This window comes from Sus scrofa, chromosome 12 (genome assembly GCF_000003025.6).
Source record: "Sus scrofa isolate TJ Tabasco breed Duroc chromosome 12, Sscrofa11.1, whole genome shotgun sequence".
Lineage (NCBI taxonomy): Eukaryota > Metazoa > Chordata > Mammalia > Artiodactyla > Suidae > Sus > Sus scrofa.
Genome location: NC_010454.4, coordinates 41,035,729 through 41,107,817, shown reverse-complemented (window position 1 = coordinate 41,107,817; position 72,089 = coordinate 41,035,729). Strand labels below are relative to the sequence as shown.

General features: G+C 37.2%; 1 protein-coding gene across 1 annotated transcript; it reads right to left on the bottom strand.

Moving 5' to 3' along the window:
- On the bottom strand, positions 31,294 to 57,875 carry LOC110256054 (wiskott-Aldrich syndrome protein family member 1-like). Its single transcript, XM_021067439.1, is given in 10 exon segments — positions 31,294 to 32,159; positions 33,077 to 33,538; positions 33,541 to 33,629; positions 33,631 to 33,702; positions 34,810 to 34,989; positions 36,615 to 36,787; positions 38,573 to 38,690; positions 39,897 to 40,050; positions 48,287 to 48,421; positions 55,233 to 57,875. Coding segments are annotated over 10 exon segments (1,674 nt in total). The 5' UTR covers positions 55,366 to 57,875; the 3' UTR covers positions 31,294 to 32,001.

Here is a 72,089-nt window from a genome sequence, read left to right as displayed (position 1 = left end):
GAGAGGGTGGGGCCTGGGGCAGTGCTGTCACTCAGCAGTGGAATCCGCAGCCAGAGGTTCTCTGGGGCTGTTAGGGCCCCTGGACTAGGTTCAGGGCCAGACTTTCAGCACTGGCAACCTTTGGTGCTGCCCCATATCCCAGCCAAGTGCCCACAGCTCAGAGTAGCAGCCTCCTCTGTGGGTCACTGAGGTGACAGCTCCAGTTGTCTTGGTTGGCTTTTTTTCCCTATAAGTTTTATTAAAAATATTGGAAGAACAAGAAAGTTGAGCGGATCACCTTAAAAGCTTAGAAGAACTGTGCCACTTGGGTAGCAGAGAGGACACTACCAATGTCACCAGCACAGCAGTTTGTGGTGCCCTGGCCTCTGCTGGGGGCTTGTCTGCTCCCCATCTTGGTAGACAGCTGTGGTCCCAGTACCCCTGGTCTGTGCACTTCCCGCAGGGCCCTTCCAGGGCTGGGAGGAGGCAGCTCCTCCTGCTTCCCGGGCACCCACCCCTGCACTCATGTGCTATGCAGGATATTCCCAGAGTTCCGACCCTGAGCATCAGAACTGAGAACTTGGTGGCAAAGGGAAAAGAGATTTAAAAACCATCTCAGAATGTATCGAGTCTAGGAAGAAGACTAACGCTGATCCCAGAATTAGACAAATAAATGTAACGATATAACTGTACCAAGTGCCAAGAAAAGGAGGTACATGAAAATGTGAGGACCCATGAGAAGGGACCTGACCTAGTCAGGCTGCCCTAGAAATTAATGACTGAGCTGACTCTGGAGGAGGAACAGGCAAAGTGGGCAGTGGCCATACTAGGCAGAGGGGACAGCGGTGGCAAGAGGGTGTGGCCTGTGAGGACAAGAAGAAGACCATTGAGGGTGGGAAGGGGAGAATGACAGGGTATGCTATGAGCCGAAGCTAGAGAGGGGCCAGATGAAGCTGACCAATGGAAAGTCTTTAAAGTATTTGAAGCAGTCACAGAAAGTAATCAGATTTGCACTTAAAAATCACTGTTGGCTGAAGCAGAGAACAAGATAGGAAGGCATAGCGAAGACCAGTTAGGAGTTACCACTCGGATTACAGTGTGCAGATGAGAAGGAGGGACCAGGTATTAGAGATCTTTTGTTGTTCTTGTCATTGTATTTTAGGGCTCCACCTGCAGCATATGGAAGTTTCCAGGCTAGGGGTCAAATCGGAGCTACAGCTGCCAGCCTGCACCACAGCCACAACAACACCAGATCTGAGTTGCATCTGCGACGTACACCACAGCTCATGGCAATGCCAAATTCTTAACCCACTGAGCAAGGCCAGGGATCAAACCCACATCCTCATGGATACTAGTCAGATTTGTTACCATTGCACCACTCCTAGAGATCCTTTTGAAGAAGGATCAGCAAGACTTGGTGGATTTGTTACAGGAGTGAGGGAGAAGGAGGGGTCAAGAAAAATACATGGGTTTTGGCTTCATAATTGGCTATATAGTAAGAGGAGAATCAAATTTAAGAAAAGATAATGAATACCTTTCAAACACATTTAGTTTGAGGTGCTTGGGAATATTCAAGAGAATATTCTTGGTGTAGTCAGAGGCAGGTGGGCATTTGTGTGAGGAGCTCTGGCCTAGGACCCTATTTTGTGATATAGGTTGTAGCCAGAGCCCTGGGCCTGGATGAGTTTGCCCGGGGAGCAATTAGCGGGAGAGAGAAGAGGGCCGTGGATGATGGAGGAGCTTCAACAGTTAGTGGCAGGCTGAGGAGAATGAACCTGCGAAGGAGACTAAGAGGAGCTTCTAGAGAGCAAGAGACAAAGCAAGAGAATGTCAGTCATGGAATTCAACAGAAAGGAATGTATTTCATGAAGAACAGGACTTTGCTTCTGGTCATAGCAAGTAACAGAATCCAGATTTGTTCCCTTGATTCGAAGACCTACTAAAACAAGCTACATGAAACAATGGTTTTTCAGACATTGAAAAACAGGCAGTACAGGACAGCCATCCCTGAGAGCAGAGAAATAAACGAGTCTTACACTTAACAGGCAGACTGCCTGGAGAGTGTTTCAAGGCTGCAGGGAAGGGAGGGACAAAGCAGAGCCTCAGAGTCTTCCTGGTTCCAGGAGACAGGAGTGAGGGTTCAGGGAGACAGAACTGGGCTCTTCCTTCTCTTCTCCCAGAGGCCTAAAGTGCTTTGAAATCTAGGTCTCACATGGGTCCTTCCTGAGGGGCTGGGGGACTTGTGGCAGACACTCTGAAAGTAGATGCAAGCAGCTTAGTAAGCAGGTAAAAATAGGGCACACAGCCTGGATGGGAGGGTGACGGAGGGGCCCCGTTCTGCAGGAAGAACACAAGTCCAGAGGAGAGGATTAGCCTTCCTGGTAGTAAGAGGCTGACCCTGGCTGTGTGGATTGATAGAGCCCATTGGGACTTTGGGGGTGCTAGCCAGAGCCAGCACCTCTCTCCTGCTGGGGTTGCTCTCACCCAGGCTTGTCTTTGGAGAAACCTGTCTGGAAATTCAACATCACATCTGGTTTTTTTGTTTTGTTTTGCTTTTTAGGGCCATACGTGTGGCATATGGAAGTTTCCAGGCTAGGGGTCTAATTAGAGATATAGCCGCCAGCCTACACCACAGCCACAGCAATGCAGGATCCAAGGCATGTCTGTGACCTATACCACAGCTCACAGAAAGGCCAGATCCTTAACCCATTGAGCGAGGCCAGGGATCGAATTCCCATCCTCATGGATTCTAGTCAGATTCCTTTCCACTGAGCCACAAGGGGGAACTCCATCTTTTTTTAACTTCCCAGTAAGAAACAGCTCACCAGGAAGCCCGCCTACCAGATGTGGAAGCCCACCTCTGTGGAAAGGACACATAGAGCTACTTTTTTTCCTCCCAATCACCTTAGCATGTTGTAGTGTACGTAGCTCCCAGGCTGACCTTCCCTGTGGGTGGCCCAGCTGGCATATCTCAGAGGCGGTGGCTCAGGTAAAGGCTTCACCCTCAGGCAGAGGAAGTAATCCCCAAATCAATCTTCTGGGGGGTGGGAGGATGAGTGCTGAGCCAAAGAGCTAGGGCTGCCTCCAACACTCACTTCAGTAATGCAGCCTGAGGCAAAGTGAAGAATCCCCAGCCAGGAAATCACTTCAGAAGGTGGCCCAGTGGCCTGTTCACTCCCAGCAGCACCTGCACCCCACTGGGCAAGGAAGTCTAGGAAGGATGAGAGAGGATGGCACTGGGAAGCATGGGAGGGCAGATCCAGGATCATATGGAGCTGTCACCATGTCTGCTTTGGGACACCAAACTAACTACAATTCTGGTTCCTACTCTGGGTGTGGTTTTCCTTGAGAGCCGAGTGAAGGGAAAGGCTCTAGAATGTTCATATAATGTTCATTACCCATCACATTAGTTTTCTGAATTTCTACTTAGAACATCCACGCCTGTCAGATAAGAGAGGAGCTTAATTAGGCTCCAAATGTCACCATTTCTAGCAATTACCATCATGCACAAACAATGGAAAATGCTCAACAATGGGTCTGATTTGAAACATTAACTTTCATAAATGCTCACAAATGAATCATTTCATCTACAATCAACTTCTATTTTATTTTTTTCTCCTAGAGATAGAAAATAGATAATTACTGGGAAGAGAATTGGGGAAACTTTCCACGCACATAATTTGTGTTCAGAAACACAGAAACAAACATTTCTGTGGGATGCACAAAGTGGTTTCATATACCATATGTTATCATTGCAGAAAACCTAAAACGGATTCAGTGCAAGAAATCCTAGTAGAAAAACATCTGTGATTTGAGGCATGTCAGACTCGAAATATGCATGGATGGCCATGTGGGTGTACGTGTGTGCTCCCCATAACAGAGTTCCTGTGCATCCCACTCTGTGCATGGCCCACGTGTAAGTGGGCATGAAATGATTGTTAACAAACCCCCGAGCTGCTGTACCAAGGAGAGTGTCTGATAGAGCCACACAAAAAGGGAACATGGAGTCAGTGATGGCTGTGCACCAGGGGAGACTTGGTAACTATAGCAACTTGCTTTAGAAGTTGTTCTTTCCCTGCCAAAAATCAGGTGGGCCCTGTCAGCCCTCCCACTGTCACACCACAGGGAGAGAGAAGCCTTTCAGGAGAGGTGGCAGGCCAGCCATGCCAAGGGCACAGGGAGGAAAGCAGACTGCTGGAAGTTCTGGCACCACATGAGGCTGTGAAGCAGCGGATTAGGAACGAGAATAAGTGCCACTGGGGAAGGTGAACATAAAGAGCCAATTCTGAACTTGTGCAAACAGAATGAGAATTCTTTGTCGTGAATGCATCCTCCAGCTGTGGCCATGCTGATGTAAACTGGCATGCCACACTGGGGAAGATCAGCACAGGCTCAGGAATGGAGACAACTCATAGGACCCAGGCAGAGTCAGGGTATTTCCATTAGGCTCCCAGACAAGCCTTCACCCACTCCACAGGGGCAGGGCCTGGAGTTAACATCAGAACCCTGCATATATTCCATTTTTGTAGAAGTGGCAATTTAAATTTTTTTTTTTTTAATATTTAGGAAACTGCAGATCATTGAACCCATAGGAAAAACTCATTTCTTCTCATTAAATCCTTGAGAGTTGTCATGAATGCCTAGAGCAGAAGGAGCGCCTCAGAAATGGTGAGACAAAGGTTTCCTAGGCCAGGGGAGCCCTAGGGACCATTAGTAACCTGGACTCTGAAGTGGGCAGAAGGTGGCCTCTCTTGCCTGGAATGGCGCTTGGTGAGCTGAGCGTTACAGGGATGCAGGCCCAGTGCACTCTGCTCACCACAGCCCTGGGCACAGCTGATTGCTGCCTCTCTTGAACGACGTTGTCCATTTGACCAGACGACTCACTCGTGTTTTCCTGCCACCCCACTGGCGGCTCTTGCTTCCTCCCCTCTGCAGGATCTTCCTTCGCCTCTCCAGCCCTAGACGGCCTTAGCCTTGGAAGTCCTCCTGTCCCTTCCCCTGTCATGCCTATGTGATCTCATTTAGCATCCGGGTTCTCACTCTAGCTGCAGGCTGATGACTCCTGATTTTCTATCTGCAGTTCCTGGCTGCATTTTATATCTGCATCTAGACTGACGCAGCCACACACCATCTCCGTGTGTCCACGTAGATGCCTAAGGGCCACCACCCTGTAGCATGCCCCACACAGCCTTCCTGTAGTAGGTAGCTGGTTCCACCACCAAAGTAGATTGCAAATGTGACGGTTCCTCAGCCTGTCCCCTGCTCCCTGCCAAGCCACTGACAGCCCTGCCTGGATTGCACCAACTGCCTCCTGAGTGCTCTGTGTTTATACTTGCTCCTTCCTACAGTCTGTTCTTCACACAGCAGCCAGAATCTTTTAAAAACACAAATCAGATCCCATCATAACCTTGTCCAAAATCTTCCAATGACAGAATAGAAGCTAGGGTTCTTCCCAGGGGCCTCTGAGACCACACGATCAGGTGCACCCTCCTTTGCCACCTCCTCTTGGCCATTTCCCCTCGGCTCACTCTGCTCCTGACACACTGGTGCTCTTTGCTGCTTCAGAGGTGAGCTCAGAGCCTCCTACTTGCTGCCACCTCTACCTGGAACACCGGGATAGCTCATCCCCCCTCATCCAGGTTTTGTTTGCTCTCTCCTTAGAGCAACCCTCCCTGTCTGTTTTATTTGACAACACTCGCCCCTACATCCACTCTATCCCTTTATCCTGCTTTGCTTTTCTCTGCCACACGAATCACTACCTATAGTATCAGAGAAATTTATCTTCCTCAGTATAATATGAGATTTATAAAAAGAGGGACTTTTTGTTGCTTTTCCCTAGGACTCAGAGACTAGCACATGGTGGGCGAGCAGCAAATATTTGTAAATGAGTGAATTAACACATGCATAAAGAAAATAACTGTACGTTTGTGAAACAAGTTGGCTATGACATGTAGTGGTTCAATAAAGTGCTCCATGTCTCCGATATAAAAAGGATTTCAGAAATTTTGTTAACAGAGGAGCCGGATAGAACAACAAGATTCCAGAGCTAGAAGAGACTACTCTCCCCAAGGGAGATAGACACCTTCCTTCTCCAAGAGGAAATATCTAGTGTCCTGTGGACTCACCTGCCCCAAGTTTGCTCACCAACATGTCCTCCCAATACAGCTGCTTCTCCCAGAGGAATCCTTCTTCTAGTTGCTAAAAAAATTCCCTCCACGAGTTCTCGTCGTGGCTCAGTGGTTAACAAATCCAACTAGAAACCATGAGGTTGTGGGTTCAATCCCTGGCCTCGCTCAGTGGGTTAAAGATCTGGCATTGCCATGAGCTGTGGTGTAGGTTGCAGACTCGGCTCGGATCTGGCGTTGCTGTCTATGGTGTAGGCCAGTGGCTATAGCTCTGATTCGACCCCTAGCCTGGGAACCTACATTATGAGGCAGGAGTGGCTCTAGGAAAAGACAAAAAGACAAAAATTCCTCCATATCACTACAGAATTACAGAAGTTTTCACTGGAGCCACCATGTACTGGGCATTAGCTATTGGCCACACACTTGACATTCACTTGTTTACTCCTCAAAGTGACCTGGTGACATGGTATTTTTAGAAGTTTCCTTTCACAAATGAGGAAACCAAAGCACAGTGAGGCCAGACAAGTCTGAGGTTGCAAAGCTGGTGAGACGTGGAGCTAGGATTTAGTGTGGCTGTTCCCGCAGGTGGATTCTGGAGAAAAGACATCTCCCATGTGAACACAAGTTTTGGATTAGACCCCGGGCCGGGTTTGCCCACTTTTTGTCCAGGAGCATATTAAAAATAGTTTGAGGAAGTTGTAAGCATCTCCCACGCATTAGATTTATACAGTTTCTTGCTAGATTTAAGCCCAACCTTCTGTGACCATCTTTTTTTTTTTTTTTAAACTTCATTTGAAATTTGTGTTCAGAATCCAATCTGGGTTCCACAAAGATATTATCGGTTGTCAATATGCTGTTCTAGTCCTTCTCCATAGGCACTTTCCCCACAAATCCACTGCCAGATGGGTCTGTGGAAGGAGGAGGATGAAATGCCTGCATCTTTCCCCACATGCTTAGCCCTAAAACAATCAGTGTTCTCCTTCACATCATCCACCGACTTTTGACTTTCAGGAGCTTTTAGATTACAGCAATGATTCTCAGCACTGGCTGTACATTAGAATCATCTAAGGTCTTCTCCCTACTTTATTATACATTTTGAACATCTATTTTGTTCACGTTACAACATTCAACACAGAGTAAAAAGTAAGTCTCCTTACTTTCCTACCTCTCAGCCTCGGTATTCCTCCATGGAGCCCAGTTTCTAGCTCTTGGGGTATCCTTGCAGAGATGGTTTCTGCATACATAGGCAAATATTATTTATATGGATTTATCTAATTGGCAGCCTTCTAAACACTGATCAGTATCTTGCTTTTTTCCCCCCTTTCTGTTTTATTTCCAAAATTAAGCATGTAGGCCCTTCTGCTAGGTATTTTTAAGGGGAATAAAAGGAGCAATGGCAAGGCTCAAACAGAGGACCCAGAACCTTAAAACTTGTCACAATCATATTTCTGAGTTCCTCGCTCAGTAGTACAGAGCTTCTTGCTCTCTTCTTTTCTTTTCTGTAACTGAGGGTAGAGCTCTCCAAATCTTACTGTAGCTCCCCCAGCCTCCTGGGTCCCTGACCCCATTCAGCATTTTTTCCTGTCCTTCCTTCATAAAAGTGCCTTTCATTGGAAAGTGGCCCTGAATTTACAGTTGAGGTGAAAGAAACAATGCTTACGAATAGCAGGCCACTCAGGGGCTGCCTAACCTCATTTGAGAATTATACATCTCAGGGGAATCTATGATCCACAGTCACCCTGAGCAACCTTTCACTTGGTAATCTAGGCAAGTTACAAGGGTCTGAGCTATGATATTAAAAGTGGGCATTCAAAGGAAGGGGTAAACAGAAGAGACTGTGCAAAGGGAAATGTGATGTAACTTGATAACTGACGAGGTGCAGGGAGTGGAGAGAAAGGAGCGAACAAGTCTCCACGCCTTAGAATCTAAAATGTTAAGCTCAAGCAACCAGAAGAATGGTGGGATCCCTGTTAAACAAGACATTCTTTGTAAAGGGCTTTCAAAAATCTTATTTTTTTCTAGGTTGAACACTGTACTCATCGAATTTCAGAGGCGGACCAGGCATGAGAAAATCTGTGAGGTAATGGAGTTTGTCTCTGACCCTTCTCTTCACCTTTTCTGCTTCCCTCTTCTGCTTGATTCCATGGGCTATTCTTCCATGCGGCTGCTGCCTGTCACATAACCCTGCCAAAGTGATGAACGGTATCAGGTGTGGGCTGATAAAGGCAAAGCTGTGCCCTCTCTCAGAAGTAGCTACATTTTAAAAGGAGATTCATGAAGAAATAAAGCCTTAAGACAAAGAATGCACCTATAAAAATGAAATGAATGGGTTCTAAGGTGCATTTTTTTTTAAAGATGAGCTAGTATTATTCCCAAATCACACCAATGGTTAATCAAAAGGTTAACTCTGCTCCACTGGGGACACTTATTTCAAAGCTTTTCTTGCCTAAAGAGACTACTGTCTGCTGATGGAGTTTTAGGCCTATTATTGTGGGAGGTACAGAGTTACTTTCTAGCCATTCATTTATTTATTTTAAAAGATAACAATAGACACTGAATAAGTTTCTTCCATACTTCCCGACAGTCTGTTTTGGTGGGATTTTTTATAGTCCATAATAGGTCTTCCCTTACTGGGATTTTGTAATGTTTAATGTCTTGATGAAGAACAATGAAAATTCCATCACCACATCCAAAGCCTGAACAGAGACACATGGCTCTTTCTAGAGAGACAATTCCCCAGTTAAGCCAACTGCAACTGAAACAGCTGAGCAAGCATGCACACTCAGACCAGAGCATGAGCTCAATAATGCATGCAAACAACCATCACCAACTCCAGTCCAGCTGGGTTAAGCAGAGGTCCAGGTGAAGGAGGTACTGCTTCACCTCCTGCAGGCAGCTGAGGTGAAATATTCGTACTGAAAATATTCATACTCTGTAAGAAGTAGAATGGAATAACGGCGAAAAGCAGGAGCTCTGGAGCCAAGCTATATAGGTTCAAATATGAGCTCTGCCAATCACTAGCTGGGTAACCACAAGACATTTATTTAACCTGCTGTGCCTAGGACTCTGTAAAAATAAGGACCATACTAACACCTCTCCTACAGAATGGTTTAAAGATGAAAAGTGGAGCTCCTGTCGTGGCTCAGCAGAAATGAATCTGACTAGCATCCATGAGGATGCAGGTTCGATCCCTTGCCCTGCTCACTGTGTTAAGGATCTGGCGTTGCTGTGAGCTATGGTGTAGGTTGCAGACACGGCCAGGATCTGGCGTTGCTGTGGCTTTGGTGTAGGCCGACAGCTACAGCTCTGATTCAACCCCTAGCCTGGGAATCTCCATATGCCGTGGGTGCAGCCCTAAAAAGACACACAAAAAAGATGAAAAGTAATACCTGTACAGCCCTTACAACAGTGCATGGCAAATAGTGTTAGCTGTTACCGATTTTACTTACAAATTGAAACACTTCGTATTACTTCAGATTTTTGCAAACATTTAATTTTGTAAATAATTTTAGCTTGTTAAAATGAGACAAGAGAAAAAAAAGCAGTATCTAGTTTCTTTCTTTAACCATTTCGAGTTTCTCTCTGATGTCCCAGGGTCTAGTAATGACAGCACATGTGACAAAGGACTATAGCAGTTAGGCCACACACTAAATGGCAGAGATGTCAGGGGGGCCTTCAATTATCTTTAAATTCTCATTGCCCATCAACATAAGATAAACCCTTTTTATACCTCTTTACTGTCATATTGTCCACTGGCAGAAGATCCAGTTTTGGTTGAATACAGCCAACAACTTCTCACTTCTGCTATAAGTAAGCACCCTTGATAATGGAGACAGGGCAGTTAAAAAATATACATATATTATACATCCATATATGGATATGTTTCTTTAAAAAAATAATGTATATACCAAATTAAGATTTTAAAGAGGCGATACACCAGCATTAGTTTCTTTGGCTAAAGGAGATTCAAAGTCATTGGAATATACCATCCCAACGAAAGGCAGATCTGTGATCTGGAGAAGACTAACACCACCAAAGACTTAGGAACATCTAAAGAGAGACTGAATGGATGGGTCTTTTCATCATGATGTCTTATCACTATTGCATTGTGGAGCTACATGACTATTTGCTGGATATTTATGCTAGGTGCTTTCCCTGTATATGAAATGCCTGTCACAGAAATGTTAATTAATTATTTGTTGATCTGTTGAAAAGTAACAGTAATCTTATGCATTTAAATTGGATGGTTGAAAATATCTTCATTAAAAGTATTATTATTTAGATACCAGATCCTCTATGTTCTGGCTTTTAACTAGGGTAGCTTTTTCTAAAATACTGGAGCAGGAAAATTTTTTATTCCATATTGTTTTGAATAATTTCTGTTTTTGTGGAGTTCAGCAGGATTCCAAAAAAGAAACATAGCAAGTTTAGTACTTTCACCTTTTAGCTTAGCTAACAAACACCAAATTAAAGCCACATATAACCTCCAGTTTGTGCTGCCACTGATAAAAAATTCACTTCGATAGCATTATTTTTAGGTATGAAATGGAGCTTATGTGAAAGAACTCCAGAGACTGCACATTTTCTTTGAGAAGACAAATCATTTCCTGCTGAAAATATAAGGCTGAATCGAATGCTGATGTTAGAGGTCTAATAAATCTTGTTGATGAATTACACAGAAACATAAAATATGTCGAAAATGTAGCTCATGCTAGAATATATTAAATAAATTTACATTCTTAATATATAGTTTCTTCAGTTAACTTTCCAAGAAACTGAATGAAGTAAACTTTAAACCAGCCCAGAGATGGCTGTTTCATATCCTATTCCACATTACCTAAACTTTTATTCTTTTATCTTATTTTTAGAAAGATTTAGACCTTATACTGAATAATGAGATACACAGCACAATTTAATTTATTCAAAGATCTCAAAAGGCCACACATAGAATAATATGAGTTTTCAAAAAGTGTTTTTCAAGGTCACATAACATGCAACCTGAGGGTTGGAAGAGCTCAGGAGGCCACAGCTGGACTAAGTGCGATGTTCCTTAATCTGCAGCTGTGTTTACTGAGATACCACTTAGAGGCTCTCTTTCAGTACTGAAATCACAAAATAATCACAAAATAACCAAAACACCTCAAGCCATAAAAATCAATCCACAATCTCAGCTCTTGGCTGTGAATTAAAAGGCATCCAAACTTTAAATACCCTATGCGTAATAAAATAAATGATTAGTGATAAACTTTTTTTGGTGATGAGCTTTCAGCTTTACTGACAGCTGGCCTTGGCCAGTGACCCAACTCAGCACTAGTGCAGTCTTTGGTAGATTTAAAACAAACAAAAAGAAAACTTTAAAAAATGGTTTTAAAAACTAAATCTTACTTTTGAAATTTTTTATGTAGAAAATGCATACGATCTGTAGAAAAATGATCATTTTATGATCGAGATATTTTGACAAATTTCATCCAAGTGTTCCCTCTGTTTACTGTATTTGCATAATTGGGATTATGCCTATAAGATTTTTAAGAATCTGAATAAACGTTTCTTTAATCATAAAAAAACATTAAATAGTCCCTTCCTAAGGAAGGGAATTATGATTATCTTGAATGCTCTTTTTCCCATTCTAATAAAACTAAGTCCTATAGCATGCCCTCCCCTTCCCCTAAACTATTGCCATTTTTGTCATGGTTTAATCAATTGGTTTGCTTTACTTTTAGCTCTTATTCAGAAGCCCTTCTCCCCCTACCCCCTGTAAAAATGGAGACAGGGTAAATTTCACCTGAACAGTTCACTCCTTGGTGTGTATGATTTGTTCACTCTTCTTCCCTAGTTGAACCCTTGTCTCATCCCCCGTCCCTGTAACACGGCATGATTGTTGTTGGTTGTAATCTTTACTATACTGCAAGGCAAATCTTAGTAATTCAAATAGTTGACACAGACTAAACTGTCTTGTTCAGACTACCATGTAAATTCCTTCCCTAGTTTTTAGCCTTTAGGGGTAATGGGGGCAAGGGGTAGGAACTACGCTTGCCTGTCCCGAGGGCTCCTACTTTTATTTTATTGTGGTAATACTGGTTTATAACATTATAAAATTTCATGTGTACACCATTGTATTTTTGACTTCTATATACACTACAGAGTGCATGCCACCAAAAATTTAGTTTCCATCTGTCACAGTTGATCCCCTTTACTCATTTTGCCCGTCTTCACACTAGGTTGAGTTCTCCTTCCAGACAGGCTGTTCCTACTTCTGGAGAAAGAGGGTATTTCCTTGTCTGGGCCCAAGTCTCTCCCTTTGACATCAAAACTGCTTTACTAGCTTTCTAAGACCAACCTGCCTACTGTTGTCTGCACTCTATAGGAAATCACCAACAAGCCTTTCCTTCCTGGCCCTGGTCCTCCAGCTCCTTAACCCAATATGCCAATCAGGGCCAATCGCCTCTATGAGCAGATTCCAGCCTTTGAGTTTATTCTTTTATGTCCTTGCTGTCAGGGTTTTTACAATAGTGAGCTGAGTGACCCCAGCCTCTCCGTCTATTCAGCTACCTCACTCTGGTTCACAGGAGTGTATTTCTACACCCACATCTCTAAAAAGCCTCCTTGTCACTGCATACTCAGTCCCTGTCCTTGGAGTATCTAAGTCACAGCAGGGAAGGTCATTCTTCATGAATCACAGATGCTTCATGAATCATGTACTCATTAACATGTTAGAAAGTTAATCGCCTTTTCTGGGAAAACAGAAATTTCATATGGTTCCACCTAATAAATGTCATCAACAGGAAAATAAATAAATCAGTTCATCTATTAATACTCTGGCTTAATACCCTGGCACTGAAAATGAATGAGCTAGAGCCACATATACCATCATAGATAAAATTCACATATTGCTGAAGATAAAAAGCAAGCTGCAGAATAATATACACAGTGTATCATAAATACAAAGTTTGAAAGCTAGGCAAAACAATGCTATATATCTCTTATGGATTTACACACATATACACACATTTTCTTTTCCTGGCACACACACACATATACATATACAGCCTTATGTATATATCCCTAAGAAATATAAGTATGAATAGGTGTATATATACTCATATGTGTACATACATAATAAAAATACAAAAAGTGCATGGAAACAATGTGCTAAATTAATGGTAGTAATTATGACTACTAGGGAGAACACAAGTAGCTTCACTGTATTGGTTAGTGTATATTTCTTAAGATGATAGAAGATATATGAGTGTTCATTGTATATTTTATTATTTATTTAATTTATTTTGTCTTTTTAGGGCTGCACCCACAATATATGGAAGTTCCCAGGCTAGGGGTCAAATCAGAGCTGTAGTTGCTGGCCTATGCCACAGCCACAGCAACGCCAGATCCAAGCTGTGTCTGCAACCTACACTGCAGCTCACAGCAATGCCGGATCCTTTAACCCACTGAGCGAGGTCAGGGATTGAACCCGTATCTTCATGGTTACTAGACAGGTTCATTACCACTGAACCACAAAGGGAACTCTCTAATTTTATATACTGTATAACAAATAAAAAGAAAATGCCTTCCAGCTTTTGTTCTAAAAAGGTAGTTAAAATATTTTATTAAAGTTAGCTAAATTTTTTATAGAGTCATTTATTTGCCTTCCCCCAATGTAAAATTCTGGTAAGAAGTTTCTGGCTCGATTTTCTTAGAAAGATAACCTCTGTATCATTTTAAGTTAATGTGACACTCTCTTTTTCTTGTTCCAAGCATAAGCCTCAGTAGGAAACTTCAATCCTAATTAAAACCAGCCCCTCTCTTTCCTAAAACTAACTGTGGAATTAATGCGGATCTGGCACTAAGTTTCTCAATTGGTTTAAGCAAACTGGCTATATCTTATCTCTATGCAGGTTTCAATGCTATAAATCATCACTGGCCAATAATAAAACCATATTTTAATTAAATATAACCACCATCAATATTATTCCTGAATTTATGAATTTTTCATTAAGATATTCAGAGACTATCTATCATCTTATTTACGTGGCATTAGAGTGATGCCAAGACCATATGCATAGAATCACAGACAATTAAAAAATTAATCTCTATTACCAGCTGTACCTTTTCACTTGTACCTTTTCTTTATGCTTCGTTTTTTTGGGTTTTTTTTCGTCTTTTGTCTTTTTAGGGCCGCACCTGTGGCATATGGAGGTTCCCAGGCTAGGGGTCTAATTGGAGCTGTGGCCACCAGCCTACACCACAGCCACAGCAACCAGGATCCATAACCCACTGAGCGAGGCCAGGGATCGAACCTGCAACCTCATGGTTCCTAGTTGGATTCATTTCCGCTGCGCCACAATGGGAACTCCAAGCTTCGTTTTTTTTCTACACACAATTCTGGTACCATAAGTAGTCACTACAAGCCATAATTAATAATATTTGTATAGTGTCAGCATTTGCAAGGTGTTTTCAATCTGAGATAATCAGTCGAACTCCTTTGCTGTAATTTTCTATAATACAAACCATCTGATCCCAACATACATAAAATCCTTGAGAAAATTCTTAAGTATGTATTTTAAAATCATACATGCCAAATAACAGTAGAACCATAAAACTTTAAATTATATTCTATCCTAAGGAAGGAATGAAATAAAAATATCTTTAATGGTACCTCTAAAAAACCACTTTGAAGACAATAACATAATATATATATACTTGCAAAACTATGACAGAAAATATCACAATATTCCTGTGAGCTGGAAAGAGTCATTTTATTAGAGAAATACTAGGTACCCAAACTCTCAACCACCAAGTTCCTCATTAAGTTCTCAAAGTAATAAAGATGTTCTGAGTACACAGAAACTTCAGGCTAACATTATTTACAAAAGAATGGAATCTGGGAAAAGGTAGATCTCAAGTGTAAGGTTAAATATAAAAACTAATAGCCTAAATGTATATATCTGACCCTCAAGTGGTTCATTAAAAGATACACATGCACACGCACAAAGTAAATAATAAAGAAAATTAAGTAAAATGGGTAAGAGGTATTCTTTGTATTCTGGGTATTCTTTGCACTATCCTTATTCTTGCAATTTTTCTGTAAGTTTGAAATTATTTCCAAATAAAGTACCTTTTAAAGTTTATTGTCCTATTTTTGGGTTTAGGGGAAAGAGTGGGCAGGAGGAGGGAAGGAGAAGAAAAGGACGCAGATTTTAAATTTCCGGCCAAGTACACATGAGTCCTCTGAGGCCTAGTCCCTATAATAAGTTACAGTTCTAGTAATAACAATCACTTTTCATTAGTTACAGGAAGAAAGATTTTATGTTTCGGGCCAATATGTTTTCATGTTTTCAGGGAAGAAAGAATTCCTTTCTGGCCTTCGTTCAGAATCCTAAAGCTTGGTTCTGAGAGTAAGTTATGCCCAACTTAATATTCTTGGAACTATGTAGAGAAGGTTATAGCAAAAAGAGAAAGTGCAATCATTTCTGATGGTTTCAGCTACAGGCAGATCCCAGACAACCTGACTGGTAGGGCAGCCATGGTTACAGTTCAGTCTGTCAAAAACAGTGAAGAGTCTGAGATTTCACCTTACTTGCAACCTGTTTCCTGGATGCTGACAGAAGACATGAGATACCTGAGTAAGAAATGAAAGCCTATTACTCACAGCCCAAGCAGTGGCTAGAGTGTCCAATGTTCACAATGGGGTGATGTGAATGGGCCCAGACGTGGATGAAGCTGCAGTGGGGTGTGTTACACGAGAGAAATACACTGAGCTTGGGGTACCTGCTGTTTGCTCCTTCAAGGTTGCCCACTGCAAAAACAACTCTGAGAAATGGCTCAGAGAAAGAGTGGTTAGGGCCTTGCTGGTGTGCAGGAGTCTTGGAGGACTTTTTTGCAACAGTTCTTTCCCAATATTATAGCTAGTGAGTAGCAGAGAAAGACTAATATACCACTAACTCATTCACACATGGGAATGTGATGTGTAAGAATGGTGGCATTACAATTCAGTGGACTGAATAATAATAATTTTTATTCATAAAGAAAAATGACATATTTCTTATGTCGTGCCCTAAACAAAAATAATTCTAGATGTTAAATACCTAAAATGTGAAAAAGCCGAACTTCTAAAGCTTCCAGAAGAAATAATATGAAAATATCTTTTGACCTCAGGGTACAAAAAGATGTCTTTAACCAGCCATAAAAGTACAAAACATAAAAATATATAACAGTAAATATGAATGCACATTAAAATTTAAAATTTCTATATGGTAAAACTCATTATACTCAAAATTAAAGGCAAACTACAGATTGGAAGAAGATATTTACATTTCATATTATTATGTAGTATAAATCAAGAAGAAGACAAACATTCTATCAGAAAAATGGGCAAAAAGAAAAATGGACAAAAGATATAAACACAGAATAGATGAGGAAACTTAAATGGCCAATAAAGATACTAAAAAAATGTAAACCAAAGAGATATTATTTCACACTCATGTGTGAACTATAAAGATTGTCAGTGTCTATTCTTGTTGGAATATTAGGGAAGTTACAAGAACAGCGATTACTATGTTAAAGTTCTAATGGAAAAGGCAGACAACATGAATGAGCAGAAGGGGACTTTCAGGAGAGAGATGGAAATAAGAAAGAATGAAATGGAAATGCGAGAAATAAAAAGTCCAGTTATAGAGCTGTAGAATGTTTCTGACATTATAGATTCAAAAGAACCAAAGAACCAGTGAACTTCAAAGATAAGGCAATAGAAATTATCCAAACTGAAACACAAAGAAAAAAGGAACGTGTGTGTGCAGTGGGTAGTAGAACAGAAGCATCCAAGAGCTGTGAGACAATATTAAAATAGTAAGCATATATGTGATTGGAATCTCAGAAGATGAGAAGGAAAAAAAGGTAGAAGAAAAATTCGATGAGCTAATGAATGTAACTTTTTAAAAAGTTCGTGCTTTAACATTTCACCACCAGGCGAATGGTAGGCCATTCCTCTCCAATCCATTAACTAATGATGCAACTGGACTAGAAGAGTGGACAGAAGGTTGTCAGGTATTCGCTTCTTCACTATATTAAGGAGGCATCAATCATGCTGGCAAGTCAACACAGTAGGACACTAAAGAAGATTTTGTTTACACCTGAAAATCCTCTATGGTAAGGGTGTTTCAGTCTCTAATTTATAATAAAATTTGAGGGGAAAAAACAAACCATCTTATCCTTCCTAAAAGATGTACAGCTACACTAATTTCACTCCTTTATGAGGAAGTGATTGTAAACCACTTTAGATCTATGTGCTCCTTTTCTTTACAAGAATGTACATAACAGTCACTTGTGTCTGACGTATAATAGTTATTTGTAAATATTTATTAAATGAATAAAAAATGAGCAAAAAGGAAAAAAATGACATCTGGAACTTTTCTCAAAAGAACCAATGTTTAAGTACAAGAATGGAAATAATACCCTTTTAAGGTTTATGCAACACAATCTATATCTATGAATATATACTTCTATACCTGCTTTTTAGCATCTCACAGCAACTAATACTGAAAATAATAACTCTAGCTAATTCATTATTTTAACAAATATTTACTGAGCCTTCTATGAGGCTAGGATATATACTGAGGGCTGTGGACACAAAAATGAACAAGATATAGTTCTTAAGATGCTCACATTCTAATATAAGGAGATAGTAATATAAACAAATAATTACAATATATTCTGATAAGTGCTATATTAGCATCATTTTTAAAATGGAAATAATGTCCAGAATACTCTTTTTAAAAAGGTAGAAAAAGTTGTAGTAGCTTTCAGTAGTAACAGTGATTAAGGACATAGGCTTTGGAGTCAGACAGACCTGGATTCAAATCTGGACTTTACTCCTTATAAGCTATAAGACATGGGCAAGTCATAACTTCTCTGAACGTCAGCTCCCTCCTCTGCAAAATGGAGACAATGCCAGTCCTTACAGCTCATCCTGTTGTGAGAAGGATTAACTGAGAAAAAGAGTGTAAGCTATTGAGGGCAGTGTCTGGCACAAAAACAACAGAGGGTTGGTGGGAGGGTGGGGTGGAATGGGTATTAACAGTAATACTTCCTTTATAATATGTAAACATTTAACCCTTAATTATCTGTAAAGGGGGATTATCTAGAATGATTTACTTCTAGATTCTAGACGGCTAACATTTTATTTCAATGAACCCATTATACCAAGAACTGAGAGTAGAATGATGAGTAAGACAGTGTCTACCCTCCAGCAGAGGTATTATCAGCGATACCTGTTACAGCACCATTTGTAATCAACAAAGACTCTGCAGTCCCTGAAAAGTTAAAATAGAACCAGGAAGCATAAATAAATGCTTCAAACACATTTGCCCTCCCTTAAGCAAGAATGCTTCAAAGTAAAGTGCCACTGGGGAATTTTGATTTATGAAGTTTTTACAAGTTGAATAACTTCAAATAGTATCCCATAAGTCCCCAAGCAGTAAACTGGGAGCCATCTGACAGGTCTGTCTGTCATTTGCTTTTCCTCATTCTTCAGAAAACTCCAGGGATGCGCAGTCTCCACTTATGTAAGCTTCTGTATCTGCGCTTTTGAACACTTCCCTTTGTTAGTTAAAAATAACCTGGATGGTTCACAGTTCTCTTTTTTTATTCTGATGTGTCTTTAAATGCAGCTGCATGCAGTTTCACAGCAAACAGTTTAATTGTGAGCTTAAAGAAGTCAGTTAAAATTTGGAAATTGTGCATTTTATGTAACTCATGTTCAAGATGGAAAAATGTCGGTTATTAATTTTTACTTTTCATTAGTACCAAAAATGGACTTCACATTTATTTCCTTTCAATGTTAAAGGAGGGAAAAAAAAAAGAGATTAGACTGGCCAATCTCTTCTGATAATGGGGTATTAGATGATTTGGATCAACTTTCTTACTGAGGGAAATCCTAGATGGACAAAATATTAAAGATATATGCTTGAGACCACTTGGGAGACAACAAGATAGTAAAGAATTGCCAGGCCAAAGTCTGGGGAAATTTGACGGTCTACTTACTTTCTCTTGGGTGAGCTTAGTGATTTCTGAGGGGACTATTGAGAAAATAAACAGTCCTGACACCCTCATGGTGCAGGAGGATAGGAACTGGAGGCTGGGATTGGCCATGAAGGAAGGCTGGGTGAACTTCCTCACTTTAGGTTAGGACCCTTAAGGACTGTCCCTTTGGAGTAAGAGAAAGGTACCCTAGGAGAGAGGCTCTTTAAGAGCTACAATTCAACTATGAAATATCACCATTCCTAAAATTTTAATGAAGTAATCCTATTCTGATTTCTGGGCCAGATAAGAGTAAAAGTAAATCCTCTCTGGAAGAAGATACCGTTTTTTTAAAAAAAGGCTTCAAATTATTTCTATAATCACAAATAACAAGATACACCAGAAGAGAAGCTAACATAAAGAAAACCTTTAGAAATAGGGAATACCTGATTTATCCAGATTTATTTCAATACTAGATTTATCAGACACAAAAACTATCTTAACATTTATCTTTAGTTTTCAGGGAGATAAGAGACAAGGTTAAAGGTTCTGACAGAAAGCTGAAAACTGAAAAAAACAGAAATTCTAGAAATGATAACTACATAACAGAAATTGGGAACTTATTCAATGGGTATAATGGCAGGTTAAACACAGATTAAGCGAATTACAAAAGAGGTCACAGGAAAATATCCAGATTAAACACAGATAGACAAAGAACGGAAAATAGAAAACAAAGATTAAGAGACAAAGAGAAGACACTGAGATGTTCTAGGAGGAAAAGAAAGAAAATAGGCCAGAAGAACTTTTTTTAAAGAAATGACTTAGAATGTTCCAAAACTGATAACATATATCAAGCCACAGATCCAAGAAGCCCTTTGGATTCCAGGGAAGATAAATAAAAAGAAACTTATATCACCACTGATTATAAAAACATTAAAAAGATAAAAAAGACAGATTATGAACAACTTTATGCCAATAAATTAAATAATTTAGGTGAAAAGGACATAATTAAAAATCTGAATATCTATTAAAGAAGTTAAATCTCTTATAATAAACCACTCCATAAAGAAAACTCTAAGCACAGATGGTTTCATTGGAGAAATTTATCAAACATCAGCAAAAGAAAAAAAACCAATCTTACACAAACTCTTTCAGAAAATAGAGAAGGAAACACTTTCATAAGGCCATTGTAACACCTACATGAAAATCTGACAAAGACTCCAAAAACTGAAAACTATTAACCCTCCTGAACAGTGACACAACAGTCTTTAACAAAGCATTCACAAATCAAATCTAACAATTTATAAAAAGGATCATGATCAAGCAAAGGCTTATTCTAGTAAGGCTGATTTAAGGTTTGGAAATCAACCAGTGTAATTCATCATATTAACTGAAAAAGGAAAAAATCTTATCACGAGTTCAATAGATACAAAAAAGCATCTGACAAAATGTAACTCCAAATCAAGGTGAAAACTCAGCAGATTTAGACTGGATGAGAACTTCCTCAATCTGATGAAAGGCATCTACAAAAATCCTGCAGCTATCATACTTAATTGTAACATCAAACTTAATTAGTGCTTTCCCATTAAAAATGGGATCAAAGCAAGGATGTCTATTCTTACCATTCTTATTTAATACTTCATTGGAAGTCCTAGCCATGGTAAAATAACAAGAAAAAGAAATAAAAGGTATACATATCAGAAAAGAAGTACACTGTTTCTATTCACAAATGATATGATGGTTTACATAGAACTTTTTATGGATTCTATAAAACTATTAGAACTAATAAGTGAGGCTGGCAAGTTTGAAGGACATAAAGCAAATATACCAAAATTAACTGTACTTTCATGTATTAACTGCAAACAACTAGAAAGTAAAACGAAAATACTGACACACTATAAGATACTTTCAGTATAAATTTAACAGAAAACATGTAAAACCTCTACATGAAAAACCACAAAATATTGCCAAGAATTAGAGAGACAGACCAGGCTCACCACTGAGCCATGAGAGGACTCAATATTGTTGTCAATTCTCTTCGAACTGGGCTATAGACAGAATGCAATTCTAGTCAAAATTCCCAGAAAAAAATTTTGGGCAAATTGCCAAGCTTATGCTAAAATTTACATGGGAATATAAAATACCTAAAACAATTTTGAAAAAGAACAAATTGGAGAGTTTACAGTAACTGACTCCAAGACTTACAAAAGGTACCAGCAGTCAAAGGTGTGTGGCACTGGCAGAACACACACAAATAAACCAATGAAATAGAAGACAGCCTACACGTAGACCCTCCACTCATACCCTCATTTGATTTTGAAAAGGGCAACAAAGCAATCTGTGGCAGCCATTAAAACGCACCATTCAGATCTCCTGTGGGTAGAAGCAAAGTTGACTAAGGCCCCAGCTGCTGCCCTTCTGGATCTACTATTATGTTCATGCAAAGGCCAAGCTTACTTTACACTTCTCCTAGCCAATGATTAAGCATAGCAGGATTAGTAATACTGGCCCATTCCTCTAACAGGAGTCCCCAGAGGCCTGGCCAAAACTTTCTTAGGATAGTACAACAGTCTAAGATATTTTTCAACCAATCACCCTTTTTCCCTTCTCTTCTTTTACCATCCAAAGGCTTTCCACATGCCTTCTCTGGCCTCCTTCCCCCTTCCCCACCAATAAATATCTGGCACATCTAATCCTGTCTTGGCATTTTTATCTCAGGGGATCCTAAGCTAACTTAGGTGGCGATGGGAATGGTCTAAGAATACGAGGGGTTGAATGGAGTTTTAGACTGGCTTATTCATTACCTGGTAGGCAAAGAGGAATGCCATCCTGAGTGGTACGTGGGGCATAGGTAGTCCCCGGCACAGGGCAGTGGCCAAACTGCTAAAGATTTTACCAACGGTCATCTGGGAAAATGCCCTGGAGAGGCAATTGGCCTTGCCTGTGTAATGATTCAGGCATTTCAATGAAATGGGAAGAACAATGTCTAAAAGTCAATGGGTTTGGCTGGTTACTGCCAAGTTGCTATGATGCTCTACAGAGGGAGGATGAGAAAACAAGGGCTGTTAATAAGCACTTAAGGTCTGTGGATGAGATATTGATTTGGTAGCTTATAAAAAGGCCCTTATTTCTGACTGTGGAAAAGCAAATACAACTGAGTGAATGACTGAAGATCTATTCGTTAGTCACAGAGTTCTAAAGACATTTAAATGCTCAATTGATGGAGATCTGCTGTGCTAAGGCCAGGAAAATTTGTACGAGGGCACATAACAGAGTAGCCATGGCGGCAGAAATGAAGACCACGTAATGGGCTCCCACTTAGCAAGGCCAATCAAGCTACTTCTGCATCTAAATGTCCAGTATGTTATCAGCCAATCTGATTCTAAAATTTACATAGAAAAAAAGGCCAAAAATAGTAAAGGTAATCTTAAAGAAAAACAGTAAGGTAGAAGGGCTTGACTTCTTGGATATCAACTTATTATAAGGCTATAACCATTAGAGAAAACTGTGATATTGGTAATAAGGATAGATCAACAGAAGAGAATAAAGTCTATAGACTAAAGTATCTATATTGTCATCATTATACAGTCATATCATACAATCATATATCAACATAAATACATATATATATTTGTTTTTTGCCTATGTTTATATATATTTAATAAGTTGGTCCTCTAGAACAGAAGGGAAAGGACAATCTTTCCAAAAAATAGTGCTAGCATGATTGAATATCCATATGAAAACAAAATAAAACTTAATCTGACTACACATGGCTCACAAAGATCAATTCCAGATAGCTTTAACTGTGAAAAGTAAAACAACAAAGCCTCTAGGAAACAATACAGGCAAATCACAGAACCTTAGCATAGGGAAATATTTCTTAAATAGGACGCAAAAAGCATTAACCATAAAAAAGACTGGTAAAACAAACCACATTAAAATTAGTAACTTATTTTCAAAGAGCACCATCAAAGTGAGAAGATGAATCACAGAAGAGAAGATATGGCTAATAAAAACATGGACAGACACTCTACCTCATTAATAATAAGGGAAAAGAAAACTTAAACTGTAATGAGACACTACCATGAACCCACTAGAATTGGCTAAAATTAAGCACAATAGTACCAGAAGCTGGTAAGGATGAGTAGCAACAGGAATTCTCAGACTGCTAGAAGGAATATAAATTGGTGTAACTTCTTTGGAAAACCATTTGGCATTATTAGATCACTTTCCTGTATAGCAGAAATTAACACAACATTGTAAATCAACTATACTTAAATAGAATTTTTAAAAAATTTTAAGAGCATTGAGAACTTTGTCTAGATACTCATGTTGCAACAGAAGAAAGGGTGGGGGAAAAATGTAATTGTAATGTATACATGTAAGGATAACCTGACCCCCTTGCTGTACAGTGGGAAAATAAAAAAAAAAAAATTTTAAGAAAAATTAGACACAAAAAAGTACATATTAAAGAGTTTATTTATATAAAGTTCAAAAAAATAGGCAAAATTAAACTATTATATTAAAAAATAGATGGACTGGGAGTCTGGGGTTAATAGATGCAAACTATTGCATTGGGAGTGGATAAGCAATGAAGTCCTGCTATATAGCACATGGAACTATATCTAGTCACTTGTGATGGAACATGATGGAGGATAATGTGAGAAAAAGAATGTATACATATGTGAGTGACTGGGTCACGTTGTATAGTATAAAACTGACAGAACATTGTATACCAACTATAATGGAAAAATAAAAATGATTGAAAAAATTTTTAAAAAGATCAAACATCTATGTAGCCTCACTCACAAATGCACAAGGAAAACAAAATTTATTTAAAGTTTTGTCCATTTGAATAAATTATCCATGCAACAAGAACAAAAAAAAGGAGCAATTAAACAACTTCAAACTACTCGTTTAATATAATAGGCTGTTAAAGTTTAGAAAAACAGTTCTGTGGTGCAGCAAGTTAAGGAAATGGATCTGTCACTGCAGCAGCTTGGGTCATGGCTGTGGCATGATTCAATCCCTGGCCCAGGAACTTCTGCATGCCACTGGCACAGCAAAAAGAAAAAGAAAAAAAACCCGAAAAACCAATATATGACTATTATTCAGTCCTGTTGGTTGAACTTGAAATTGTGATTATTTCTGTCATTAGAAATAATTATAGTATTTCACTATTTTTCCAGAATAGTCTTCCATCAACTAAGACTGTTACTGGGGATACTTTTTTAAACAAAAATTGATGCCATTTGAAATAGATTTTTTTGTTTTGTTTTGTCTTATATTCTATCCCAATGATTCTGCTGCTAGAAAGAATACAACTTTGATGTAACCTTCATGCTTTTGTTCTAGTGTGGACTTATGTAGTGGTTCAATAAAGAATTCTAATGCATTGAAACTACAGAAAAAAATATGTCTAGGTGGTATAAATCTAGATAGAGGCAAGGAGGCAATTATCATAAAGTAGGATAGTGGCTACACTTGGGGTTGGAGTTGAGGGAAGAGGTGGTGATTAGGAGGGCCATGAGAGAGGCTTTGTGTAACGATAATATTCTATTTCTTGATCTGGATGTTGGTTGCATTTGTATTTACACTGTTGTAGATTACTGAGCAAAAATTTTTTTTTTTTGTCTTTTTGCCATTTCTTGGGCCGCTCCTGTGGCATATGGAGGTTCTCAGGCTAGGGGTCTAATCAGAGCTGTGGCCGCCAGCCTACACCAGAGCCACAGCAACGCAGGATCCGAGCCGCATCTGCAACCTACACCACAGCTCACGGCAACGCTGGATCGTTAACCCACTGAGCAAAGGCAGGGACCGAACCTGCAACCTCATGGTTCCTAGTCAGATTCGTTAACCACTGCGCCACGACGGGAACTCTTTTTGATGAGCAAAAATTTTATGCACTTTTCTGTATGAGTGTTTCACAATAAAAAAGAAACAATAAAATCAAGCAAAAGGAATGGGCCGGTCTTTGATATCAAGATGAAAAGCTTAGTACTTGCTTAGTAAGCCCTTATCTTTTGAGTTTTTTTATTGATGATGGTAAGTATTTCACAATGATTTATTGAGATTCTTTTACTGAGACCCTAAGCCAGACATTTCTGAGGTGGTTGGCTAAGGGCAAAAAATAAGTTTATTGCCAAAGAGTTGTGGAAAATTAACCAATTCAAGAATCAAATCTAAAGGAGTTCCCTCTGTGGTATAGCAGAAACGAATCTGACCAGGAACCATGAGGTTGTGGGTTCAATTCCTGGCCTCGCTCAGTGGATTAAGGATCTGGGGTTGCTGTGAGCTGTGGTGTAGGTTGCAGACACTGCTCAGATCCTGTGTTGCTGTGGCTGTGGTGTTGACTAGCAGCTGCAGCTCTGATTTGACCCCTAGCCTGGGAACCTCCATATGTTGTGGGTGTGGCCCTAGAAAGCAGAAAAAGAAAAAGAATCAAATCTAAAAACATGGCCTCATTTTAAAATGTTCTAAGAAACAAAACTAATTGTATCACGTATGGTTATTTACTTTTTGAGCTGAGTGTCTTCAAAAGAAAATGGATTCCTGCCAAGGAAGTAAATGAGGCAGAAGAGATAACTTAGACATGAAAGGGATAGATAAAAAGTCAAATTCCAAAAAGCCTCCTCCCCTTGCTGCTGCTTTGTTTTGAATTATAAACCCCCATTGGCAGAATTATCTTTGACAGAACCCTTAGAAGATTTCTAGATCTAAGAGATAACAGAATAAAAGGTAGCCGAGCATGTTAAAATGGGAATAGAGCAGAAATTCTGCAGGTGTACCAGGGTTAAAATAAGAAACTGCATAATAAACTGAGGTAGAAAGAAAAACAAGATAGTGTTGAGCCTAGCGGAAGTGGAATGCAAAGGCTCAAAGACAGAAGATTCATCTACATGATCTGAAAATCCAGGAGAGCCTGCTAGAGTATACTTAATGAGCAAATGAGCATTATGCCAAATTAGATGAGAAGGACTTCAACATGTGAGTTTAATCACCAAGGAGATCCGTCAGTCTTCCCTAGAACAGTCCTTTCATTCTGCAATATAGTCAAACCCCAACTCTGGATAAATCCAATTGTCTCTGGCAATTGTCTTCAGATGACTGGGGGAAAAAAAAAATCACATACTGCAGACTGTTGCCACTATAAATTCATGGCCACCAATCTCAACCATGTTTTCTTTTTCTTTTCTGTCTTCTTCCTTCCTTCCTTTTTTTTCTCTTTATGGCCACACCCACTTATATGGAAGCTTCTGGACTAGGAGTCAAATCACAGCAACAGCTACACCGGATCCAAGCTGCATCCCTGACCTACACTGCAGCTTGTGGCAACAATGGATCCTTAATCCACTAAGAAAGGCCAGGGATCAAACCTGCCCCACGGACTCTATGACAGGTTCTAAACGTGCTGAGCCACAACGGGAACTCCAACAATGTTTTCAGTATTGTCTGACAATTTCCTATTTCCCTGGCAAGCCCTCTCTCATTTTTCACAATGACTACTTCAAACCTCTACTTTTCTTAGAACTGTTGATACTTCTGCTCCCCAATCACCTTAAGCAGTATTGCCATCTATTTCAAAGAGAAAACAGATGCCATTGAAGGAAACTTTAACTTTTTAGGCACCAGGCTTTCAAATCTGTTTACACATTCTTCCTTTTCTTCTTCCTGCAGGCAGTTTCCTTTTACAAATGTAAGAGTATTCCTACCCTCCAACTACGTCAGTATTCTTTCCTGCTTTATGTCGCAAACTGCATCACTCACCCTCCCAAACATGCTCTTCCTCCTCATGGTCCTTGCATCAGTAAACCAGGACTCTGGAAATTATCTTGGACTCCTCCCTCTCTAATTGCCAAGTCCAGTGTATCCCACATCCTAAATCTTTCTTGAATCTATCTCATCTTTCTCCCCTGTTACCATCATCCCCCAAAACTATCATTTACTGTAAATAACTGGTCTCTTACTCTTATTTCTAACTCATTTACCACTTTGCAAATGCCAATTATCTTTCAAAATGCTACTCTGATGTCACTTCCTCAATTTTATTGCCCACAGAATACAATGGAAGCTCCTTAATATGGTTCCTAAGACTCTCCCGTGGTTTGCTCTTGCCTACCTTTCTACGTCATTTCCAGTTACTCCACTCCTTGCATGCTTGGCATCAAACATTTCCAGATGTGCACACATCTATTTCCTTTGCCTGAGAGACTGTCTAACCTTCACTTCAACATTCACCTGTCTAGGCCACCTCAAACTTTAAATACCGTTTCCTTTTGGAGGCCTTTCCCCACTTCTGAGACTAGGTTTGGTTTCTGTGCTATGAGGCATCCCTAACATAACATTCATTGTTCTTTGTTCATTTATCTCTATGCTCAGAAAGTAGGTCTCTGTCTATTCACTGTTGTGCTCCCAATACCCAGCAGAATAACTGCAAACATCAAAAATTTTTTTGAATAAACAAATATAATACATATAAAAGGAAGAAGAAAAACAAACCATTAATAATAGATGTGTGCCTTTATATAGTATGGTCTAGATAAAATAGTTGCTATAGATTTTCTTTAACATTAGAAGTGTAACATTTCATGGCTTTCATAGGTAAGAATGAAATAGATACTTTTAAGCAATATTGGGAGCTGTTACAACAGAAGACAGATTATGATCTGATGGCTCTTGTGTCTTTTATATTGTTTCCAGGCCAAAAAGGTGTAATTTTATTACTTTTGAAGACATCAATGTCCTATATCAAAAGAGTAGTATTGAAACAGCTGGCCTAAGGGCAGGATAAATAAATAAGAAATTTATCAAGAAGCTTTGAGTATTACACAGACACATACACAAGAAACATATAGACTCTATAAAATATTCAAAATCATTATCACTAAACTAATTTATCTATTATAGAAAAAAACAAAGTATAAATATCCTGAGAAAAATGACTTCAATACATGCTCAGCTGTGCTTAAAATTTTTTCTTCTAAGGAAAAAGAGAGCAGCTGGCCTTACAATAATGAGAACAAGGTATTGATAACTAGTCTGTTAAAAAAAAGTGCCTGAAATGTTCATTCAAGGCTGGTATTCATTCTTTATTCAGAGCCTGGTTGTCAGGCTCGAAAAGCAAAAGAGATTACTGATGCATTCTACAGCCGAGTCATGGAGAACATAAATTTGTTCTTAGTACAGCAATGAATAAAGGGAGGAAAAGACTTATTCTTTGTATTACAAGGTTTCTATGCCTTCTGTTTGGCTTCAGTAAGATGATTTTTATTAATTACAGTTATATGACACAATTTAGAAAATACCATAATTTGATATTTCAGTTTCATTAGTTCAAATGCAGCAAAGCCATCTTTAAATCCTCATATTGCATGATTAATATTCTGCATTGGTTTATTTGCATGTACTTATTTTATTAAGTACATAACACAGAGATCATGAATTCCAAAAGGAATTTACTGAACTATTTAGGAGCTTTAAATAATTTATGCTTGCTTCAGTTTAGGGAGGTAATTTAAAAAAAACCTAGGGTCAAGATAAATGTAGCAGAGTGAAAGGAAAAAACTAAAAACCAAAAACCAGCAGTAGTATGACAAAGACACAGCTTTGTTTTGAAAGTCATTCATGAGAATTCCCTTTAAATTAAAATACTTGATCAATTCTTCTCTCTGCTTTAATAAATGACTTCAGAAATATTTATAACTTTCACCTTTTAGACAGAAGCATTGATTCTATGCTATTTCTTACATTATAAACACATACTTTTTATGAAGTGAGAAGTCGTTTTAAGTCAACTCTGTTACTGAGATCAGTGGGAGAAATTTTTTTAAGTAGGAGCATTGTCTAGGAAGATACGATTTTAAGAGCCTTGGTGGATAGAACAAAAATGGAGACATTTCTGAACTTATTAACAATAAGAGATACTTTGAGTTGCCTGCTTATAACAAGGCCCCTGCTGTCTTCTGAGTAACCAATTTGTCCAGCTCAAATAGTTAATAACTGTGATGCAAAATGGCTTAAGCAATCACTTCACGAAAGCTTATAAAAGAATCAGAAATTGAAAAGGAATATGAACTGTAGTTGTGGTGATCTGAGAAGACTTCGTGAAAACATGGGTGCAAGATGGTTGCCAAAGAAAGGTAGGACTGTTTAAAAGTGGAAATAGAGGGTAGCCCTTCATAATTTACAGGACATATTTCTTATTTATCTTTAATATATAATTATAACATGAAATGATTCAGATGAAATTATAACATCTCACCTGCCCAAATAGATTGTAAGTTAGATAAAGTTACAGCTTTTTAAGCCTCATAAATCTGTAGCTTAAATATCCCTTACTTAGGAAAAGTTACAGACACATTTGCTTTTTCTCCAAAACCACTAAATTACATCCCAACTTCCACTGCCGCTAAGTATCTCCTTCCCCTTCTCTGTCCCACCATTACTGGCAAGGGGAAGGAACAGTGTTACCAAAAGAGCCAGAGGGATTGACAGTTTCAAGGAGGTAGAGTATACGCTGAATATGAAGATAAAGTAAATTAAGGACTAAAAAATGTTTGTTGGATTTGGTAACATGGAGGTAAATGGGTGACGTCAACCAAAACAAGTGCAGTCAATTATTTCCCCAAAAGACGTAATTGATTTTTTTCTGACTCCATGCTTAATGCACGACCTTGTGGAACAATAATTCAATAAGAAAAAAAAGTTATTACCCAGTAATTTTCTTTCTTCTTAAGAGTACTGAAATTGACTATTATATCATTTGTTCCAAAAGTCTCTCGGCAAGTTAGGTTGAATACTAGACTGAAAGGTTATTCTGATTTTAAAATAACTACTACGTATAAGGCCTCTTCAGTCTATGGGCACTTTCTTATCTTCTAGGGATGGTCTGAAAAACAAACAAAAACTATTTAGGATATATACTTCCAGGCTTTACAACAGGCTTCTGTTGTTAAGATATCTTCAACTATTTCCTTTTGTATCACCCTTAAGTGTACCAACACCTGTATTATTCTGTTTAGTTATCTGGCCACAATAGAGCTTTATGAACACGATCTACTAGCTACGGCCTTTTGACAATAAGCACGTTTGGAAAGACAAACTTTAAATTGTGGCATATTTTCTCGAGTTTAAAGTCAACATTGTATGGTTTGGTAAGGTTAGAAAGAAACTTCAAATGGCTGTCTAATATCTTCTTCTAGGTGGGGCTACCCAAAAGAGCAAAGCAAATCTTTTTATTAGAACCATTAGGAAATGTTTTTTTAATGTCCAAACCGTATTGCTACAAGAGGACTTATTATTTCACAAGGATTACAGATTAGTTAGCTGTCTAAATAACAATCAAATTAGCAAGTTACCAATGACCTCATGAATCAGCTATTTAAAGCCACAATGCTATGAAAAATAATTCACCACAAAACTTAGGTGAAAGACAATAAACATTTATTTTTACTTCTGATTTTGGGTCAGCTGAACATTTCTTCTGGGCTTGGCTAATTTTAGCTAGGGTTGCTCATCTGTCTACAGTCAGCCAGCAGGTAAGCTGGTCACTGGTTGGTCTAAGTTGGCCTCATTTGGGACAGCTTGCTGCATGAGGTTTCTAAACTCTTACTAGGCTAGACTGAGCTTAATTTTGCCACATGTTTTTTTTGCCAGAACAAGTCTTAGTGACACTTGGATTCAAAGGGGTGAGAACAGAACCCACCTCTTGATGGGAGAAAGTGAGAATTGCCTTGCAAAAGGGATAGATGGGGGCATGGACGATTACAGTCAGCCTTACAGTCAAACTACCAAAACCTCAACTAGTCTTTTCTACACACTAAGTATCTGATATTGATACTGCTCCCCCTTCATCCCTGAATCTGACCTGATGAACGAAGTGACAATTCATTTTATCATTGTAAAATGTAGTTCTGAAAATGTTGTTAAACTGCAGTCAAGATGTGCTAAAATTAAAGGGCAAGTTGGGATTTTAATTTAACAGCCTAAGAAATTTAAAAAAACTGATGTTTTGACTTCAGGAAAAAAAATGATAACCTTAGTAACTAGGCAATATTAATGTGCACAATTAAGAGGAAATTATACTGCTTAAGAAGTTTTTAAATTTTTTATTTACTTAGAGCCTATATTATTTGATAAACTATCAGAAATAGTTTTATTCAAAGAGTAAACACCCATGAGCCTTTAAAATGAACCATTTATTAAATCAGACTGTTATTCTTAACAGTTATGTAAGTTACATGGTTTATGTCAAGAGTATTTCACATGGAAATTTTTTAAACTCTTATAGGCAAGCAAAATTGTACCACACAATATATAAGTAGGAAGGGGACTGCTAAACATTCAAATAAGGCAAGTATTTAAAAACAATAAAACAGTAATTAAAAAAAATTCAAGCATTCCTTTAAGAGAATTCAATACTACAAGCTAAATGTACTTTCTGTGTGTATTCATATAATCAAGGCAGTGTTTCTTCTTTTAAAACGTCAGGAAATGGAATAAGGCTCATTAATAGATACAGCTGCCCTCAAGATTTTTAATCTCAGTTGCTTTCTTTAAATTAAAATTCACAAAGTGCACAATTAAGATATATCAAAAAACTGAATCTGCTACTCTAACAACAGCTGTCCATGCTTAATACTTAGTGGTTTATTTGACCAAATTATGTCTTTTCAGGGAAAAAAATAAAAAGATAAGCCACTGTAAAACATTTAGTTTGAAATGTATGCTAGTAATTTCCTTAGAAATCAAAAATTATGGAGGAAAAGGGTTATTTACCTTAAGGAAAAGAAAGCAAAACACTGGAATGACCAAACATTTTCAAAGAACAAGCACCACAAAGGACATTTGCATTCAGTTTTGTAATATTTATCAATGCATTTTTTTCTTACTCCAACCAATCTACTTCATCAAATTCTGAATCATCTTCTGAATCACTATATTCCACAGCAATACGGCGAGACAGGATGGTGGCAACGTCATTTTCAATGCGTTCATGTTTAGCTTCCTGTTCACGCTGTTCTTCAACTTTTCGTAGCTGAATACCTGATATTGTAAATCCAAACCATTCATTGTAAACCAAAATGCCAGATATTATTAGGTATTATTAATCTAATAAAATAAAATACACATGAGAAATACTAACAGGAAAATAAAGCACAATCTATTAAGAATTTAAAGGAATCATATTTAGACAGATGTTAATTCTTTTTATTATGTTATCACCTGTGATATCATTTGGTGAAACCTACCACATATCCCAGGAGAAGTTTATGGTTATCTAGTCACTATGGTCTTTCTATGTTTCCCTACTCACCATCTCCTAGAGTTAACCAAGGTGACATATTTCTTTTTTTTGTTACCTCTATGGTCAAATAAATTAAACACTGATAAACATATTTTCTATGGCTTTATCTCCTCAGTATTGAGAGAAAGGCACTATTATTGATTCTATACTGTCAGTGCCTGGCATACAGTAGGTGTTTAGGAAATGTTGGCTGAATAAATTAGTGAATATAACAGGTCTTTCCTTTGTTACTAAGGGAGAAACCTTAATCCTTTAAAGGCACTGGTAAGCAAGTATCACTTGTACACCAAATGGTGTTCAGCCTTAACACTGAAAAAGATATCGTCTTTAAAGGAGTTAATATACATATTAAATATAATGTGTAAAGTTTAACTTAAAATTTCCTATAACATTTAAGTCTGATACTTTTGAATTTCTCATTCATCCAATAAACAATTTAAGAAGCCCTACTAAGTATGAAAATAAAACAATTAATATATTTTCTTGAAAATGACTTAAAATATAAATTGAACATAGTTTTTATTTTATAAGACCATTTGTGCAAAAACATGATCATCTAAAATTTTATAAATGAAGAAAACATTACTGTCTCAAATATTTAGAAAGTTTCTAATGCTACTATAGTAATGCCTTTAAGGGCTTCAGAGAAAATTACCTTTTCGTATTGCTTCCAGAAGTACACTCCTGGCGTCACTGATTACAGGTAGGGTTGACGGATGACGCTTTGGCTCAGAAGCAGGTATAACTTGTGATGGAGGAGATGGAGGCATTAATGGAACATGGGGACCTGGGGCAGTAGATGGAGTTGGATGTAGCCCAGAGGGAGGATGAGCAAGAGCTGCAACTGTGACAGGTGAGGATGGTCGAATGCCAGGTGGAGGCAGAGGAGGCGGTGGTGGGGGTGGAGGCAGCCCCTGGACTTCTCCTTGTGGGAGTGGATGAACTGGTACAGTCTCGCATACTGGGGCGGCTCTAGCTACCGGTGGAGAGGGCTGAACTAGAGGAGGTGCAATTGGAGGAGGAGCTGGGTGAAGAACTCCAGGGGCAATCTGAAGAGGAGCTGGAGGTGGTGGTACTGCTGGAGCTTGCAAAGCAGTGGTTGGAGGTGGAGGTGGGGAGGTACTGGTGGGGGAGGAGTTGAAGTCATTGAAGCTCTTAAGGAAGAAGTTGACAAGGCAGATGGAAGAGGTGGTGGAGGAGGTGGGGGTAGGGCTCACAAACACAGGTGTCCTGCCTGTAGCTGGTGACTGAGGACGATTTTCTATCAAACCTGTAGCAGAACTGAAATGATAAAGAGACCCTAGCAAGTTATTTAAAGAGACAAAAATAACCACACAAAATATAAATGGCTATCAGGAATTATACCAAAGTCATGTAATGACACGTTCTCATAAATTAAAAATTCTTCATCAGTATTTAGAATGAAACGAGAATTAAAAGGATAGTATTAAGAAAATTAATATGTGGTGCTTTGATTTGTAATATTCTATGGTCTCATCCTCTCATGCAACTTTCATATCCACTCAAGCATTTCTGCTTAGTCTGATAAACAAAATGCTCAACTTTACACTGTGATATGACTCTTTGTAATGACTCAACATTTATCATATTACATTTGTAGCAATACCTGTGGCCAAAACAATAACTGTACTTATACTGAAGCTATCAAGACCCATCATATGTCATTTCAGTTAGATCAATGCAACTAATTATAAACGACAAAAGGAAATTTATGGACCTCTTCCTTCCTGAGGATGGAACATCAAATGAGTCAGTGATACAAGACTGATTTTTTTTAACTGAAAATTATAAAGCTGATATCTATTTAAAAAATTTATAATATGGGTAACAATTGACAATATTAAACTTCAAAATAGCTTTACTGAAAGATTATTATGAGTAATTGCATATTTGATCTCAAATTCTTAAAGTATTTCCCCTAATGTCGAATTAACATTTATAATCACATCTTTGGTTCCCACCATCTTTTAGTCCCTAACCACATTTCAAAAATCCTTAATTTTTATTAATATATTGTACATCATGTGCTTGATAACAAAGCTATAATAAAAAACATCTTAATATTTAAATTATTATTGGCTAAATTTTCCCAAAAGAATATGTCAGCTTTTATTGGAAGCTGGCAAATTATGTCCCAAAGGCCAAATCTGACCCACTCTGTTTTTTGTAAATAAAGTTTTGTTGAAACTCAAACATATGCATTTATTTATGTAGAGTCCACACCTGCTTTCATGCAACCATGGCAGAGTTGAATATTTGTGACAAAGCCCAGCTGATCACAAAGCCTAAAATATTTACTATATGGGCCTTTAAAGAAAAAGGTTAACAACACCTGAGATAAAACATCATGCGCTCGTCCCGACATACCTGATACAGGTGGGTATGGGTTTTGCATCTCCTGCTCCATGCATTGGTGGAGGTGGAGGTGGTTCATGTGGTCTGACCAAGACCCTTTCCTCAGCTCTAGTCAGAAGCTCACTCATCTGACTAAATGGCAAGGCAGAAAGTGAATAAGATCCATCCATATGATCCACATATGTCTGAGGTCTAAAAAAAATATATATATATATAATATCAGTGTATTCTTCTTGAATTACTGGTGAAGTAAAGTGTTCTACATGATATATTTAAGGTTTATCCTTTGAATGCCAATATTTTAACCCCTTTTAAGAAACTTCTTTCACAAATTCATTACTTTCAGCCTGTTTTTTAAACACAAAATTCTGCTTAAAATGCAACCTTTCCTTGCTGATTCAGGTTATTATGATGACCTTCGGTTGTTTTATTATTTCATAGTATAATACTAATTCAATTCACAGGGTGAAAGTATTACATTTATAATCTTATGAACAAGAAAATAACTTCTATCACATTGTGTTCAAAGCTATCTGCCTCTATTTAATTTTTTTCTTTACGATAAGATAATAATGACAAAGAGCTAGAATAGGAAAAATGGAATTTTCTACCACCAGGACATTCTATTGCTCTCTTAAACCTAAATGACTTCCAAATGTCTGGAATGTCCCCTGTGCCCAAGGGAGAAAGACCTCCCTGATATTCGTAGCAGAGATTGCTAACTACACTGCTTTTGTCTCTTTGCTATTTTCAAAGGTGCTAGGGTACTCAGAAAATAGCTAACATAATAACATGTGATATATTTTTGCATATATCAGATTTAAGCAAAATTTTAGATACTTTGAGAATGTAAAGACTTATAATTATTTACTGCTCTAGTGCATGCTGGGGACAAAGCTGGATTTAAAAGATGTGCCACAAAGCAAGTTAGAAATTATTATATGTACACTACTGAGTCAGCTAAATACCTCAATCACTTAACAGTTATTAGAAGTAAATGTTTATCTATAGATTATTAATTTTAAAAAATCAATTATTTCAGTTTCTGTTAGTACCGCATATAGAGAATATCTTTTATGTATATTACTCCTAAAATAGGCTAAGATATTCAACACTTATGGCCCAATAATTTACATGTATTATACAAAAGAAAATTTTTCCCATTCAAAATTAATAACTATAAAATATATACTAATAACTATAATCAACTGTATACAAATTTCTTCACAGAGAGATGATACTGTTTGTTAGGATTGCATGTTAGTTAGATAGGGCCCCCAACCACTGAGAAAGAAAAGAACCTCTTATATATTTCTGCAAAAAGGAATGACTAATTTTGTTTGAAAGTCCTGATACATCTGAGGTGGGAGATGAGGCACAGAAAGGAAGTCAGGGGAAAGAAAAAGGAACAAAATACACTCCTTTTCAATTCCTATTTCATATGTACTGAATCAATAATACTTAAAAAAATTCCATACCCCAATACTTTATTATGAAATTCTAGCAGACTCTGCCTGAACTGAGAGGGAGTTGAGACTTCATGTGAAAGCTAGAACAACACTGAAGTTCATCTATTCTAACCACTCTTTCTATAGATGACAAAACTACAGTCCAGTTTTGTCATCTACAGAATAACCTGCCCAAAAATCAGACTTCAGTAGGGTCTGAGTGGTCGGTTTCAAAATCATCTCAATACTTATAGAATAGGGTCTGTCAATTCAACAGTTCAGGACTTAAGACTTAGAGATATGGATACTAGAAATAAAGCCAGTGTTTTATCATTAATTCTGTTAAAAAACAAAAAAAAGAAAAGAAACCTTGTTTCAAAATGAGAGGCTGGGCCATTAGCAACTTCAATATGCTTATGTAAGAGATTAGCATCATCTTCAGCGAGCTCTGGACCTTGGGCCAGCTTCTGCCATTCTCTCCGCCTGTCATGAGGTGCTCTTGGCACTTTTTCTGGTTCATGAGGACGATCTAGATTTTTCTGCTATAACAGATGTATTGAAACAAAGCCAAATGCTGAAGTGCTAAGTCTTTAAAAAGAAGTTATAACAATCAAAATAGAATTCTAATATCAACATTGAGAGACAATGTCATCATAATACAGTAAAAGTAACACAGAAATTTGATTTATGCATTCAGAATTAAATATTAGCTAGTTTGTAACCCCAATTTCTCATTTTTTTAAAACCTCTAATTGGGGCTGATGTACAAGCTATAAATAGTATGTCTAAGTACAAACTCTTGAGGTCATTAAGTCCCTTCAGATTAAAAAAGATTAATCAACTCTTCTCCCACATCTATTAGTTTTTGCTACAATGAGTGAAATTTCTACCATTAATGGCACTGTCTACCTCTAGCCAAAACCTGAAAATTTACTAAGGTTATGTTATCTGAAACCTGACTATTTAGTTAGAAAAAAAATCCAATTATCTAATTGAACCATAATAATTGTGTCACTCGGAGTTCCCATCACGGCACAGAGGAAACGAATCAGACTAGGAACCATGAGATTGCAGGTTCAATCCCTGGCCTTGCTCAGTGGGTTAAGAATCCGGTGTTGCTGTGAGCTGTGGTGTGGACTGCAGACGCGGCTCGGATCTGGTGTTGCTTTGGCTGTGGCATAGGCCATCAGCTGTAGCTCCAATTAGACCCTTAGCCTGGGAATCTCTGTATGCTGCGGGTGCAGCCCTAAAAAGACAAAATAAATAAATAAATAATTGTGTCACTCAACAGAAAATTAGGGTATTTGAAAAATTAAACAAAAAGTAATTCAAACTGTGGGAGAAAAAGCATAGAAAATATAGGGTAGGTATAATGAAGTCAAATGCCAAAGAAGCCAAGCAGGTAGCATGCAAAAATGAAGAGAGGAGTCAGATATAAGATGAGGCCTGAAGTGAACTAATAAACTGGCATATCCATCTGAGACATGCCAGTTCAAAAATATTAAAACCACTGTGTTTGTCAAACAAAACACTGCTTTGCAGGCAGAGTCTGGGCTACCAGTCACCAGTTTGCAAACTCTGGCTACAACACTAGTACATTGTCTGGTGTAGAAAATAATTACTTGTAGGCATTATGGGGAAGAGCAGGGAGAGCGGAGATGGCCAAAGGAGAAACAGGAATAATAAAGATAAATTTTGCTATCTTCATAAATCTGCCTAAATCCAGCTTTGCTCCCTCCTTCTAGTTATCATTACTAGTTATCTAGTTATCATTAATATGGAATAAAACAGATCCAAGTGAATTTTATTAAAAAGCATAAAATGACAACACAGTAAACAGATAATAGGAATTTTGTGAGAATGTAATAACCCTTCTAGAACATTTGGGATACGCCCTGTAGTCAAAAAATATTAACTGAATCTACAACATGTGCAAAATATTCCTTTGTTCCTTTCTAGCAGAATATCCTTCACTTTCCTTGTCCACTTAATTTTCATTTGTTCTTCGAGACTCATTATAAGCTTTGTTTAAGTGTTTATTAGCCTTGTCCTCCGTCTAAAGCAGGTGCTATTCTGCGCTATCCAAACCCTCCATGCATACATACCTCTGTTAGGGCACTTGCAACACCATATTATAATATCCTAATTGCTCATTTGCTCCCCATCGGACTATGTGTGATCTTTTGGTGTAGTTTATAAAAGGCTTCATTATTTAACTATATGAACCAAATTAAACTGTTCAAAGTACAGAATTAATAAATTTCCATATATGCAACAAAACACAATACATGAAAACTAACTTCAATTTTTTGTATTTCTTGTAATACCTTCTGCTTCCTCTTTTCTTTCCTCTTATCCTCTGTATCTTGTAACATTTTTTCTTTCCACAGATCAAAGAAATATGAAGGATTGGTATAAAACTTCAAACCTTCTTTACCATCATCTCTGAAATTTAAAATATCAATTAAAATAAATACAAAATCAATTAAAATGCATTAGTAAAACAGGTAATCAGAATAGAAATAATTTCACTAAAGTCGTTTCCTTTTACATTAACAAAATATAGCATGTGTAAAAACGTTGGCAAAATAAATCAGAGTATGTACCAATAGAACATTTCTCATAAATGAGACAGGAAACTAAGGAAAATGGAAAACCAGAAGTTTTTCAGAGTTGGTATTAATAATTTAAAGCACACCTGGACAGGAGTTCCCTCATGGCTCAGCAGGTTAAGGATCTGGTGTTGTCACTGCTATGGCATGGGTTTGATCCTTGCCCCAGGAACTTCTACATGCTACAGGTGTGGCCATAATAAATAAATAAAGTACACCTGGACAATTTCATCCCTAATTGTTGCTTAATACCAAGTTTTCTAGAAGCCCTATGGGAAATTCCAATAATTACAAATGATCTGCCAAAGATAAATGCCTGAAAGGACAATAAGATCATTTAGAACAGAGAAACTATCCAGGATTTTTGCCAATATTTTTACTTACTTATCATTTAACCAAATCCAAAAAATACCACCAAATAGTCATTTTAATAGTAAGAGTTACAGCCAATGACTTGAATACTAACAAATAATTTCAAATAACTATCCAAATATCATTTTATTGAGGACTGGTGTTATTCTTCTTAAATTACCCATTTAACAATTCATGTACAAGACTCCACAGAATGGCTGAATGGTAAATGCTAATGCTAAAACAATTTAAACAGAAACTACATATTCATTATACAAAAATTTAATGCATATAAATCAAAAGTAGACAAGAACAAGAAAAAGCATTTATTTTATTAATGCGATGGGATTTTAAACTCTATTTTTTCTTTCCCCTATAATTAGAAAATTAAATTAAAAAGACAATAACAACTACTTGTCCCTTCATATTAATGTCTGACATTGGCTTTTTTAAAAAAACGCCTGTCAAAACAACTCCTTTCATAAGCCTTGTCTTTTGTATGTTAGAACCTTGGGAACTCACCCTAGTGAATAAAGAGAAAGTCTTCTAAAGTTCGTGGATTCTGCACCGGTCAGGAATCCAGTGAAATATAAATGTTTGAGACTTAGCATTTAAATGGAGACTGCTAGTTATTTGAATTTAAAGCCCGAGATAAATAATTGGCCTTTATATTTTTTAGCTTACTGACCTGTAAGGAGTGAGTATATTGAGAGGTGGAGGCTGTTCACAAACATCATATGTTTCTTGTAACGGAATGGGCAAAGTCTTGCGGTCAAAAAGCTGCTGATCTTGAATTGTAGAACTTCGGAAAGCTTTTCTCATTGTTATATCTTGCAAAGACACTAAAACAAAAATGCAAAATGTATTTTACTTTATTTTACTAAGATGATTTAACATAAGGACAAATTCATATACTGTATTTGTTTAAAAGTCAGTATGGCTCAGACAGTTGTGTGTGTAGCGGCTTATGAATTAAGAACCATACTTTAAATGCTCTATCACTATTTCCCAGATCACTTTGTACTTAGTTTTCCCAATCAGATGAGTTTTAATGCAACTTTTGATTTCCAAGATCAGAAGGTTCTAATGACATCTGAAGCATATTCTACATTTCCCATCAAACATACTTCTTTTCTCTACCTGCCATTCCCAGTCCCCACCAACATACATTCTCTTCTTTTTCTCTATAATCTTTTTTCCGTCTCCCTTTATTAATTCTACTCACCTTATACAACTGAAGGAATTAGTTATCAGTGGCATTCTGAGCTAAACACACTAGTTCTCTATGCTATCGAGACTGTATCATATGCATACTATAAATTAAACTTAATGTAAACAATGAAATTTTCAAGTACTGGGCAACCTGTATTAGTGTCTATTTCACTTATCTTTTATCGTGTACTATAAAGCTCTCCATTTAACCATAAGCTCTTGAAGACTGAGACTACCTTGCACATCAGTGTCTCTAGTAACTAGCACAGCCCTATCATATGAAGATTTAAAATAATTTACTCATTTTCTTTTGGACTGTGTAGCATGTTAAAATAAGAAATGTAACAAAATACTAGATTCTTAACCCAGTGATCTTCCGGTATTGAAAAATCAGGTGATTTCCTACATATTTAACATAGCTTTAAGTACAGATAAATGTTCTATACCATGAGAGGTCAGTATTATATAATCATAACAATTCTTAAATTATTTTTCTCCCTAAAATAATATCTCTTTCATCCTAACAAATAAAATTCACTCAACATTAATGTTTGGATCTATGAAATAAGTAGAACAATGAGGCTGGCTATGCAATAGCCACACCAGGATTGCATTCCCAGCGATTCCACTGCTACCTGACTTGTAATACATTTAAAAACACCAAAATAACATTCAAAGGAGAAGAGTTTATTCCCACTATGACTAAAAGGTAGCATGAGAGATATTTAATGAGTACGTACACTATGGTGCTAAATGCTTTCACAGATTTTTACTTAACCTTTACAATTTAATGATAGGAATTATTATTCCATTTTTAAACGTAAGAAAACAGATCTATCTGCCTTTGAGGCTAATCCCTTTGCCACAATGCCACGCACTGTTCCTTTGGCTCCTGTCAAAAGTGGTCTCTGTTTTCCGCAATCAAAATGGATTTCTTGCCACCTTCCTATCCTATCCCACTTATTAACTCTAAGTATGAAACCCAGTGTTTAATTTCCCAAAACTTTCTTGGTACAGGATATAAAGAACATGTAAAGTAATAAGCACTTTTCTATCTTCAGCTCCTCTCATTTATCATTTCTCTTACTTGTTAACAGACCACTACAACAAAGCCTCTTCCAGCTGCCAAGAGTGACATCTGATATCACTTAGTGTTATACAACACAGTAAGTCAGCACAGTATATTCGTAAACATAACTGAATTATACTTATAATTTGCTTAAAAATTCAGTTTTTTAACATTTTCTAAATTATATTGGTAGTTCTCACTGTTACTTACTATTTAATGATAATGTAAAAACCCAAAATGTTGATATTATACCCTATATTATTGCATATGTAATATTACTTTATTTGAACTTTCACTAAGTTAAAAAAGTCTAGGTTAAATAACTTGAAAATTCCTCTATCCAATATTCCCAAAACAATTTCAAATTAAGTAGTTCAACTTTTAGATTATGAATACTTCCCCAATGTTCCATGTAATTCTATAAGAAACTGAACAACTCTGATGATAGTTGTTGGCACACTAAGAATTTTTGTAACATTTAAATACATCTTAAATTATTTACTAGTATCTGTATTTTCATTTTCAATTTTAATGGGAATGCTAAAATATTGGTTAAAATTTAATAGTATTTTTAAACTATTAATTTTTATTTCTGTTACATAAAAGAACTGCCTTGTATTTCTATATTATCAGAGGAAATGTATTCATAACTTACATGTTAAAGTTATTTTAAAAAGAAAATTTGAATGCAAAAGACACATTAGAAAGTATGGCCACACCATACTACCCAAAGCAATCTACAGATTCAATGCAATCCCTATCAAATTACCCATGACAGTTTTCACAGAACTAGAACAAACAATCCAAACATTTATATGGAACCACAAAAGACCCAGAATCGCCAAAGCAATCCTGAGAAACAAAAATCAAGCAGGAGGCATAACTCTCCCAGACTTCAAGAAATACTACAAAGCCACAGTCATCAAGACAGTGTGGTACTGGTATCAAAACAGACAGACAGACCAATGGAACAGAATAGAGAATCCGGAAATAAACCCTGACACCTATGCTCAATGAATCTTTGACAAGGGAGGCAAGAACAGAAAATGGGAAAAAGAAAGTCTATTCAGCAAGCATTGCTGGGAAATCTGGACAGCTGCATGCAAAGCAATGAAACTAGAACACACCCTCACACCATGCACAAAAATAAACTCACAATGGCTGAAAGACTTAAATATACGACAGGACACCATCAAACTCCTAGAAGAGAACATAGGCAAAACACTCTCTGACATCAACATCATGAATATTTTCTCAGGTTAGTCTCCCAAAGCAATAGAAATTAGAGCAAAAATAAACCCATGGGACCTCATCAAACTGAAAAGCTTTCGCACAGCAAAGGAAACCCAAAAGAAAACAAAAAGACAACTTACTGAATGGGAGAAAATAGTTTCAAATGATGCAACCGACAAGGGCTTAATCTCTAGAATATATAAACAACTTATACAACCCAACAGCAAAAAAACCAATCAATCAATGGAAAAATGGGCAAAAGACCTGAATAGACTGTTCTCCAAGGAAGATATACAGATGGCCAACAATCACATGAAAAAATGCTCAACATCGCTGAGTATAAGAGAAATGCAAATCAAAACTACCATGAGATACCACCTCACACCAGTCAGAATGGCCATCATTAATAAATCCACAAATAACAAGTGCTGGAGGGGCTGTGGAGAAAAGGGAACCCTCCTGCACTGTTGGTGGGAATGTCAACTGATACAGCCACTATGGAGAACAGTTTGGAGATACCTTAGAAATCTATACATAGAACTTCCATATGACCCCACAATCCCACTCTTGGGCATCTATCCGGACAAAACTCTACTTAAAAGAGACACGTGCACCCGCATGTTCTTGCAGCACTATTCACAATAGCCAGACATGGAAACAATCCAAATATCCATCGACAGATGATTGGATTCGGAAGAGGTGGTATATATACACAATGGAATACTACTCAGCCATAAAAAAGAATGACATAATGCCATTTGCAGCAACATGGATGGAACTAGAGACTCTCATACTGAGTGAAATTAGCCAGAAAGACAAAGACAAATACCATATGATATCACTTATAACTGGAATCTAATATCCAGCACAAATGAACATCTCCTCAGAAGAGAAAATCATGGACTTGGAGAAGAGACTTGTGGCTGCTTGATGGGAGGGGGAGGGAGTGGGAGGGATCGGGAGCTTGGGCTTATTGGACACAACTTAGAATAGATTTACAAGGAGATCCTGATGAGTAGCATTGAGAACTATGTCTAGATACTCATGTTGCAACAGAAGAAAGGGTGGGGGAAAAAATGTAATTGTAATGTACACATGTAAGGATAACCTGACCCCGTTGCTGTACAGTGGGAAAATAAAAAGAAAAGAAAGTATGGCCACAAAACATTTTTAACATTAACAATGATTTTATTTCAAGAATTTCATGGGACTTCTTATTCTGACTCAGTGGGTTGAGGACCGGAAGTCTCTGTGAGGACGCAGGTTCAATCCCTGGCCTGGCTCAGTGGGCTAAGGATCCAGCATTGCTGTGAGGGTGCAGATGCGGCTCAGATCCAGTATTGCTGTGGCTGTGGCACAGGCTCCAGTTGCAGCTCTGATTTGACCCCTGACCCGGGTACTTCCACAGGTGCGGCTGTAAAAAGAAAAAAAAGAACTTCATGAAGTATAACCAATATACAGAAAAATGTTTCAAAGGATAACAAGAAAAACATCCCACAGAATGGGAGAAAATCACTGCAACTCAGAGGATTTGGGATTTGGATCCCCAATATATATTGAATTCTCATAACTCAGTAATAAAAAGAAAAACAATCCCAATTAAAAATGAGAAAAGGATCTAAACAGATATTTCTCCAAAAAAGATACACAAATTGCCATTAAGTCACTTAAACCCTGGTTTTAAGTCCTAGCTCCACCACTTTCCTTCTTGATGACTTGTCTCTAAATGGCTTATTAGCAATGAAAAGATGATTGACATCATTAGTCATCAGGGAAATGCCAATACATTCCACAAAATGAAACAGTATTAAAAACGTTATGCTAAGAAATTAAAGAAGCCATTTATAAAAGATCATATATTGCATGACTCCAATTACATAATATAAATGTCCAGAATAGGCAAATCCATAGAGACATAAAGTAGGTTAGTCATTACTAGAGGCTGGGGAGAATGGGAGATGGGAAGTGAGTACTACTGGATATAGAGTTTCTTTTTAGGGTTAAGAAAATGTTCTAAAACTGATTGCAGTGAGAGTTGCATAACTGTGAAAATACTAAAAGCCATTGAATCATATACTTTAGATGAGTTAATTGTAGGGTGCATGAAATGTATCTCAATAAAGCTGTTTTTGTTTGTTTTAAGTATTGTCTTGTTTTTTTCTCATATCCAGACCTATGAGTTTCTATCTCTGCATGCAGTAGAAAGCTGGCATAGTAAGTTTTCACCTCTCCTTATTCAGGCATTAGGTTAAGTTAGAACAAGTTGGTTCAATAACTAAAACATCCATAATTATATTCTTTTTGCTTTTTCCAGTGATATCCTTCAATTTTTTTCAAGTTTAGATCTATTATATGACTTGCATTTATAATAAAAATATTATTCTACAAAAAAAAAATTTTTGGCCATACCCATGGCATGCTGAAGTTCCCATGCCAGGGATCAAACCTGTACCGCATCAGTGACCCAGGCCACAGTGGTGACAATCCCAGGTCCTTAACTTACTGAGCCACCAGGGAACTCCTACAAAAATACTTTTAAGACAGGGCTGTAAGAGATTCACACTAATTCTCTAAGTAGATAAGAGAAAATTATGTTATTAGTAGTTTCATTTCTTTTTGTTTAAAAAAAAAAAAAAGGAAGAGGCATTTGAGAAACATTACCATTCAATGTATCCTATCAAGGCCTGAAATGTGTTTTTTGTTTGTTTGTGTTGCTTTTTTAGGGCCATACCTGCAGCATATGGAAGTTCCGAGGCTAGGGGTCAAATTGGAGCTGTAGCTTCCAGCGTACACCACAGCCACAGCAATGCCAGATCTGAGCCACGTCTTTGACCTACCCATAGCTCATGGCAATGCTGGATCCTTAATCCACTGAGCAAGGACAGGGATCAAACCCATATCCTCATGGATGCTAGTTGGATTTGTTAGTGCTGAGCCACAAGGGAACTCCAGGGCATGAAATGTTTTACCACTAAAGTTTCTATGATTATTACAGCCTGTAAAGTGTTTTTTAAAAAAAAAACAAAAAACAAAAAACTCTGATATCCCTAGTTTAGTATCTCAGTATATTTTTGTCCTATATACTAGCATTTTGGGTTGGTTTTTTTGGGGGGGGATATAGTTATTTAAAATGAGAAGTAACAACAGAACTAGAACAAAATTTTTAAATTTGTATGAAAACACAAAAGACCCTGAAATAGCCAAAGTAATCTTGAGAAAGAAAAATGGGAGGTGGAGTAATCAGGCTCCCTGACTTTAGACTATACTACAAAGCTAGTGTCATCAAAACAGTGTGGTAGTGGCATAGAAACAGCATAGAGATCAACAGAACAGGATAAAAAGCCCAGAAATAAACCCATGCACCTATGGTCAATTAATACAACAAAGGAGGCAAGAACATACACAATGGAGACAAAATAGTCTCTCCAATAAGTGGTGCTTGGACAACTACACATAAAAGAATGAAATTAAAACATTCTCTAACACCATATACAAAAATAAACTCAACATGGATTAAAGACCTAAGTAAATGTAAAACTGGATACTATGAAACTTCTAGAGGAAAACATAAGGAGAACACTCTTTGACATAAATTGCAGCAATATCTTTTGGGATCTGTCTCTTAGAGTAATGGAAATAAAAAGAAAAATAAACAAATGCGACCTAATTAAACTTAACAGCTTTTGCACAGCAATGGAAACCATAACAAAATGAAAAGACAACCTATACACTGGGAGAAAATATTTGCAAACAGTGCTACCTACAAGGGATTGATTTCCAAAATATACAAACAGCTCATACAACTCAAAATAAAAAAAAAACCTAGCAATTCCATCAAAAAATCGGCAGGAGGAGTTCCGGTCGTGGCGCAGTGGTTAACGAATCCGACTAGGAACCATGAGGTTGCGGGTTCGATCCCTGCCCTCGCTCAGTGGGTTAACGATCCGGCGTTGCCGTGAGCTGTGGTGTAGGTTGCAGACGCGGCTTGGATCCCGCGTTGCTGTGGCTCTGGCGTAGGCCGGTGGCTACAGCTCCGATTCAACCCTAGCACGGAACCTCCATATGCCGCGGGAGCGGCCCAAGAAATAGCAACAACAACAACAACAACAACAACAACAAAAAGACAAAAGACAAAAATGGGCAGGAGACCTAAACAGACATTTCTCCAAAGAAGATATATAGGTGGCCAAACAGCACATGAAAAGATGCTCAACATCATTAATTATTACAGAAGTGCAAATCAAAACTACAATGAGATATTACCTCATACCAGTCAGAATGTCCATCATCAAAAAGTCTACAAATAAAAAATGCTGGAAAGGGTGTGGAGAAAAAGAAACTCTCCAACATTGTTGGTGCGAATGTAAACTGGTGCAGCTACTATGGAGAACAGTATGAAGGTTCCTTTAAAAAACTAAAATTAGAGCTACTATGTGATACTGCAATCCCACTCCAAACATATATTTGGACAAAACTATAATTCAAAAAGATACATGCACCCCAAAGTGCACTGCAGCACTATTTACAATAGCCAGGACATGGAAGCAACCTAAATGTCTACTGACAGATGAACGGATAAAGAAGATTATATATTTAATGGAATATTAGCCATAAAAAAGAATGAAATAATGCCATTTACAGCAAATGGATGGACCCAGAGATTATTATACTAAGTGAAGTAAGTCAGACAAAGACAAGTATCATAAGATACCACTTACGTGTGGAATCTAAAAAGAAAAAGATACAAATGAACTTATTTACAAAACATAAACAGACTCACAGACACAGAAAACAAATTGATGACTACTCAAGAAGAATGGGGATAAAGTGGGAGGTTGGGATTAACATAGGTATAAAATAGATAATCACCAAGAACCTACTGTATAGCACAGGGAACTATACTCAATATTTTGTAATAACCTATAAAGGAAAAGAATCTGAAAAAGAATATATATATACACACATACATACATCAAACACACACATATATATATACAATGAATAAAAATAATGGTAATAATTATTTTAAAAGTTTATAAAAATGGGAGCTAACATTTAAATAATAAGGTCAGATTTTAGCAATTTAGCAATATATACACACAAAAGCATATTAAAAGGAACTGCATTCTTACAGAAGTAAACCTAAGAATTTCAGGACATTTTCAAATGATTTTTATTTCTAAGACAAAAGTATAAAAATAAATTATAAGGGAGAAAAGAAAGAAAATGGAGGAAAAGTCTGGTTGAAAAATTTACATCAAAAAATGAGGCGCTATTAGCATACAAAAAGAAGAGGTAAATAAGGAAAAAAAGAGTAGAAAACCCAAGAGACTCATACTAATGGCATTTATAGATAATCCACTGATCTACTAGAGCACGTACTGCATGGTTAAATTCGTATTTTGTGTGTTTGTGTGTATATACTTATTTCTTTGATTAATATTAAGTACATTTCCCCCATTACTGTTTTTTTTTAACAAATTCATGTTTAATATTGTTCTTACATTCATCCCTCTTAACCTAAAACATACATGTGAAAGAAAACACAATAGGAATAAACTTACATTCTTCTTCTTTAGGATCAAGCTGTGTAACACTAACAGATAAACGGTCCACACGTTCTTGTAATGAGTTAACTCTGAAGGAAAAACTATGTGCTTCATTGAATAATTCTCCAAAAATATCTTCAGCATATTTACCTAAGCAAAAATGAAGCATATATCATAAAATTTAATGTGATCAGAGATAAATGTCAAAATTTTAACATTTTACAGTGCTGTCTCAATGAATTTGGCATTATTTGAAACCAGTTTTAACTTTAAACCCTAAATTAACCCAACTGTGATAGAGTGGGAAAAAACCACACACCCTGGGTAATACCTTTTTTTAAAATTTTTGTATATATTCTTTTTTAAATTAAAGTACAATTGATTTACAATGTTCCTTGAATTTCTGTTGTACAGCAAAGTGACCCAGTCATGGAAATAATGGTTTTAAATACTAGTTCTACCATTTTCTGGTAGGTGACTTGTGTCTAAAATGGAAATACTCTCCTGTTTTATCCAGGGGATACTTTAAATTTTCTCTCATTCTATTTTTTCTTTTTCTTTCTTTCTTTTTAGGGCCTCATCTGAAGCATATCAAAGTTCCCTGTCTAGGGGTCGAAAAGCAGCTGTAGCTGCAGGCCTATGCCACAGCTACATGGATCAGAAACCCACTGAGCAAGGCCAGGGATTGAACCTGCATCCTCAGAGACACTGTGTTGGGCTCCCAACCCACTGAGCCACAATGGGAAGTTCACCTCATTCTAGTTTCTTTCTCTCTTTTTTTTTTCTTTAGAGCCACACCCGCAGCACATGGAGTTCCCAGGCTCAGGGTCCAATTGGAGTTGTAGCCGCTGGCCTACACCAGAGCCATAGCAACGCGGGATCCAAGCTGCGTCTGTGACCTATGCCACAGCTCACAGCAACGCCAGATCCTTAACCCACTGAGCGAGGCCAGGGATTCAACCCGCAACCTTTCTGGTTCCTAGGCAGATTCGCTAACCCCTGAGCCACAATGGGAACTCATTCTAATTTCTTAAAAATCATAAATATAAAATCACTGTATTCCTCTAGTCATGCAAATTTTCATTCCATTACTGTAAAGAATAAGACAAAATAATCCCATTCTAAAAAGATTTCTAGTAAATTTTTGGTCTTTTTGTCTTTTCTAGGGTTGCACATGTGGCATATGGAGATTCCCAGGCTAGGGGTCTCATCAGAGCTGTAGCCCTCTGGCCTACTCCAGAACCACAGCAATGTGGGATCTGAGCCACGTCTGCAACCTACAGCACAGCTCATGGTAATGCCGGATCCTTAACCCACTGAGCTAGGCCAGGGATCAAACAGGCAACCTCATGGTTCCTAGTCGGATTCGTTAACCACTGAGCCGTGAAGGGAACTCCTCTAGTAAATCCTTTTACTAGAAATTTCTATCTAGTAAATAAGTCAGGTAGAAGTTTTAGATGACTTATAATTAAAAAAGGTTCAAGTGTATTTAGAACATATAAAGAAATGAATACTCACAATATAGAGATGAGCCAATCACTATCTGTATCTTTGAATTTAAAAAATTGATGGTCTTCCTAAATCAAGACATTTTAGACACAAGCATTCTAAGTTAAATGTAGCTCAACAGTAAGCTTTTAGAGACAGTTCCTGTAACAGAATACTAAATACTAATAAAATAAATCCATTAATCTTACCAGTTTACATTTCAACAATGCTGTCTTTTTTCAAAGCACTTCAATATATTATCAGTTAAATCAACAAACATTTACTGAGGCCTCAGCCTGTACCTGGTAGGTATATTTCCTACTGAAGAAACCAAAAAATAAAGCATAAAATTCCTGTTCTAAAATATTTTATAATCTTTAGGGAAAAAAATTAGAATTTAATATCTTTATAATAAATCAAGAGAAAAGGATAATTTTGTACATTTTCATTCAATTACATGCATTCTCTAAACCAGAATGGCTGAGGATGTCTTACTTGCCAGACAATGTAGCAGATGCTAGATATAAAAATGACTGAAAGAAGGTCTCTGACACTGATAATTTTTTTTTCTTTTTTGGACCACACCCTTGGTATATGGAAGTTCCAAGGGTAGGGGTCTACTTGGAGCTGCAGCTGCCGGCCTATACAACAGCTGCAGCAATGCCAGATCTGAGCCATGTCTGCAACCTACACCACAGCTCGCAGCAATGCCAAATCCTTCAACCCACTGAGTAAGGCCAGGGATCGAACCCTCATAGATACAGTTGGATTCTTAACCTGCTGAGCCACAGTGGGAACTCCTGACACTGATGATTTTTGAACAGAGGGAGAAACAAACGTTTAAATAAACATGAAAACCGATTTAATAAACAAATCCAAATCTTTGTTCCATTCACTTTGAGGCCTTGGCATCAATTTCCTCACCTGTAAAATAGGAATAAAGATATCTCCTTCAAAAAAAAAATTATAAGAAAAGAAGACCAAAAGCAGAGGGGTTGGTGGTAGAGTACCTGATACAGGATAGGAGCTCAACAGACAACTCTTATTATAAAATGAGGTAAGAGCCACAGAGCACAAAGAAAGAAGCACCACATTTGGGAGTGAGATGGTATCAGAGACACTTCCAGAGTTCCTCCCGCAGATTAAGAGAAGCATCCCAGGTAGAAGAAAAGGCAAGTATAAAGTTTTTCATTTATTCATCAAATGTTAGGGATAAAGAGATGGAAGAATTTTATCCCTATAAGAACTCAGTTTAATATTCAGATCTTTAACTTATGATCTGTACATCACTTGAAATTATAAGCAGATTCTTTATGCATTTGCATTTTTCTGGAAAGAGGGCCTATAGTTTCTTGGGTTTTAACAGATTTTTTAAAAAGATTCTACACTTTCCCACCTCAGCTTTAAGTGACAAAACACTTCAGTGAATAAGATGAACACCCCATCTGTTCTCTTTTCATATCCCTTACTTTCCAAGTCTACCTCCTCCTTCCCTCCCAGAGTGAGTGAAAGGAATTTTGCAATGTGAAACTAATTGTGTTATGTACCTGTATTTCAACTAACCTTACATTATACTATGTCTTTACTCAAGAATCTATGAAATTTCATTATCTCTGATGTTAAAACCTAAATCCTCTCATCTAACATTGTTCTCTATAACCAAATTCCACCATACATATCCAATGTCATTTGCCCCTTTAATCCCCCTTTAATATTTATAATATTAAATGCCCCTTTAATATATTTTATTATAAATAAATATATTAATATATTTTATTATAAATATATTAATATTTTATTATAAATATGATTATAATAAAGATATATTTATTTTTGCCTCCTTTCATTTGGCTACTTCTTCATGCAAGTTGAAATGCCTTCTTCTCCATCTTCCAAATTCTTTTGTTCCTTCAAGGCCCAATTCAATTCAATTTCATTTGGCAAGACTCCTCTAATGACTTCACCTATACTTATCTCCATTTTCTCAGTTCCTGTAAACTAGAACTCGTGATTTTAATTATACACATGCTCACTATTTGAAACTCACAGAATGGTTTCAGTGTTCATCACATTAGACTCTTCAACTAAATGGCATATGTTCTTTTCGGATAAGAAACATGTACCTTCATCACATAGCAAAGTCTTCAGTGTTATCCACATTCATTGTCTATCTATTATGTAATGTCTTATCAAGCCGATCTATTTATTCACCCTCCTACCCATCTACTTTGCTATCTATCTGTCAAATTTTCTATGATTGAGCACAAGAAGTACAGTACACTCTATCAGCTCATCTTGGCAGCATGAACTATATTCATGAACTGACTATATTTAGCATTAGAAAGGCCCTGGGAAGAGAAAATGGTAAAAGATCTCTCAAGTAATTAGAGTCACAATGGTTGTTAAATACGCTAGCAATAAGATGGGGAAAAACTGGATATAACAGAAGAAATTTAAACAAAGTGAACTCGAGGTTTTCAGTAATTATTATAAAACAGAATTTTGTTCTACTAGGAAAAACAACTGAACTGGGATGTACATTTTTGCAAGGAAGAGGTCAGGATAATGTACAGCCCCAAGCCATGCTGAACCCTGAGGTTGACCTTCATTACCGTGTGCTATAGGATTCTGGTGTTAGCAATAGGACCAAGGTGAAAATCTCAATTACCTAGAACCATTTTGAATAGCCTAGTTCTCTAAGTGATTCAGAATTATTTAAGGCATTAACTATTATTTTAACTACTGAACCAATGTAAAACTACTGATGTAAAGTCAGATATAAAATCTACTCTAAGCTTCCCTGTCTTCTTAAAAAAATTTAAACATAATTTAAACTTTTCTTGAGGACTCATAGTCATGAACTGATTATGAGAAACAACTGCATTCAAATACATACGAATATTTGCTTTTAAATGGCCTCCTTCCAGTTTTTAATGTTGCTTTTTCCCTTTTTCCTTTGCTATAAACTACCTCTTTTGGTTGGCTCCAGTAATGCCTGCTTCTATTCCCTCCCTCCATATCTCCTCTTTTAATGCTCTGAAGCATAAATGTTTGGAAACATCATCAAACCTGTCTGAACTATCAAAGTAAAAGTAAACAAGTCTGAAAAAGGATCAATTGGTTATTTTAAGTGCATAGTCTTCAGTGCTTAGGCTTGTTTATTCTGGCTACCTAGAGGCCTTTTAAATTTAATTCTAGGTTCTCAACCATGTCAAGTGGGAAAGCTGCCAAAGAGCTTAATTTTAGGGAGGTAAACTATTGTTATACCTTGTAACAATATTTTATGCTTTTTTTTCTGAATCTCTAGGAACTGCTTAGAAAAAAGCCTCTGATTCCAAGTCTGAAGCATCTAAACATTTTTACAATGTATTTAATTTATTTCTATTTTCAGAGTTTGGCTGTGACATGACCATGTGCTTGCTGACGTATTGATTATATGGACTATATCAGACTTGAAAAAATTCCTTAAATTTTCACCTTTAGGCTATGTGAGAAATGGGTTAGTACTGCAAAACTGACACCCTTAATCATTACATTAGTTCTAAATTCTATATTCAAAATATACCTAAAACAAGATGCTTACATTAGGTCCATATTCATTTCAATTTAAAGAAATATTTTAACCAAATTTATTAGTAATTTCTGTGCTCTTAACATGTATTTTAATATTTACATACACATGCACCCATATACATGTAGTATATCTAAATTTCATATGAAGTTATGTTATGTTACATTTTAATAAACCCAATTAGTGCTAGCAAATGACTTTAAACAATATGGTTAATCATATATTAATAAACTTTCTAGGATTTCTGACTTGTCTCAAAAGTACACACCATACTGAATTTCTCAAGGAAGAAAAATATAAACAATATATTGTTAGTGATTCACTTCTAGTAACATAAAAAAAAAAACCCCACCAAATGGGACAAGAAATATACTTAAATTCAAACAAATAGCCTTTTAATTTACTTTTACAACCATTTCACACGCAATGTAGGAATTTAGTGCTCTCACCAAGAACATTCTAACATAAATTTTCTTTTTGATCATCCTGTGGGATATTGAGTTCCTGGTCCAGGGATCAGATCCAAGCCACAATTGTAACTTATGCCAGATCCTTAATCCACTGTGCTGGGCTATGGATGGAACCTGTGTCCCAGGGTTCCAGAGACGAGGCCAATCCCATTGCGCCAAAGTGGGAACTCTTTAAATACAACTTTTTATGTTCTCTGGCTACATGTGTATGTCCCAATGCTCTCACTTGAAACAAATCAAGAGATTAACAACATCTTTTTACCTTGTGCTAAGTACTCAATTATAAAAAGAAAGGAGAAGAGTTAAAAGAAAAAGAAAAGAGGAGCCAATACTGCTTATAAAGTCAATCTACGTGGGTGGGTATGGCTGATAAATCTATGAGTACTTATATAAGATATCTAGGCCAAGAACATATTGTCTTATCTTTAAAATGAAATATAGTCTAATAAATGCTAATCAACTCAAAAAATAAACTGGATTTAAAAAAATTCTAACATTAAATTTAGAATAAATGGGAAATAATTCCTCAACCTAGCTCAATTCTGTAATCTTACAATGAAAACATACTGCCTCTCTTCTCCTCCCCTAACCTGCACCTTCAAAAGGCCTTTATTATCTAACTAACCTGCTTAACTTCTATATGCCAGAGTCCAGGTTTACTTGTTACTTTCATATCATGCTATAAATCAAGACACTTGACTGACATCCTAATGTCTTTTAGACAATTCACTTGACTAACCTAATCCTCAGCCTAATTCTACATCATTCACTTTTAGATATTTAAATAATATAAAAATATTTCCTTAGGCTACTAAGATATATACAAAGAGAAAGATATCCCAAAATACCAATAGCTGAAACCTTTAAAAAAGTAAACAGCAATTACAAGCAAGCAAAAGCACAATCCTAGCCTTTGCCTTTCATAGAACAAACCATATTTTATTCATTAATTTATTTTTCCTTTTTTAGCCACCCCACGGTATATGGAGGTCCTGGGCCAGGGATCAGATTGCAGCTGTAGTTGCGAACATCACACCTGCAGCAATGCTGGATCCTTTAACCCACTGTGCTGGGACAGGGATCGAACCAGTGTCCTGGTGCTGTCGAGATGCTGCCGATCCTGTTGCACCACAGCGGGAACTCCGATCAAACAATATTTCAAAAACAATCTCAGTCATTTTTATCCATAATGTGATTCTGTTCCTAAAGATTCTGTCCTTATTTCCCTTTCCCAGTGGAAACATGCAGGGGAAGAAGAAATGATTCTAAAACTCATTAATTTTATTTAAAATGATTATATTTTTCAAGATAATTTTGTGCTCTTGTCATCAAATATTCCCCACCCCAAAATTAGTCACAAGAATATCATCTTAATATCCTAAAGCATAACATTCTTGTTTGTATTATTTTTAATTGATATAAAAAGACTTACTCAGGCTACTTAGCTGTCTAATTATGTTTGCCAAAGAAATATTGGTCACACATTCCAGTTCATTCTTAATTCCTCTAGGCAGCGCTGTGTGGCACAAGTGCCTAGGATCGATGTTTCTTTTCACTAATGGCATCTTGAGATCAACCTCTGTGCCAGTTCACCTGTAGGAAATCAAACAATAAATTAATATTTTTCAATTTCAACCAACACAGAGACCTTATCTTTCACATTTAACAAGAAAATATTTGCTAGCATGAGACTAGTGAAAGCAGAGTCACCTGACTAAATATGTCAAAACTGATTTAACCCCTTTTTTACCTTCAGTTATTGGAATGTCAACATCATATCAAATAATTTTTCAAAAACTTACTTTCAATGTTTGTTGCTTCACAGTGAACTCAAAATCATAATCACCATTATTCTCCTAAAACCACTGATTTTACTTACTACAAGGGATTTTGTTCTACAGAGTTAGTATGAAAGGTCCTTTCTAAGGAAGTACCTAAGAGGATTAAAGAAGCTGCAAGAATAGTATCAAATTTGTATTTTCACATAAAATGTATCAGGCATTCAATAGCTCAGAAATCAAATATCCAGGTAGACCCACAACCGTAATCTCATCAAAACCAACCAAATCTTTATTTAACTGATCAAATAGTTCAAATTCTTTGAATTACAGTCAGTCCTCACCTCCCAGGTTTTCCCTATGCAGAAATTTCAGCTTCCACAGTTGAGTTAAATAAATACCAGTCTCCCAACAACATGGCTCCAATTTCACCTACCACAGTATACTAACTGTAACTACATAAATACAAACTCCTTTGCTGGCACTTCAGTTCATAAATCACTATGTTAATAAGAGATGCACATCATGATCAGTGACCAATCACATCACTGCTTTTAAGTCTGTTGGTGACAGGACACTTCTCATCTGTTACTCAGTTTGCCTACGGACAGCAAAGCATGTAGCTGGTTTACCTTCTTGCTTCCCAGTAATAAACTCATGTGAAATTTTACAAAATGGTAACTGAAAGAGGGAAATGGCCAACAAAGATAAAAGTGTAGCAAAGAAAAGAAAAATGGTTAACACTGGAGTGAAATTCAAGTTGAATGTAAGTGGAATAGCAGAAGAAACAATTAATTGTGGGAATGCGGCCACTGCACTGTTTGAGAGACACTAGGTATGCAGTCAGAGGAATTTAGTGAAATTATTGACATAAATGAGGAAAGAAGTTGTGACAAAAAGGAAGATGTCTCAGAAGAAGTGGCAATAGCAAAAAACAACTTCACAATAAAGGAATTCTTGGAGATATTTCATGACATTGCAAGTGCAAAGGATAAAATGTTAGAAGCTGATCCAAATTTAGTAGAAAAGATTAAGACAATTTGCTAAGGCACAGAAAAGATGTATACTCTGCTCGCTCTGTTTTTCTAAGTTATACAAGAAGGCAAAGCACTGCTCAAACTATTCTTGGTAGGTTTTTTACAAAGAAATAAAGCACTATAATTCTAATTGTTTCTAATGTTTCATAATAAATGGCACTAAATTGTTAGTTTTAGTATTTATTTCATTTCCCTATACATGGCACTAAATTGTTTTAGCGTTTATTTCATTTCCCTATACATTTATAACTGACACATGACAGTTTTATGTTTTGACTGTATTTTTTTTCCCACTGATTAAGATCATTTCATAAAGTTTTAGCTTGTATACTTATTTTTTGGGTCCCATACTACCATACAGAGTGAGCACCGCTTGTACTTACCTATTGGTAAACAATGGTTATTGAAGGAAGACATTTATTATTTACTGAATTTTAATCATTGCCAAATGGAAGCTTAGGATAAATCTAATTACATTTAAGTGTTATTATCAACATGCTTTAAAAACAAACTTTTGCATGAAATCCTCTGACCTGTTTATTCAGCATTCTTTCCACATTTTTAAATCTTTTTGAGTAAAATATGAAAGACATAGAAAAGATATACAAAATTGCACACACAGCTCAATAATTTGAGCAAACTTGTAAGCTAATGTAAAGAAATAAAACATTGCCTGGTCTTAATAAACAAAACACTTTGGTCTCCTCCCCAACCACCCTTGCTTCCTTCCTCCTTAAGTTAACCATTATTATGACTCTTACAATACACATTTTCTTTTTTTTTTATACTTAAACATCTTAAGCAGGTAACTCTAAACACTATACTTTTTATTGATTTTCAAAGTTCATATAAATAAACGTTATTTATTATTGTCTTGCCCTTTTCAATCAACATTATATTTGTAACATTCATCCACGTTGCTTTGAGTATATTTTCAAAGCTGTATGATAGTCCACTGTATAACCACAATTTATTTACCCATTCTAATGCTGATATATGTACACGTGTTGTTTTTAGTTTGAAGTTATTATGAATACCACTACCATGAACATTCATGTATAAGTGTCTTGGTGTACACATTTCTGTTGGAAATATACTTAAGGAGAACAGCTAGGTGAAGGATATGCACAGCTTGAACTTTAGGAGATGATGTCAAACTGTTCCAAAAGTGACTGTACAAATGTATTTACTCCTTTCAGCAGTCTAAGAGGCTAATGCTGCTCCACATCTTCACAACACTTGATACTGTGTATTTCTTTTCTTTTTGTGCTATTTCTTGGGCCGCTCGCTCCTGCGGCATATGGAGGTTCCCAGGCTAGGGGTTGAATCGGAGCTGTAGCCACCGGCCTACGCCAGAGCCACAGCAACGCAGGATCCGAGCCGCGTCTGCAACCTACACCACAGCTCACGGCAACGCCGGATCCTTAACCCACTGAGCAAGGGCAGGGACTGAACCTGCAACCTCATGGTTCCCAGTCGGATTGTTAACCACTGCGCCACGTCGGGAACTCCGATTTCTCTCTCTCTTCTTGTTCTTCTTCTTCCTTCCTCCTTCCCTCCTCCTCTCTCACTCTCTCTCATTCTTTTGGCTGCACCCATGGCATATGGAGATTCCCAGGCCAGGGACTGAATCCAAGCTGCAGCAAGGTCAGATCCTCTACCCAACACAATGGACCGAGGATAGAACCCCTGCCACTACAGAAGCAATGCTGGATCCTTAACCTGCTGGGCCAGAGCGGGAATTCCTTGATACTGCTTTTAAATTCTAGCTATTCTTGTAGGTAAATTCTGATGAATTACTACAGTTTTGTGTTTTCCACAATTACTAAGAGTTTAAGTATATTTTCATGTATTTATCTCCTGGATTTTTCTCACTTGAGAAGTGCCTATTCACTGTTCTTGTCCACCTTCTATTTACCATTTGCTGTTTTAGGGTTTATTTGTAGTAACACTGGATATGAGACATTTGAAGGTTTTATGTGATGCAAATATTTTCTCTTGTGTCACTTTCTATTTCACTCTCTTGACATCTTTTATGAGAAGGTGGCTGGATTTGTCTTTTTCTTTTAGGTTTAGTATGAAAGCATAGGTTTCTAAATCATTTGATATACTAAGATCATAAGCATGATCTTCTATATTATCTCTGAACTTTGTTGTTTTGCTTTGGATTTTTAGTCCATAATTGACATGGAATCAATTTTTGTAAATGGTGTTAGGTAGCAGTCAAGTTTCTTATATATTATTTCAACACCATTCACTGAAAAGACTATTCTTCCCCATTGTTCTCCAGAGGCACTCTTGTCATAAACTAAGTTTCCATATGTTTTTAAATCCATTTTGAGGCCTTTCAGTATTCCACTGGTCTACCTAGAGCTAATCTTAATGGTAGCTTCACAGTAAGTCTTGATATCCAATAGTGCCAAGTCCTCCTACCTTGTTCTTCAAAAATGCTGTTTATTTTTGGCCCTTTGCACTTCCGTTAGATTATCATGAATCAGATTATCAGATTACACACACACACACACACACACCCCTATTGGGAATATGACCAGAATGGAGGCTACATATATCAGGAAGTACTGATATTTGCACAACAGTGCACCTTCCTATCCATTAACATAGTGTATCCTTCCAATTACTTCAGGATTTTAAAATGCTTCTTAATAATGTCTTATAACCTTTACAACAGAAGCCATACATCCTGTTAGGTTCATTTGTATGCATATATTTTTGACAACCCTGGAAACGGCATAAATTTCTTATCATATATATAGAAAATAAGTCAATTTTTTAATACTGACCCCATATCCGGAGACTTTTCTAATCTCCACTAACCTATGATTATTTAAGATTTTTAAATGTATATAATCTATCATATGTGAGAAATGATTATCTACTTTCTAATCTTTAATTTTAATTTTCTTTTCCCCCCTTATGACATTAGCTAGAATCTTTATACAATGAGAAATAGAATATTATCATCTTTTTCCTGAGCCAAAAGGGAAAAGCTTCAACATTTTACCAAATGCCTGTTACAGGGTTTTTGTTATTGTTATTTTGTTTTGTTATTTAGTTTTGTTGCTGTTTTGTAGACATCTTTTAATAGATTAAGGATGATTCTATATATTCTAAATTGCTAAGTTTTTTTAAGTTAATGTCGATTTTATGTTTTTGCTATACCTATTATGATTATTTGACTTCGTTCTTTTATTATTATTTTTCAATGATTTTAATTTTTTCCATCATAGCTGGTTTACAGTGTTCTGTCAGTTTTCTACTGTACAGCAAGGTGACCCAGTCACCCAGTCATATATACATGTATACATTCTTTTTCTCATATTATTATGCTCCATCATAAGTGACCATATAGAGTTCCCAGTGCTATTCAGCAGAATCTCATTGTTTATCTGTTCCAAAGGCAGTAGTTTGCATCTATTAATCCTAAACTCCCACTCCATCCCACTCCCCGGCCCCCTTCACAACCACAAATCTGTTCTCCAAGTCCATGAGTTTCTTTTCTGTGGAAAGGTTCATTTGTGCCTTATATTAAATTCCAGATATAAGTGATATCCCATGGTATTTGTCTTCCTCTTTCTGACTGACTTCACTTTGTATGAGAGTCTCTAGGTCCATCCATGTTGCTGCAAATGGCATTATGTCATTCTTTTTTATGGCTGAGTAGTATTCCAGTGGTATATATACCACATCTTCTTAACCCATTCATCTGTCAATGGACATTTAGGTTGTTTCCATGTCTTGGCTATTGTGAATAGTGCTGCAATACGGGTGCATGTGTCTTTTTTAAGAAAAATTTTGTCTGGATGTTTGCCCAAGAGTGGGATTGCTGGGTCGTATGATAGTTCTATGTATAGTTTTCTAAGTTACCTCCATACTGTTTTCCATAGTGGTTGTACCAATTTACATTCCCACCAACAGTGCAGGAGGGTTCCCTTTTCTTCACACCCTCTCCAGCATGTGTTATTTGTGGACTTATTATTGACGGCCATTCTGACTGGTGTGAGATGGTATCTCAGAGTAGTTTTGATTTGCATTTCTCTACTAATCAGTAATGTTGAGCATTTTTTCATGTGCTTGTTGCCCATCTGTATATCTTCTTTGGAGAAATGTCTATTCAGGTTTTTTGCCCATTTTTCAGCTGGGTTGTTGGCTTTTTTTGCTGTTGAGTTATATAAGCTGTCTGCATATTTTAGATATTAAGGCCTTGTCAGTTGCATCATTTGAAACTATTTCCTTCTATTCTGTAAGTTGTCTTTTTGTGTATTACTGTTTCCTTGCTTGTGCAAAAGCTTTTCAGTTTGATTAGGTTCCATTGTTTATGTTTGCTTTTATTTCTGTTGCTTTGGGAGATTGGCCTGAGAAAACGTTTGTAAGGTTGATGTCAGAGAATGTTTTGCCTATGTTTTCTTCTATGGTGCCTTATCTTATGTTTAAGTCTTTAAGCCATTTTGAGTTTATTTTTGTGCATGGTGTGAGGGTGTGTTCCAGTTTCACTGATTTACATGCAGCTGTCCAGTTTTCCCAGCACCACTTGCTGAAAAAATGTCTTTTTCCCACTTTATATTCTTGCCTTCTTTGTCAATGATTAATTGACCATAGGTGTCTTGTTTTATTTCTGGGTTCTCTATTCTGTTCCATTGGTTGGTCTCTCTGTTTTGATACCAGTACCACTCTGTCTTGATGACTGTAGCTTTGTAATATTGCCTGAAATCTGGGAGAGTTATGGCCCCTGCTTGGTTTTTGTTCCTCAGAATTGCTTTGACAATTCTGGGTCTTTGTGGTTTCATATAAATTTTTGGATTGTTTATTCTAATTTTGTGAAAAATGTCATGGGTAATGATAGGAGATATGTTAGGTCCATAGGTTGCTTTGGGTAGTATGGCCATTTTTACAACATTAATTTTTCCAACCCAGGAGCATGGAATATCTTTCCATTTCCTTGAATCTTCTTTAATTTCCTTGATTAATGTCTTATAGTTCTCAGCATATAAGTCTTTCACCTACTTGGTCAGGTGTATCCCCAGGTATTTGATTTTTTGGGGTGCAATTTTAAAAGGTACTATATTTTTGTATTCCCTTTCTAATATTCCATTGTTGATATACAGAAATGCAACTGATTTCTGAATGTTAATCTTGTATCCTGCTGCTTTGCTGAATTTGTTGATCAGTTTGAGTAGTTTTTGGGTTGAGTCCTTAGAGTTTTCTATATATAGTATCACGTCGTCTGCATACACTTCTTTTATTATTAATGTGGTAAACTACATTGATTGATTTATGTTAAACAACTCTGCATCCTTGGAATAAATGCAGCTTGGCTGAGATGTATGTAACAGGACAGAATAATGGCCCTTTAAAGCAATTTATGTTCTATTCCCCAGAATTTGTGACTATGTTATAATACATGGAAAAGGGAGATTAAGATAGAAGTTGGAATTAAGGTTGCTAATCAGCTGACCTCAAAATATAAAGATTAAATCTTTTTTAATATATTGCTAGATTTGGTTTTGGATTGTTACTTTTTGTCTTTTGTCTTTTTGTTGTTGTTGTTATTGTTGCTATTTCTTGGGCCGCTCCGCGGCATATGGAGGTTCCGTGCTGGGTTGAATCGGAGCTGTAGCCACCGGCCTACGCCAGAGCCACAGCAACGCGGGATCCGAGCCGCGTCTGCAACCTACACCACAGCTCACGGCAACGCCAGATCGTTAACCCACTGAGCAAGGGCAGGGATCGAACCTGCAACCTCATGGTTCCTAGTCGGATTCGTTAACCACTGCGCCACGACGGGAACTCCTGGATTGTTACTGTTTAATAATTTTCTGCATTTATGTTCATGAAAGAAATTGATCCATTATCTTCCTTTTGGAGTTCTCTTGTGGTTCAGCTCATTCAGGATCCAGGGTTGTCACTGCAATGGCTCAAGTTGATGCTGTAATGCAGGTTCAGTCCCTGGCCAAGGAATTTCCACATGCCATGGAAGATACCATTATCTTTCTTTCATGTAATATCCTTGAGAAGTTTTTGTTTACTTTGTATTAAGGTTATGTTGGTCTAATATAACAAGTTTAGATATGTTTCTCCTTTCACGATTCTTTGGCAGAATTTGTAAAGATATACATGCATAATTTTTCCTAAAAGTTTGGTATAGTTCAAAAATGAAACCACTTAGCCTCAAGTTTCCTTTGTCAGAAGGCTTAATATTATGAACTTTTTCTTTGTCATAGGATCATTGAAATTCTCTATTTCTTGTGTTAATTCTGGTAAACTGCATTTTCTAGAAATTCATTTAAATTTTCAAATCTATTGACATCAAATTATTATGACTTTCCTATGATTACAAGATTATAAAATATCCTCTTATTTATTACATCCATTAACTTGCATGTTTTTTAAATTAGAGGGTTTATTGATTTTATTAGTCTTTTTAGAGAACCAAGACTTGACTTCATTGAATTTCATTATTGCTGATTATTTTTCTGCTGCTTTCTGTGGTTTTAATATGATGCTCTTTTCAAAAAATTTCATAATATAGGGGAGATGGGATTAAGATGGTGGAATAGAAAGACTGGAACTCAACTTCTCTCCTAAAAACAACAAAATTCACAACTAAAGGCTGAGCAATCTCCACCCAAATGGACCAGAAACCTTAAAAAAGATATCCTACTCCAGAAGATCAAGAGGCCACATCAAGAGGTAGGAGGGGCGATTTCACGATATAAACAAACCCATACCTCCCAGGTGGGAAGCCCCACAGACTGGAAACTAACTGGTTCACAGAGACTCACTTACAGGAGTGAGAGCTCTGAGCTCCACAACAAATTCTCACATGTGGGGATCTGGCACTGAGAGAAAGAGCCCTGGAGCATCTGGCATTGAAGGCCAGTGGGGCTTGTGTGCAGGAGCTCCACAGGACTGGGGAAACGGAGACCCCATTCTTAAAAAGGCGCACACGGACATTCACGTGAACTGGGTCCCAGGGCAAAGAAAAGACTCCACAGGAATCTGGGTCAAACCTGACTGCAGTTCTTGGAGAACATCCTGGGAAAACAGGGGTGAATGTGGCTTAGTGTGAGGGACGGACATTGAAAGCAAAGCTCTTGGGAATATTCAGCAGCATGCCTTTCTCTCGAGGTGGCCATTTTGGGAAAATCTGGCCCACCCATCAGTCAGCTGCTGAGAAGCCCTGGGCAAGCAACAATCCGGTGGGATCACAGCCCCGCCCTCAGTAAACAGGCTACCTAAAGACCCTCAGGCACAGCTGCCTCTAATCCCACCCAGAGACTGAGCCCCACCCACCAGAGGGATTAGAATCAGCTCCACCTACCAGTGGGCAGGCATCAGCCCCTCCCATCAGGAAGCCTACATCAAGCCCCCATATGGCCTTCAGCCACATGGGGGGCAGACACCAGAAATAAGAGAGGCTACAACTCTATTCTCTGTAAAAAGGTCACCACACCAAACACCTATAAAAATGAAAAGACAGAGAACTATAACTCAGATGGGGGAGAAAGGAAAAACCCCAGAAAATCAGCTAAGTGATGAGGAGATTCTCAGCCTCTAGGAAAAAGACTTTAGACTGCTGATGCTGAAGAAGATGCAAGACATTGGAAATAAACTGGAGGCAAAGATGGATAACATACAGGAAACACTGAGCACAGAGATACACCTTCTGCAGTTCCATACCAAAAAACCAACCAACCCCATTGAAAAATGGGCAGAAGATCTAAACAGATAATTCTCCAAAGACGACATACAGACGGCCAAAAAACACATGAAAAGATGTTCAACATCACTCATTATTAGAGACATGCAAATCAAAACCACTATGAGGTACCACCTTACACCAGCCAGAATGGCCATCATCAAAAAGTCTAAAAACTGTAAGTGCTGGAGAGGGTGTGGAGAAAAAGGAACCCTAGTACACTGTTGGTGGGAATGTAAACTGGTGAACTACTGTGGAAAACAGTATGGAGATTCCTCAGAAAACTAAAAATAGAACTACCATTTGATCCAGCAATCCTAGTCCTGGGCATCTATCCAGAGAATACCATGACTCACAAAGACACATGTACCCCCATGTTCACTGCAGCACTATTTACAACAGCCAACACCTGGAAACAACCTAAATGTCCATCAACAGAGGAGTGGATCAATAAGATGTGGTACATATAATGTACACAATGGAATATTACTCAGCCATTAAAAGGATTGAAATAACAGTACTTTTAGCAACATGGATGGACCTAGAAATTATCATGTTAAGTGAAGTCAGTTAGACAATGAGACACCAACATCAAATGCTATCACTGACATGTAGAATCTGAAAAAAGGACAGAATGAACTTCTTTGCAGAACAGATACTGACTCACAGACTGAAAAACTTACGGTTTCCAGAGGAGACAGTTCGGGGGGTGGGCGAATATGCTGGGGGTATGGGATGGAAATCCTATAACATTGGATTGTGATGATCATTGTATAACTATAAATGTAATAAATTCATTGAATAATAAGAAAAAATGGCATGAGAGAGTGAAGATGCTAAACCGTTATCTTTCCACAATCAATAGATGTGGTATGTGTATGGATATAGCACTCCCCTCACAAGAGGATACAGACAAAATAATTTTAAAGACCAGACAGTTATCAATTAAGGCAGAGATAGAAGGTTTAAATTTGGAGAAGAGGATGAAAGTAAGCATACATAGGGAAGTCTGCAAGTCACAGAGGCTGAAGCTCTCTGGAGCATAATAGAAAGATTTGGGAGGGAGTCCCTTGGTGGCCTAGAAGTTAAGGACTTGGCATTGTCACTGCTATGGCTCAAGTTTTATTCCTAGCCTGGGAAGTTCTGCACGCCCCAGATGCGTCCAAAAAAAAAAAAAAGAAAAAGATTTGAGAAAGATGGAGAAATATGTCAAACAAGAAGCTGTTCAAAGCAGTATGAAGATGTGCGTTCAGAAGATAACAGAAAACAAAGCTTGTATTTCTGCCAGTTGAATAGGTAAATAGTGATAAAAGGCATAGTGAAATTATTCCTAGGTCTTTTGAAAGAGTACAAGTGCTCTCTTTGGTTTACGGACTAGTCCTGAAGGTGTCAAGAGACAATGTTACGGCATGCAGAAGTAAATACCCTTTCAAACTTACCACTTGTTGTCACAGAGCTAATTACTGGCATTGCAGGGAAAATAATCTCAGTTCTGACTTCTGATACTGTTTTCCTTCACTAAAACAAGTTGACACTTTCTCCTAAATCTTATTCCTGGATTTCTAACTAATCATTTAGAATACATAATCATTCAAACACAACTTTATTTTCCCTTACATGTATTCACAGTTTGCTACAAAGAAGCTCATTTCCTATTTTTTGCCCACTCATAGCCCTATTAGATCTTCACATAATTTTTCATCTTGGTATTTCAGTACTACAGAGGAATGTACTGACAATTCAAACCTAGGCATTTCAACGTGTACTTTCCCCTCTTGAACTTTTTAAAATATAAAAAAAACAAATACCAACATTAATCCCCACTGTTAACAGTTTTCAATTCAAGAAGGCATGTTTCTTCTAAGAATCTTTAGTTGGAAGAGACTTAAAAACCAACTATATCTTTTTTTTTTAGTGCATGTGGATGTTCCCAGGCTAGGGGTTGAATCAAAGCTATAGCCTCTGGGCATAGCCACAGCAATGTGGGATCTGAGCCACGTCTGCGACCTCCACCACAGCTCAAGGCAACACTGGATCCTTAATTTACTGCATGAGGCCAGGGATTGAATCTGCGTCCTCAAGGATGCTAGTCAGATTTGTTTCTGCTGAGCCATGATGGGGACTCCTCATCTCTTATTTTTTTAGATGAACAAACTTACATGAAAAAATTAAGAAATTTGTCCAAGTTGACAAAAGTAATGAGTTAATACTAGATTTTAAATTTCAAGATTTTAAATTACTGCTCCACTCTTATTTTAACTCCATTTTGTGTTCTTGACAAATCAACCTCCAAATTTCCCAATACCCTAGATTTCAATGACATTTTTGAAGACCCTCCCCATTCGCAGGTAACTAGCCCCTTTGACAAATATTTTCTGATTATAAATTTTGATCAAAAAAGTGGTGAAAGAGATTAAAAAGAAATAAAATACCTTCACTACTCAGAAGCTTACAAGATAATAAGGAAACAAAGATATATGCCAAAATATTTAAAATATATAAAATAAATAAAAATTAACATATGACTAAGGTCTAAAAGTTGGGTAACACAGGAGTTCCTGTCATGGCTCAGCAGAAAAGAGCCTGACTAGTATCCATGAGGATGCAGGTTCAATCCCTGGCCTAGTTCAGTGTGTTAACGATCCAGCATTGCCGTGAGCTGTGGTGTAGGTTGCAGACAAGGCTCACATCTGGCATGGACGTGGCAGTGGTGTGGGCCAGAACCTGCAGCTCTGATTCGACCCCCAGCCTGGGAACTTCCATGTGCTAAGGGTATGGCCCTAAAAAGCAAAAAGTTGGGTAACACAAATTATTAGGCTTGCAGAGAAGATGAAATTGAAATAAGCTAAAGAGGTCAGGAAGAGAATATTGATAAATGCTATTCAATATATTAATTTCTAGCCCCAAGTAGCTAAATTAAAAATAAATAAAGTTCAGTTCTTCAGCCACAGTTGCCACATTTCAAGTGCCCAATAGGCACATGTGGCTTGTGGCTGCAATAATGGACCACATAGTTAGAGATTATACCATTAACTGCTGAAAGCTCTATTGGACAACAAGGAGGTCTATGATAGATAAATAGCAAGGAGACAGAATATTTTAAGTCAGGGATAAGAGACAAAAAATAAGGAGGAAACATGCCTGAAAGGAACACAGAGTAGAACAGAGTAGAACAAAAAGATAAAATGTAATCAAATTGAAAATTTTGAACTCTGATGTTCAATAAAGAACTATGAGTCTTCTTAAGGAGTAAAGGATCACAAACATTTAAAGAATTTTAAAGAGATTTTATTATTTATGATGGAGTATATCTGAAATGACTGGAAGCAGTAAAACTGCAGGGTCATAGTGTATACATATATATATATACATATGTACAGCTTTAGTAAATATTGCTAAAACATTTTCCAAAATGCTTGAACCAATTAACACCCCCTCTAGCTCTTGATGAGCATTCCAGTTGTTTGCTAACACCTGGTGTTGTACACTAATATTTTGATGATCCAACCAAAACAAACCACATTTTATTCTAAAGTTTCTAGTCTATAAAAATTTTAAAAATTCTAAAATATTTGTCCATTAAATAAGTAATTATAATAAAATATTAAACGTGTTATTCTTGATTTAATCCTTTATAGAAAGTAAAAGATGAGCACACAAAACCTTTTCCATCCTATAGAAACAGTATTCTCTACATTCTGTAAACTCAAACTACAAGACTGGTCTAAACAATAACAGGAGAAAAAAATACAGAGCTACACTAATTTATCTATTGTACAAGTTTAAATATTGAATAGGGACTTTAAATTGTTAAATTTTTATTTGCATACATAAATTACAATATTCACTAATCACAATTTTGAGTCAAGAATCTGTAAAATTTTCAAAATCATATTTTTTCTATTATACTTGATTCAACTTTCTAGTTTCCTCTCATTAAAAGTGAAAGAAAATACAAATACAGAAAAGGCACAAGGTATTAACATTTTAGTTCTATTCCCTGACTTGGACATGAAAATACTAAGCAAATACTAAGCTGAGTCAATGAGAATAATCAACCTACATGTTTTTTGAGTCTCACAATCATCCCTTAATTACCATTATTATTCAATCTTTTCTTATTTTTAGAAAAAACACACACACTTTATTGAGGTATATAACTGAAGCACAATATACCACCCTATGTGATAAGCTGATAGGCAGAATCTGAAGATGGTCCCCAGATCTCCACCACTATATGACATGTTATAAGAGATTCTGAAGATGTAATTATGTTTCCTAATCAGCTGGCCTTAACATACAAAGATTATAAGCTTGGGCTTAACCTAATCACGTGAGCCCTTTAAAAACTGAGTATTTTCTTCAGCCATAGCAGAAGTCAGAGATTCAAATCATGAAGGAGATTAACTACACCTTTGCTAGTTTGAGGATGGAGGCCACTTGCAAAAGACCTTCAGTAGCCTCTAGGTCCTAAGAGCAACCTTTGGCTGACAGCCAGGAATAGAACAAGAACCTCAGTTCTACAACTGCAAGGAACTGGATTCTGCCAATTTGAATGGGCTTGGAAGCTGATTTTTCCCTGAAGCCTCTGGAAAGGAATATAGCCCATAACTTATCCATTCATCTGTTGATGAACATTTGGGTAATTTTCAGTTTTTTGACTATTATAAATAAAAGTGACTACGAACATTCTGTGCAAGTACGTATGTAAGTAAACGTTTTGTTTTTCTTGGATAAATAATATACATAAGCTTGTTTTAAAAGCCTAAGGTGGGGCAGGAGAAAGCAGAAATGGCAGGCAAAGAGTTAATGGTAACTTTGGTGCAAAAAATGAGAGGGATTCTTTTGAGTTCCAGAAGTAGATTTCAGGAGAAGCTGTGAACTCTTTTGTACCTGGAAAAAATGCTGGAAGAACTAGAATTCTACAGTCTGAATGAGACCTAAGTCTCTCTCTTTTTGTCTTTTTGTCTTTTTAGGGCCACACCTGCAGCATATAGAGGTTCCCAGGCTAGGGGTCTAATCGGAGCTATTGCTGCCGGCCTACACCACAGCCACAGCCACATCAACACCAGATCCAAGCTGGGTCTGCGACCTACACCACAGCTAATGGCAATACCAGATTCTTAACCCACTGAGCAAGGCCAGGGATTGAACCCGCAACCTCATGGTTCCTAGTTGGATTCGTTTCCGTTGCACCATAACGGGAAATCCTTCTTCTTTTTAAATTCTACTTTTTTCCCAACCTTCCTTTCAGTGGTTTTATTTTATTGCCTATATGCCTAATTTCTCATTTACTATGATGAACAATGTTACTTTTGTCCTCTATAGCTGGTTAAATGACAACAAAAACCATTGCCCAACCTTAACCATACCTCTATGGAAGAACTATAGTTCAGCAAGAACTCAGCCTATATGAGTAGTCTTCAGTTGCTCATGCTTACACACATAAGCAAATAAAGAGGTCTAAAACAAAATACATAATGGGGGACCACCAACTGACCTTAATAAATGTAAAGTTTATTATTAAGAAATTTTAAAAGAGCACAAGTGGTGAAATTCAGAATTCTTTGTTTCACTGACATATCTGAGTGTTTATTGGGCATTTCAGTGAATACACTTTAGAAAATAGCTTCAGAAGTGGTTTTAAAGAGTAAAGGTAATTTGAATTCATCAAGAATGATTACTTATGAAAACTATTTTCTTTGGTGGGAGATAGGGCCAAGAACATACAGGAATTCTGGTCCAACTCCCCAATTTTTTCATGATTCCTTTTCTGGGAGAGTCTATTCTGATCAATCACATTTTAACTTTTTCATTGTACAGTATTCTCAAAACAAGCAAAATATAAACTAAGATGTACCAGGCAGACAGCACACTGCTTGCTTCAAAAGTCATAAAACAAAGGTAGAAGCAGAAGGAATACTTCCTAACTCTATGAAGCTGGCACTACGCCAGCACTAAAATCCTCTATAAATTAGCAAAATGAATTCAATAAGGTATACAAAAAAATTATACACCATGACCAAGTGGAATTCATTCTAGTTATACAAGACTAGTTTGAGTCAAACTAATCCATCACAGAAACAGGCGTTAGAAGAAAAGTCAGATGATTATATTAACAGACACAGAAAAAAATGTGACATAAGCCAACATCCATTCATGATAAATTCAGAATGGCCAGCAAGGAGTTCCTGCTGTGATGCAAAGAATGGGTTACGATCTGACTGTGGCGGTTCAGGTTGCTATGGAGGTATGGGTTCAATTCCTGGCCTGATGCAGTGGGATCCAGCACTGCCACAGTTTGCAACTGTGGCATAGGTTGCAACTGTAGCTCAGATTCAATTCTTTGCCTGGGAACTTCCATATGCCATGGGGGTAGCCATAAAAAGAAAAAAAAGGAAGAAAAAAAATGGCCATCAAACTAGGAATAGAGGGTAACTTCCTCAACTTGATAAAGATCATCTAACAGCTAAGCTGTCACCTAGAGCTACCAAGGTAGTTCATGGTGAGAAACCTGATGCTTTCCAGCCAAGACCAGAAAAAAAGTAAGGATGTTTCATTATCACCACACCCTACTCAAAGTCTTAGCTAATGCAATAAGACAAGAAAGGAAGAAGTATAGATTGAGAAGGAAGAAATAAAATTGTCTTTCTTCATGGAAGACATGATTCTCTATATAGAAAATCCAAAATAACTGACAAAAATATCCCTAGAACTAGTAAGTTATTATATCAAGGCTGAAGGATATAAAGTAATAAATAAAACTCAGCAGTAAACAAATGGAAATTAAATCAATATTACATCATTTAGGAGTTCCCATCCGTGGTGCAGTGGTTAACGAATTCGACTAGGAACCATGAGGTTGCGGGTTCGATCCCTGGCCTTGCTCAGTGGGTTAATGATCTGGCGTTGCCGTGAGCTGTGGTGTAGGTCACAGACGCGGCTTGGATCCTGTGTTGCTGTGGCTCTGGCATAGGCCAGCGGCTACAGCTCCGATTAGACCCCTACCCTGGGAACCTCCATATGCCACAGGAGTGGCCCAAGAAATGGCAAAAGAGATAATAATAATAATAATAATACATCATTTACATTAGCACCCCAAAACCCAAAAAACTTAGGTAAAAATTTAACAAAATATGTACAAGACCCATATGATAAAAACTGATTTAAAAATATCTAAGAGAGTACAACCATTATGGAAAACAGTATGGAGGTAACTTAGAATACTAAATATAGAACTACCATATGACCCAACAATCCCACTCTTGGGCAAATATCCAGACAAAATTTTTCTTAAAAAAGACACATGCACCCGTATGTTCACTGCAGCACTATTCACAAAAGCCAAGACATGGAAACAACCTAAAGGTCCACTGACAGATGAATGGGTTAAGAAGATGTGGTATATATACCACTGGAATACTACTCAGCCATAAAAAAGAATGACATAATGCCATTTGCAGCAACATGGATGGACCTAGAGACTCTCATACAAAGTGAAGTCAGTCAGAAAGAGGAAGACAAATACCATGGGATATCACTTATATCTGGAATTTAATATAAGGCACAAATGAACCTTTCCACAGAAAAGAAACTCATGGACTTGGAGAACAGATTTGTGGTTGTGAGGCGAGAGGGAAGCAGGAGGGAGTGGGATGGAGTGGGAGTTTAGGATTAATAGATGCAAACTACTGCCTTTGGAACAGATAAACAATGAGATCCTGCTGAATAGCACTGGGAATTCTATATGGTCACTT